This window comes from Saimiri boliviensis, chromosome 11 (genome assembly GCF_048565385.1).
Source record: "Saimiri boliviensis isolate mSaiBol1 chromosome 11, mSaiBol1.pri, whole genome shotgun sequence".
In the NCBI taxonomy this organism is placed as follows: Eukaryota; Metazoa; Chordata; class Mammalia; order Primates; family Cebidae; genus Saimiri; species Saimiri boliviensis.
Genome location: NC_133459.1, coordinates 2,983,793 through 3,055,236, shown reverse-complemented (window position 1 = coordinate 3,055,236; position 71,444 = coordinate 2,983,793). Strand labels below are relative to the sequence as shown.

The 71,444-nt window shown below is 52.9% G+C and overlaps 1 long non-coding RNA gene across 1 annotated transcript; it reads right to left on the bottom strand.

Annotated features, from left to right (window-relative positions):
- Window positions 1-23,117: 23,117 nt before the first annotated feature.
- Window positions 23,118-47,252, bottom strand: LOC141580199 (uncharacterized). The gene is made up of 4 exons (XR_012512302.1): window positions 46,709-47,252; window positions 45,686-45,766; window positions 24,370-24,480; window positions 23,118-23,862 (listed from the first exon to the last, which is right to left on the bottom strand). It is a non-coding gene; the product is annotated as an uncharacterized LOC141580199 (long non-coding RNA).
- Between the last annotated feature and the right edge of the window lie 24,192 nt (window positions 47,253-71,444).

Here is a 71,444-nt window from a genome sequence, read left to right as displayed (position 1 = left end):
CCAGGCATCGAAGGTCCCAGGGTGGGGGGCGCTTTGAAATGGTAAGCAATGAGCGTAAGAAGAGCAAACGGTTTCCTCTTGTTATAAGCCAAGGGTTTCAGAGCTCCATTGGGGAAAGAAAATAGCTCATCTTTTCCTTGGGCATTTTCTCTCTCTAATGCCCAGTTCTCAATGGCAAACCCTCCAACCCCCTCCCTGAATTACACAACGATTTGGAAATATTTTAAACGGTTAGAAAGGAGGGACCAAAAGGTGTAGGTACTGGCTGAATAAGACGTAAATGATTATCTAAGGCAAAGTCAGGAAGATGAGAGCATGAGCAGAATAAGCAGCCCTGGCTGATTTTCGGGGAGCCTCCCAGAGAGGCAGGGCCACTCTGGAGCCAGAGCTGGGAGCTGGCTGGGGAACCACCGTCAGAAATGTGGGTCCTCCCAGATCAGTACGGGGCAGGGCAGTTTCTTTGCTGTTGGAGGAGAGTCCCTTTGTTCTTTAGACTCACCCATGAGTCCAGCAGCTTCAACGAAGGCAGGGTAAGAACAAGATGGCACAGAAAGAGCCAGAGCCTTGAGCCTTTCTTGTGGCTTCTTGGGTGTGGGACAGAGATTGGGGAGATCTTGGAATCTGATTGCCCTCGGCTCAGAGCCAAGGCTGCAGCCCAAAGCCAGGGATAGTTTGTGAAGAGCCCCAGTCCTCGGACCTCAGAACATGACCGCAGCTGCCCCTCATCCCAGCCTCCGGCATGGTTGCCTGTGCTTATTGTTAGCCCTGCAACCTCCCCCGGGTGTGGGCTGTGCCAAGGCCCCTGGGCAGTAGCCCTCACCTGTCCCCAACCACTGGGCCCTGATGGGGCTACCCCTGAAATCTCTCTCTTTTTTTTTTTTTTAGACAGAGTTTCACTCTGTTGCCCAGGCTGGAGTGCAATGGCTCGATCTGGGCTCACTGCAACCTCCACTTCCTGGATTCAAGTGAGTCTCTTGCCTCAGCCTCCCAAGTAGTTGAGATTACAGGCGCCCACCACCATGCCCAGCTAACCTTTGCATTTTTAGTAGGGATGGGATTTCACCATGTTGGTCAGGCTGGTCTCAAACTCCTGACCTCCAGTGATCCACCCTCCTTGGCTTCCCAAAATTCTGGGATTACAGGCGTGAGCCACCACACCCAGCCCTGAAGTCTCTTTATAGAGTCTTTGCTGAGAGCAACAGCCCCGGATCCTAGGTCTACTCTGCAGAAGACCTGACAAGGGGCACTCTTCTCTCCTGCAGGAAAAATGAGTACCCACTGCTGGCCGCCATTGTTACAGCTCCTCCTCCGACCCACCTGCCCCTCTCTGGTGCCTCCCAGGACTCTGATGACATCAGCCCCACCCAGATCATCCAGGATCTGCTCCCCGTCTCAGGACCCTTCACGTCATCACATCTGCAAAGTTCCCCTGGCCATGTGAGGTCACATATTCACAGCTTCCAGGGATCAGGATGGGGACATCTCTGGGGACCATGACTCTGCCAATCACAGAACCAAATGAGGTCACTGGGGAGAAAGGGCCGGCAGAGGAGAGAGAGGGCTGGAGGCCTGGGCAGCACAGGTGAGCTTAGGACAGGAGCCAGCCCCAGACAGAGCCGTTAGGTGGGGGAAGCCTCAAGAGTGATGGGCCTTGGAGGCCACAAGGACGGAGAGATGTCATTAGCTGAGATGCAGAGTGACCAGGGCCCGTGGCAGCCTGGGACAGTGCAGCAGGAGCAGTCTTAATGGAGGGTGGGAAGGCGGCAGGAGGGAGCAGGTAGAAGATGAACAGGAAGAGTGGCAGATCAAGGCACCTTCTCAGAGAGCATTACTGGGGAGGCCCGGGCTGCTGTGGAATGCGTGAAGCTGGGGTCCTCTGCTTGCATCAGACACTCCCATCAGTTGTCCTGGTTCCAGAGACACTGCCTGGTTTCTGGGCTCCATGCAAGGACCTGAGCAGCCCCCAGCACTCCCTTCTGCCCCCTCCTACCTCCCAGCTGGAATCCGTAAGGACAGGCTCACCATGAGGGAGGGGCCCGGGGAGCACAGTCGTGTCACGCAGCCTCCTGCACTGGCACAGAGGACATCAGGCCTGATCAGTCAGGAAATGCTCTCTGAGCTCTTCCTTGGCTCCAGAGGCCAGGGTGCAGGTGGCCACCTCAAGTGGACCTGTGGCCCTGGGGGCTGAAACCCCTGGGCTCTTGTCCTGTAGCAACACACTGGATGTGACCCATGAGAAGCTTCCCCAAAACCATCTTCCCCACTGGGCCAGTGCCTGTCACAAAAAGCCCCTTCAGGTTCTTCGTACCACCCTGCACACCCAAGATGCAGCTTCCAGGGTCCACAGTCCAAAGTGATTTGCATGTGATTTGTTCCAGCAAATGACTGAGAAGCTGTTTCATATCAAAGGAATAGACTGGGACCCAGGGTCATGGAACATAAATATTCTAAATATAAATGTTCTGGGCCACACGCAGTGGCTCAGGCCTCTAATTCCAGCGCTTTGAGAGGCTAAGGCGAGAAGACCACTTCAGCTCAGGGGCTGGAGACCAGCCTGGGCAGCACGACCAAATCCTGACTCTTCAAAAAATACAGAAATTAACTGGGTGTGGGGGGAGGTGCCTGTAGCTCTACCTACTTGGGAGGCTGAGGTGGGAGGATCCCCTTAGCCCTCGAGGTTGAGGCTGCAGTGAGCTGCGATCGTGTGACTGGACCCCAGCCTGGGCAACAAGGCAACACCCTTTCTAGATAAATAAATAATAAATAAATACTTTGATTGTGGAAAATGGTTCCTGTATGACAAACACAGACAACCGAAGTGGTGACTAAGATGGAATTGTTGAATTTAGCCCTTTCTTCTTAAACGCTGAGCTGTTGTTTTTCTTTTTTTCCTGCTGTGCCAGGGCTGGCAAAGGAGAATCCTAGCACCTCCTATATGGGAAAGGAAATGTTCACCCCTGACCCTGGTGTCTGGTTGACTCCTAGGAACTGCACCTTTGTGTCCCTCCAAAATCCACATGTTGGTCCCTCATCCCCATGGTGATGGTGAGCTGAGGCCTTTGGGAAGTGAGGTTATAGGTCATGAAGCTGCAGCCCTCATGAATGATGTGATGGTGAATTTTCTGTGTCAACTTGACTGGGCTGACAGGTGTCTGGGTAGCTGGTAGAGCATGACTTCTGGGTGTGCCTGTGACTGTGTTTCCGAAAGCGTTAGAGTCAGCAGACTGAACTCAGATCCGTTCCCACCACTGTGGATCAGTGTTATCCAGTCCACGGAGGATGCTGACAGCACCCCAAGGTGGAGGAAGGGCAATTCCATTCTCTCTCCTCTGGAGCTGGGACATGCACCTTCTGCTCCAAAACACCCGCAGCAATGGCAACAGAAGCCAAAATAGACAAACGGGATCTAATCAAACTTAAGAGCTTCTGCACAGCAAAAGAAACAATCATTAGAGTGAACCAGCAACCAACAGAATGGGAAAAAAATTTTACAATCTACCCATCTGACAAAGGGCTAATATCCAGAATCTACAAAGAACTTAGAGTTACAAGAAAAAAAAAAACAAATAACCCCATCAAAAAGTGGGCAAAAGGTATGAACAGACACTTTTCAGAAGAAGACATTTATGCAGCCAACAAACATAGGAAAAAAAACTCATCATCACTGGTCATTAGAGAAATGCAAATCAAAACTACATTGAGATACCCACTAACACCAGTTAGAATAGCAATCATTAAAAAATCAGGAGACAGCAGATGCTGGAGAGGATGTGGAGAAATGGGAACACTTTTACACTGTTGGTGGGAGTGTAAATTAGTTCAACCACTGTGGAAGACAGTGTGCACTGTGGCAATTCCTCAAGGATCTAGAGCTAGAAATACCATTTGACCCAGCAATTCCATTACTGGGTATATATCCAAGGGATTGTAAATCATTCTATTATAAAGACACATGCACACATATGTTTACTGTGGCACTGTTCACAATAGCAAAGACTTGGAACCAACCCAAATGCCCATCAATGATAGACTGGATAAAGAAAATGTGGCACATATACACCATGGAATACTATGCAGCCATAAAAAAAACGATGAGTTCGTGTCCTTTGCAGGGACATAGATGAAACTGGAAACCATCATTCTCAGCAAACTGACACAAGAACAGAAAACCAAATACCACATGTTCTCACTCATAGGTGGGTGTTGAAAAATGAGAACACATGAACACAGGGAGGGGAACATCACACATGGGGCCTGTCAGGGGCTGGGGGGCTAGGGGAGGGATAGCAGGGGGTGGAGGGATTGGGAAGGGATAACATTAGCAGAAGTACAGGGGGATGGATGCAGCAAACCACGATCGTGTGTACCTATGTAACAAACGGGCACATTCTGCACATGTAACCCGAACTTAAAGTATAATTAAAATTTTTTAAAAAGTTGAAGACCCAGCCGGGCGCGGTGGCTCAAGCCTGTAATCCCAGCACTTTGGGAGGCCGAGGCGGGTGGATCACGCGGTCAAGAGATCAAGACCATCCTGGTCAACATGGTGAAACCCCGTCTCTACTAAAAATACAAAAAACTAGCTGGGCATGGTGGTGCGTGCCTGTAATCCCAGCTACTTAGGCGGCTGAGGCAGGAGAATTGCCTGAGCCCAGGAGGCGGAGGTTGCGGTGAGCCGAGATCGCGCCATTGCACTCCAGCCTGGGTAACAAGAGCGAAACTCCGTCTAAAAAAACAAAAAAAAAAGGTTGAAGACCCACCCCCAGCTCCTGGGGACTTTCCCAGAAGAACTTGTGCTTCCAGAGCACTGGCCCCGTGGTGTGGTGTGGACCCTGGAGAGCCCCAAGTGAGGCCGGTAGCCTCTTGTCACTTCCTCCGGGCCAGTTTCTGAGCTCCTATTTCTGTAGCCTGGAAGAAGGAGACTTCTTTGCTCTGTAGGTTATAGGAGATTTCCAAGGAAAGGAAAGAAATCAGAGCTTCTGGCCAGCCACAACCCCCCCACCCCAGGGCCCTGAGAGCAGGGATTCCAGCTGAACACAATCCCCAAAGCCCTCCCAGGTCTTATTCCTGCCCATCCTGGAGAGAGACCAGCAAACGGGCAGTCAGAGCCAGGAGTCTGGGGGCGCGGAGGGAACTATCTCCGGGAAAGAGCCTGTCTCACTCAGCCGGATGTCACCCAGCCCTAACGCTGGGAGCAGAGGGTGTTCGGGCAGCTCCGATCCGGTGGTCCCTGTGGAGGGAGCCTCCTCCCCAGTTCTCCAGGCTCTTCTGGGCGATCGTGCTGCCCCCTGGCCACTGTTCAGTTACAGCACTCACCCCTCTCCCCAGGAGCCTAATTATCATTTGCAATGAAAAGGAGATTCCAAATAAAATGCCTCTTATCATGCCCAATCAACCTTTATGGGCAGTCAATTGCCCAGAAGCAAATCTTCCCTTGCCCCGGTCAGCCCTGCCTGTCCCACCAGCCTTCTGAGAAACTCTCCATACTCCAGGGTTTGATTAAGCGGACGGGGTTTCCTTGTGGCTCAAGCCATGCGCAGCTTTCAGGATAAATGCATGCATCTCACGCAGACACGGAGAGGTGCACGCGGACACATGCACACGCACGGCTGCACTCACACGTGCGCACACGCGCGGACACGTGTGTTCTGACCCTCCAAGGCCACCTCCTGCCACTGTGCTCGCTCCGACACCCAGTATTTCATGAAAAGCAAACAAGCGGCATCTCCCTGATTACATTTCCTGATTTCTTAGAAAGCAAAATTGTAGTAATTGGTTTACATTAAGCATCATGCTATTTGGAAGAGGGAAATTAAATAGAATACCGTTCGAGCTGATTCGTAGGCAAACATCGCTAAATAAAACGAGCCTGAACAACCATCTTTGCAGGGCAAATTGCAGTTTCAGTAACTGCCGGAACAAAAGCTATTCCACCGTGTGCGTCTGGATGGGAGGGTGGCCACGGGGATTCCAGGTTCCGGAGAAGCTTCAGACACTCTGGACAGTCCTGTGAGGATTCAGATGGCTCAGAAGGCCCACCCGGTGCGCGGGGTCGGGGGGCACTAACAAAGGTTCCAGCTTCTGAAAGGTCAGCTCTGCCACTACCACCCTCACCAGGCTGCAGGCTCAGCTCACTGGGCCAGTGGTTCAGGACTGTGGCTTGCCCGTGGTGCTGAGGGTGACAGGTGTAACCTTCAGAGCCCTCCACCCCTCTGCCACAGGTGTCCGTTCGGGCACCGGCTCCGGAGCACCCTGGGGAGCTGTGAAGACCTGGCAAGGACTCCAGCCCACCCTCTCCCAGGATCCTGCAGCCTCTGCCATCCGGGACCAAGTCCCTGACCAAGTCCTTGGTGCATGTGGCATCCCTCCCCCTCGGCTCTGTGCTCCAGCTTCATGTGAAAATTGGGGCCTAATGGGGTTCGAGGAGAAAACGTCAAACCACATCTGTGGTTGGCAGAAGTCCCCATGGGAGAGGTCGATTCTGTGAGCAGGTGTTTAATTTGGGACCTGCTTAGCTGGCTGAGGCTCTATCAGCACCTGACTGTTGAGGTTCATGAGGACCATGAGCTCTGGCAGCAGGGGAATGAGGGGAGGAGGGGGAAGAGGGAAAGGGAGGGGGAGAAGGGGGAGGAGGGGAGGAGGGGAGGAGGGGGAGGAGGGGAGGAGGGGGAGGAGGGGGAGGAGGGGAGGTGGGGAGGAGGGGAGGAGGGGAGGAGGGGAGGAGGGGAGGAGGGGGAAGAGGGAAAGGAGGGGGAGAAGGGGAAGGAGGGGGAGGAGGGGAGGAGGGAAGGAGGGGAGGAGGGGGAGGAGGGGGAGGAGGGGGAGGAGGGGAGGAGGGGGAGGAGGGGAGGAGGGAAGGAGGGGAGGAGGGGAGGAGGAGAGGAGGGGGAGGAGGGGAGGAGGGGGAGGAGGGGGAGGAGGGGGGGAGGAGGGGGAGGAGGGGAGGGGGAGGGAGGGGGAGGGGGGAAAGGAGGGGGAAGAGGGGAGAAGGGGGAGGAGGGGGAGGAGGGGAGGTAGGGAGGAGGGGAGGGAGGGGAGGGAGGGGGAGGAGGGAAGAGGAAAGGAGGGGAGAAGGGGGAGGAGGGGGGAGGGGAAAGAGGGGGGGAGGAGGGGAGGAGGGGGGGAGGAGGGGAGGAGGGCAGAGGGGGAAGGAGGGGGAGGAGGGAGGAGGGAAGGAGGGGAAGGAGGGGGAGGAGGGGGAGGAGGGGGAGGAGGGGAGGAGGGGAGGGGGAGGTGGGGAGGGAGGGGGGGGAGGGGAGGAGGGGGAGGAGGGGAAGGCAGGGGGAGGAGGGGACGCAGGGGGACGAGGGGAGGAGGGGAGGAGGGGAGGGGGAGGAGGGAAAGGAGGGGAGGAGTTGAGGAGGGGGAGGAGGGGAGGAGGGGAGGAGGGGGGAGAGAGGGGAGGAGGGGAAGGGGGGAGGGCGGGGAGGAGGGGGGAGAGGGGGGGGAGGAGGGGCGGGTGTATCCTTTCAAACGCTTCAGGGGTGTTGTGATACGTCTTTGGGTGCAAGTCAGCTCTAAGGTGGGACAAGGCTGTCAGCTTCATATGGGTCACAGAAGGTCAAGCGCTGGGATCCCTCTTCCTCCGGCTGTTTGTCCTCCTCACTCACTGAGGGCGCTCCAGCTGAGCGCTGCACCCCCGGCCCTCCGCAGTCACCGCTACTGTGACCAGCTCATCCCAACGTGCCCAGGAGTCTCCCACTTTTGTTTTGTTTTGATTTTTGTTTTGAGATGGAGTCTTGCTCTTTTGACAGGCTGCAGTGCAGTGGTACAATCTCGGCTCACTGCAACCTCCGTCTCCCAGGCTCAAGGGATTCCCCTGCCTCAGCCTCCTGAGAATCTGGGACTCCAGGTGCCCACCACCATGCCTGGCTAATTTTTTGTATTTTGGTAGAGACGGGATTTCACCGTGCCCAGGATGATCTGGATCTCCTGACCTCATGATCCTTCCGCCTTGGCCTCCCAAAGTGCTGGGACCACCATGCCCAGCCAGTTCTCCCAGTTTTATTTATTGATTGATTGAGACAGGGTCTTGCTCTGTCACCCAGAGAGTAGACTGGCACAATCATGGTTCACCGCAGCCCTGACCTCCTGGGCTCAAGCAGTCCTTCCATCTCAGTCTCCTGAGTAGCTGGGACCACAGGTGCACACCACAATGTGTGGCTGATTTTTAAAATTTTAATAGAGATGGGATCCACTAGGTTGCCCTGGCTGGTTCCAAACTCCTAAGCTCAAGCAATCCTCCTACCTCAGCCTCCCAGAACGCTAGAATTATAGACAGAAGCCATCACTCCTAGGCATTTTCCTAGCTTCCCAGGTTCAAGAGATTCTCCTGCCTCAGCCTCAGAGTAGCTGGGACTACAGGCACCTCCCACCAGGCCCAGTTAATTTTTTGTCTTTTTGGTGGAGATGGGTTTCACTATGTTGGCCAGGGTGGTCTTAAACTGTTGACCTCAGGAGATCCAGCCACCTCGGCCTCCCATAGCGCTGGGATTACAGGTGTGAGCCACTGTGCCCAACCCCAGTTTTAACACAAAAATTCCTGCATCCCAGGAACCCCCTCAGTACCAGGTAAAGCAAGATGGTTTGGGGCCCTATGTGACGCCTTGGTGGATGCTACAGAACTGTCCCAGGTCAAGGCTGGGATACTTTCATGGGTGACAGGGCAGTACCAGGGCAGAGGGCAGAGCCGCCCCGCCACGCCCAGCTGGGTCTCAGAGCATGTTCTGCCTGAAACACCCACCCTGCGGGCAGATGACAGCTAAGCACAGATGCTCGCTCCTTCTGAGGAAGGCGAACTTGCCACCTTGCAGGTGGGCTCCTGCTTTTCTCTGCCTCAGCCTCCATTTGGAGTTGGTACCCAGCCGAGCAACTCCTTGGAAATAGAAAACAAGGTGGACAAGACAAGGGACCTTTACGTACGTTTAACGGCCCTGACCAGTGACTGTCCTCTCGCGGCCTGGAGCCAGCCCCGGTCCCACCCCCATGTGGTAGCTGTGAGGTCTGGGGCAGGTGCTGGACCTCTGTGGGCACCTGTGTTTTCTTCTTCTCTACACGGGAGAGGTTTGTGTTGAATGAGGAACGTGCCACTGTGTCTGACGCCCAACATCAAGCAGAGGGAAGGGGAAGCTACCCAGTAAATCAAACACTGTGTTTTTTTGAGATGCAGTCTCGCTCCGTCACCCAGGCTGGAGTACAGTAGCATGATCTCTGCGCACTGCAACCTCCGCCTCCCGGGTTCCAGCGATTCTCCTGCCTCAGTCTCCCAAAGTGCTGGGATTGCTGGTGTGAGCCACTGCATCCCACCAAATAAACCACTTTTTAGGAAAAAAAATGGGGTGAGGATAGAGATTCCACAGTGGCTCCTGCCCACCCTGTCTTCCCTGGCTAGAGATCCAGCAAAGCGGGGCGCAGGCGGCAAGGCGGGGACAGGTGGGGACCCACCGCTTCTGTTCTCCTCCACCGCCTGGTGACTTTGAGGCTAATCCACCCACCTCTCACCGCCGCTCTCTCCCCCGGCTCCTCCGGGTGTCCGGCTCTATTATCTCTTACCCTGGTTCTGATGATCTCTTTGCATCTCCTATGAAACCAGCGCTTTAGAAGCCCCACACCCCCTCTCCCTCTCTCGGCAGTAGGCCTGACAGTTGGAACAGAAGCCCCTGGAATGATGAATCTGCCTTATTAAAAGTCCTTTGTTGGAAAGCATCAGCCCCGCCCTCCACGTCAGGACACAGACTGTTCATGGAGGAGAAAGGAGCAGGCTCACGGCACAGAGGGAAAAACGTCTTCTAACAGCCATTCACCTTTGTGAAATTTTTAGCTGGATAAAAGGTGTTCTGCATTACAGCTCTCCTCAAGTTGTTTTAATTCATTAAACCCGAGTTTCTGTTTAAACTGGGAGACAGTGTCCCAGAAGCGAAACTGAGGGGCACACACCGGGAACCACGGTGATTCCTCCACATCCTCACTCAGCAGCTGGCACCAAATGCCAGGGACAGGTGCCAGGCATCAGACGCTCTGCTGGGCACAGAGACCCAGGGCAGAGATCAGAGACGGCCTCTGCACTCACTGGAAACTGAGTTTATGCTGGTGTTCGAGGGAGGACTATTGGGGGAAGCCAGTAAATCCCAAGCTAGGAAACTGGCCCCAAGCAGGTGATACGCCCCGGTCATGACAGAATGACAGAAGAAGATACACTAAAACTAAAACAAAGACGAATTCTAGAGGAAAACTTATAGAATTCAAGGCTTGTAAGATTCTCGTGGAATATACCATTTCTGTGGTAGATTCATTTGCATTTTGTTAAGACAGAGTCTCGCTCTGCCGCCCAGGCTGGAGTGCAGTGGTGCGATCTCAGTCTTGGCTCACTGCAACCTCCACTTCCTGGGTTCAAGTGATTCTCCTGCCTCAGCCTCCCGAGTAGCTGGGGTTACAGGCACGTGCCACCACGCCCAGATAATTTTTGGACTTTTAGTAGAGACAGAGTTTCACCGTGTTGGCCAGGTTGGTCTCAAACTCCTGACCTTGTGATCCGCCTACCTCAGCCTCCCAAAGTGCTGGGATTAGAGGCGTGAGCCACCATGCCCAGTCTGTCATTTTGTTTTTAATTAAGAACCATGTTGGCAGTATACATTTATCTTAAAATTCACAGGGGAAACTGGAGTTTCCGTTTTTCAGTCACCCTGTAGCACCCACCTCAGCAGGACCCAAGACCTCATACCAGTCCCTTAATGAACCCCACAACCCGGAAACCCAGCTTCCAGGCTCTCTCGGCCAGTCCCACCACTCCACTTAAGGCACCTACAGCTCAAGCCTTTCCTGTTCCTTGTTGATTTCTAGCCCAGGGCCATTCTGTGTGTGTGTGTGTGTGTGTGTGTGTGTGTGTGTGTGTGTGTGTGTGCATTCATATACTCTGTGTATGTGTGTGTCTGTTGAAGGGTTATGGTGCACCTGTTATTTTTAGCTGGGGACATGCCATGCTACCTCAGTCCGTCATTTTCCCGGAGCCAGACATTTGGTTATGTAACTCAAAATGTTTTTACAGAGCTGATGCATTTTTCCACTTATAAAAAATAATGTGTTCTCATGGCGTTTGGAGAATGTAAAACCCCAAAATGGAAAGCAGAGGAGTGACTGGAAATTAAGCTTCAGAAACCAAATGCCCGGGCTGTCAGTGGTAACAATGTCTCTTTCACAGTGATCAGGATTGATTGAGAAAATCCTCAGCAGTGGCTGAGAGGATACTAAAGAAACATTGTAACCTTTAAGCTACAGACTCAAATGGCCAAGAGGCTCCAGAGTCCCAGGCCTGGTGGTGACCAGAGCTGCAGCAATTGCACCTGCTGAGGTGAGAGGCAGGCAAGCAACAGAGCCTAACCAGTGCCCCAGCCCCAATCCAGGCTTGCCGTCACCCATTGGGTATCCCATGTCCAGTGACTTGAGATCAAGCAGAAAAGTTCACGTGTCAGAAATATATCCACAAGCTTTAACCAAACAATAACTTCAAAACATGCCTTTCTGTCTCTCTTGGAAAAGGATTTCTGAATGTTGGAGTGAGATTTGTTACCTGATGATGTCTCAGGTCTGTGAAGACTTTTCCCAGGTGAGAGGACCGGGGGCTTTGATAAACAGCGGCTCTGAGCTGCAAAATTATTAGCAAGATGGTTGGTTTCCACCGAAATAAGAGTTGTTATTTTAATTTATATTGTAATGAAAGCTTGTAACAGTACTGTACCATAAACACAAACAGCACAATCTTATAAAAATTTCATCTTTATCTATTTTGGGGAGAAATAGTCCTGTCTGCCTAATTGAAGCATCTGTCATTCTGACATGCAGTCGTGCATGCTTGGACCTTGTACTATATTGTGGTGCATTTCTCACACACTGTTAAATTGAAATAACGCTGCTCACTTGGAGATAAAGGGACGTCATAGGCATTTTCTAATGAGGGGGACAGAGGATTCATCCTGAATCCAGGCTGAGAATTGCTTTATCTCTTCCTGGAGTTTGCTGCCCTCAAGGGAGCTTCAGCTCGTCATAATCTCTCAACACTCCAAACTGAGAATAATCAAATGAGAAACAGTTAGACAGGCATTAGAAATGTGACTGCAGGCAGGCAGTCATCTGTGCACTCTGGGAATAGCTCTAGGGGCCTCTGAGGTGGGCGGGGCCTTGGCCCAGCCTCAGATAGCATGTCAATGTTGAAAATTAAATCCCATTTACTATTTTTAATAGTTCAATCTCTCCCCTAGAGCATCCCAGCCTTTGTTTCAAAATATTGAAAATATTGAGACTCAATCACTCTATTTCATTTCCCTGAATAAAATCATAGACTTACGATTCCATAGTGTTCATAAAATCATAGACTTTCAGTGCTGAAATAATGACTTCAAGTCACTTATTCGAAGCATCTCACTAGTGTTTGAGCACTCTGTAGTCACCCTACAAAGCCATCCTCCTTCCAGGATTTAAACTTTTCCGGGGTTAAGAGCTTAATCAAGGTGTCCCAGTTTAAATTCCGACTCCTCTGTATGACGCTGGGCAGGTTCACAGTCTCTCTCTACCTCAGCCTCTTTCCTGTCTATACAATAGCGATGATAATAACACCCAATAAGAACACTAATACTTCCTTTATTATTTACAGCACGACCATTCTGTCTTTCATTTATGTTAGTCATAACTCCTTAAACCTCTCTATGCCTACTACTGAGCCAAGGAATGTACCATGAGAGTCATGGTGGTGATGGTGACGATGATGATGGTGGTGGTGGTGGTGGTGGTGGTGGTGGTGATGGTGATGATGGAGATGGTAATGATGGTGATGATGATAATGGTAATGATGGTATTGGTGATGATGGTGATCACAGTGATGATGGTAAGGATGGTGGTGATGATGATGGTGGTGGTGATGTGGTGGTGATGGTGATGGTGTTGATGGTGATGATGATGATGGTGATGATGATGATGGTATTGGTGATGACGGTGATCACAGTGATGACGGTAAGGATGGTGGTGATGATGGTAATGGTAATGATGGTATTGGTTATGATGATGATCACAGTGATGATAGTTAGGATGGTGGTGATGATGGTGGTGGTGGTGATGGTGGTGATGCTGATGGTGTTGATGGTGATGTTGATGATGGTAATGATGGTGATGATGGTAATGGTGATGATGGTATTAGTGATGATAGTGATCACAGTGATGACAGTAAGGATGGTGGTGATGGTGGTGGTGGTGTGATAGTGGTAGTGGTGGTGATGATGGAGATGGTAATGATGGTGATGATGGATGATGGTAATGGTAATGATGGTACTGGTGATGATAGTGATCATAGTGATGACAGTAAGGATGGTGGTGATGATGGTGGTGGTGGTGGTGGTGATATGGTGGTGATGGTGATGATGATGATGATAATGATGGTGGCGATGGTGGTAATGATGATGGCGATCCCAGTGATAAAAGTAGGGCCAGTGTTGATGATAATGGTGATGGCAGTGGTGGTGATGATGATCATGGTGATGATGTAATGCCAACAGCAAGCCAACATTCATGAGGAATTTACTGTGTTCACACTGCTTTCAGTGCTCTGTCTGTATCCGTTCATTTTATCCCAATAGCAATCCTATGACATAGGAACACTTATTGCAAACGAGAACACTGGGGCTTATGCTTGCTCAAGGCTGCCTACCTGGAGATGGTCTGACTGGATTCACGGCCTACCTGGCAAGGGTCTGACTGGGATCCAGACCTCGGAAGCCACTTCATCGATCAGGCCTGCACACCTTCTCTTCATTGTGCAGACCAACAGGCCCCCTCTTCTCCTGTGCCCAAGGGCAGAGGCCAGAGTGCTAAGCTGAAGTCTCCTCTTGGCATCCAGAGAGGAGACCTCTCCTCCTTTGAGGTGGCTCATGCAAAGTAAACTCGGTTCCAAGGACAGCCTGACTGCCAGTGCTTCTCTCTCCACACAGTGAGTTACACAGAAAAGATGACAAAGCCAGCGACCACGTTCAGTAGAAAGAGGTTGATTTTATGTGGGAAATGCCTACACAGAAGATGAGGGTTTTTATACTGTTGATACCAAATCCTGAGTGGATGGTGCCTCTTGTGTAACCCGCAGGCGCTTGAGAAATGGCTCATACGGTCATTTGTTTGTGAAGTGTGACATGCCCGTTTGCCAGTGGGCCCTTCTGTTGGTGAATTCTGCTACCTCACTCCCAGCCTTCCTGCCCAACCCCTTTCACTGACCTGTGAGTTAGCAGTTAGATGTCATAAGCCCAAAGTATTTAAAGTCTTTAAATTGCAGTTTTAAATGTTTAAATTATACCCACATCTGTCTTAGCCCTATTCCCTCTTAGGTCATAGTTACCTTTATAGTCTCTAAAAGGAATCAAATGTAAATTTCCCGTAACCATGAACTGTGAAAACGGCACCAATGCATCTTAAGTCTAACACAGAGCCAGAGATGGATTTTGCTTGTTTTTCCAGTAACCCATGGGCAGCAGAGGTTTTCATAAGATAAGTCATGGACTCGGTGTTTCAGAATAATCACGTTAAGTATCTGACCCTACCGACTGTGTAGCTGGGGATAAGGACTCTGTGGAATAGAGTGACGATGACAGCTTTCACCCCATGCCACAGACAACAGAAGGCGGGCCCAGATGATAGGCCCAGGAGGTCACCACATCCAGGGCAGAATTCCACCTGAGAGCTAGGTCTGTGACTGGAGGGGGCCAGAAACCAAGGAGAGAAGCTTTCCCATCATTTCCCAGTGAAAACTCCAGGTATGCACATACACACGCACACACACTCTCACGTGCACATGTATGTACACGTATGTCAGCATTCATGTGTACACACACACATACACACACGTGCAGGCTCTCACGCCGTGTTCTGTCTGCCCCCGCCGTCAGCTAAGGGGGCTGTGGTTGCCTTTCCCTACGCTCGTTTAAGGGGCTCCTCAGCTGCTTCATTCTCCCCGGGCCCAATGGCACCAAGTCCTGGGGAACCAGAGTGAGCTGGAAAAGTGACAGGGGGAGGGGAAAGGATATTTGTGGTGACTTCGGCTTGGAGCAGCACTGGAACATCTCAATAATGTGTTGGGAAAATCAGAGGAGCAATGGTCAAGAAATCCCGTCTCCTGATGGGCAGCCAGGGTGGAAATGGGAAGGGCAGGACTGTGGTGCTACCTGGAGGGTGGCAAGATGCCCGTTGTACCCCGAGAGGGGACCTGGAGGCTCCAGGGTAAACCAGGTGCTGCTAAAGTCTGCTTCCTCTGGAGGAAGCTTCTGTCGCAGGTCACTGGGTGCAGCAGGGACACAGCGGCAGCATCCCCATCACACACCTTAGCCAGGGCCCGGAATCGGAGCTCAGGCAGAAGACACAGTTGCGCAGCAGCAGGAAGCTCAGCTTCCTCTAGAATTTCTGATCCTGGTCATGTTCCCTTCCTGTGGCTGCTGTCACAAATGGCTGCAAAATTAGTGGCTTAAAACACCACAATGTATTCTCTTACAGCTCTGGGAGTGTGAAAAGTGTTATGCAAGGATAAAACCAAGGAGTCACAGGGCTGCCGTCCTGTGTGGAGCTCCAGGGTGTCACCATTTCCTCCAGACTTCCCCGTTCTGTGGCTGGCGGCCCCTCCTCCATCTCCAGGGTGCATTGGTCCACCTCTGCTCCATCGTCCCTGCTCCTTTTCCTGACTCCATCCCTCCTGCCCCCCTCCTAAAGCACTCCTCATTCCACTGGGCCGGCCAACTAGAACAGGACGATCCCCCGTCTCAAACCCTTAATTCAATCTCATCTGCAGAATCTCTTTTGCCATGTCAGTGACATCTTTACAGGGTCCAGGGATTAGGACGTAGACATCTTTGACGTCTTTTATTCTGCCAGCCACCCTGACCTGAAGAGTATCCCTGGGGCAGGCCTGAGGTCAGGAGGGAGTTGGGAGTGGAGGGGGCCCCTGATGGATGAAGACTTCCCGGGTGAGGAGGGTGAGGCCCAGCCTCGCAGATGGAGGTCAGGCCTGGTCGGGGGGGACCCCAGCAGATGTTAAGTCTCCTTCTCCAAACTTCCCAACTCAGCCCCAGAGGCGGGTGTAAAGGGTGCCCGGTGAGTCACTACACGGGTCCAGGGCAACCTGATGCCCACCTCTAAACAGTGTTTTTCTGAGCTTGAAACCAGCCCCAAAACCAGATTTGGGCCAACAGGCTAGCAGCCAGGCCTGGGAAAGTAGGCGGTGGAAAGGAAATTAAGTGGACACTTTGGGCTAAAGCTGCACCCTGGCCGAGGAACACAGAGAACTTGAGGGAAAGGCAGGCAGAGAGAGGAAAAGTGGGGAGGAGAGTCCCACCTGCCTTTCCTGTATGAACCAGAGATTCAATAAGTGGGTGACCCATCCTGTCAGGTGGGGTTGGGCCCTACCCTCCCAGCTCCCAGGAGTGGCTTCAATGTCCTGATTTCCACAAAGTCTGTTTCTTTCCTGTGAGTCTGAGCCCAGTGTCTCAATGGAGCCTCGTGAATGGGAGAAGGATGTGTCTGCTGCATTCTTGGGGCACCATAGTGTGGGGTTTGCCAGCCTTTGCAGGAGAGAGGTTGAGGTCAAGGCGTCCACTCTGTGCACAGCGCCCACATCTGAGAGTGGAAGTCTCGGGCTGGGCTTTCAGTCAGGGACAGCCTAGGGGGCCAGACGTGCAGGTGTTGAAGTCTGAAGAGCACTGACACCCTCTGTCCTCTCAGCTAGTGGGTAAAACTCGGGCTCGGGGCTTCAGAAACCAGAGGCTGAATATGCAGACAGACAGTGGGCAAACTATACATGGAAAGAGAGCTTGGACCCACAACCTGCAGCACCAGCCCAGGACGCCACCCCTTCCCTACAGACCCAGCCCAGGACCCCACCCTGTCTCTAGAGACCCAGCCCAGGAGCCAGCCTGCTGCCATGAGTCAGACTTGCAAAAGTCAGACCACCATCCCTAGAACAGCCCAGCCAGCCCTGAGTGGCCAGGCCTTGATCAGCAACTGATCACTACCCTAATTTTTGTCCCCACTTCCACTCCTACTCCAACTCCAAACAGGCCCCCTCCCCAACCCCGCAGGATGCCTGTTTCTGGTCAGCGCTTACCCGGAGCCTCCCCGTCCCCACCCTGAAGCCTCCCACTCCCCTGCCTGCCTTTGAGGCTCTGTGGAGGCAAGGATGGCAGCCGCCTCCCTCGCTCCGAAGAATCGGCCTCTGCTGTCCTCATGGGGCAGGGTCTTCCCTCATTTCCACACGCTGAGCACAGCGGCTGAGTGCAGCAGCAGCCCGACCCTCGGTGCTTCAGCATAGCAGAGACGCCGGTGGGAGCAGGAAGGGCCCAGGGAGAACCTTCTGGAACAGGTCCCGGAGCTCCTGGCGGGCTCCTGAGCTTCCCCTCTGAGGTCCTGCACAGCTGTACCCGGTGAATGTGCTGAGAAGCCCAGGCTGAGAACCCGAGCGACAGGTCACGGGGTAGGAAGCTGGGAAGAAAAACGCTTTGCTTCCCCAGGGGCTCCTGCAGGGCAGCGAGGGACTGGATTCAGCGTCTCCTTAAGGGCTCGTGCCAGCTCGAATGGGGAGAAGAGGGCATTTCTCAGCATTTGTACTAAACTTGCCTAGGTACATATTCACTGGCATTTCGGCAGCTTATTATTCAAACCACAGTTTGGTTTAGTATCTCTCTGCAGAGCTTCTTGCGGGCAGGACTCCCACACTCCGACATCGCTGTCCAGAGTCAGTTCTTGTGGGACTCTCAAGAGTCCAGAAAATTCTGAGAGCTCCGTGATGAGAGAAAAGGCTCAGCACGGAAAACAAGGCAGTCCCACTATCCACCCGACAGTTCTCCAGGGCAAGGGGAGCGGGGCCGTCCGAGATTCTGGGAATGTTCCCTGATTCTAGTTCAGGACAAAGGTGAGGGTGTGGCTTGGAAGTCAGAACCAGAAACAGCTCCCTGGGACTCAGGGAACAGGGCGGGAATGGGCAGAGTCAGGGGAGCCGGTCCTGGGCCAGCCCCAGAGGCTGAGTCAGGGGTCGGGCAGGGCCCAGGAGATCCTGGTCAAGAGCTCCGGGAAGTGCCGGTGGAAGGGCAGCCGGGTGTGCAGCCAGTGGGAACAGTGGGGCAGCGAAGGGTGTGGAAGGGCCGGCAGGCAGGTAATAATGAGGAACAGGAGGAGGCAGGTTATGGTAGGTCACAGGGCCTGGGCAGAGGAGCCAGGGTCCGCAGTAACATGGGAGAGGTCAAAGGGCAGACCCCACCCAGGCCTGGCAGATGCAGGCAGGTCTTCTGGAGGAAGTGGGAGCAGAGCCCTGCAAGGGAGGGGATGGAAGAGGGAGCCTGGGCCCAGGCAAGGAGGCAAGGAAGTCAGGCGGAGGAGAGGGAGGGGTCTCTGGGAGCTGGGGCTCCTCTGGTTCTGGGTTCCTGCAAGATAGAACGCTGTCTCCTTCATGACCTCTTCTCAGCTACCATCAGACCCACGGGGGTGTCACAGCAACCCTCAACTGCAGCCCGCTTAGCTGGGCACGTGCCTTGAACTTTGAGACACAAACTGGGGCATTGTTCATTCAGTAGCCGGGATCTGCTTATAATCACAGCAATAACCCCAATAAGCGTTGCTGGGGACTTCCTGGAACCCAAATTATTTAGGTCATCGCGCTGCCTTTGGCAGCACATATACAAATTATTTAGGTTGCTTCCTGGGACCCAAAATCCAAGCAGTGAAAAATGTTGAAGGTGAGAAGGTGGAAAGAAAGCCTTGAATTCAAACTATGATTAGCCCCAAGCCGAGGAGACAGCGCACAGCAGCCACCCAACCAGAACACGCTGCTACGTTGCACAGGCAACCCAGGTGCCGCGGCAGCCACAGGCCCCTGCAAGGCGCATGCTCCAAGGAGCTCTTCAACCAGAGTACGTTATCATCTCCCCCGGCTTAGTCCATGTGGCACTGCTGTGGAGACTGGGTGTTTGTAAAGAACAGAGATTTATTTCTTGCAGTTCTTGAGGCTGAAAAGTCCAAGGCCAATGTGCCCCATCTGATGAGGGCCCTCTTGCTGTGCTGTCCCATGGAGGAAGGTGGGAGGGCAAGAAGGGGAGAGGAGGGAACTCCTGGCTCATCCTTTCATCAGGAGTTCATTCCCATAACTAACCCACTCTCGTGATAACTAACCCACTCCCGTGATAACTAACCCACTCCCGTGATAAGTAACGCACTCCCGTGATAACTACCCCACTCCCGTGACAACTAACCCACTTCTGTGATAATACACTCCCATGATAACTAACACACTCCCATGATAAGTAACCCACTCCCATGATCACTAACACACTCCCGTGATAACTAACCCACTCCCGTGATATCTAACCCACTCCCATGATAACTAACCCACTCCTGTGATAATGAACCCACTTCTGTGATAACACACTCCACTCCAGTAATAACTAACCCAGTCCCATGATAAGTAACCGAATCCCATGATAACTACCCCACTCTCGTGATAATTAACATACTACCGTGATAACCAACACACTCCTGTGATAACTAACCAACTCCCATGATAATTAACACATTCCTGTGATAACTAACGCACTCCTGTGATATCTAACCCACTCCTGTGATAACTAAACCACTCCCGTGATAACTAACCCACTCCTGTGATAACTAATCCACTTCCATGATAACACACTCCACTCCTGTAATAACTAACCCAGTCCCATGATAAGTAACTGAATCCCATAACTACCCCACTCTTGTGATAATTAACACACTCCCGTGATAATCAACACATTCCTGTGATAACTAACCAACTCCCGTGATAATTAACACACTCCTGCGACAACTAACACACTACTGTGATAACTAGCCCACTCCCGTGATAATTAACCCACTCCCATGATAACACTCCCTTGATAACTAACCCACTCTCATGATAACTAACCCACTTCCTTGATAACTAACCCACTCTCATGATAATTAACCCACTCTCATGATAACTAACCCACTCCCATGATAACTAACCCACTCCTATGATAACTAACCCACTCCCATGGTAACTAACCCACTCCCATGGTAACTAACCCACTCCCATGGTAACTAACCCACTCTTTAATGCACTCTAACTAATGCCCTCTCAAGATAAGGGCATTCACACATTCATGAAGGTAGAGGCTTCATGGCCTAATCATCTCTTAAAGGTCACACCTCTCAATGCTATTGCATTAAGGATCAAGTTTCAAACACAGGAACTTTGAGGGACACCTTGAAACTACAGCACCCACCCACTTTGATGTTTGTATGAACTGGTTGCAGATAAATGTCCATTGACCCACATGAAACATCCCACGGAGGACACTGAGCAGGGAGATGCCGGAGGGGAGCAGCCACCTCGATGCTTTGGGGATGAAGAAGCTATTTATCCATTTTCTATCCTTTCCATGAGCATTTAAGGAATGACCAGTGCGTCCTCGGGGACTGCAAGGCAGGGACCATGCTTGACGCCTGGGGGATGCTAAGACTCAGAGAACACTCTCCGTGAGCATCACTTGGTGTGGATCAGGACACGCTGCCGTCCTCAGCAGGAGGTCAGCTGGTCACAACATGATGTGACCCGTTCTATGTCCTCATCTCACTTCCCAAAACAGAAGTCAAGAAAGGAACTGACTGGTTGGGCCCAACTGGACGGTGGCCACTCCGTCCCTTTTCCACATTGAGGACACAGTCTGCGGTTCCAGTTACTATTTGTGGTGGGTACAGAGGAGCACTTTAGATTTAAAAGAAAACATTTGTGAACAGGCTTTGGAGCAACAGTTCCCTGTTGGTGACTGATTTCATGCAGCCCAAGTGTCACAGCACTGCTGTGACCACAGATCTCGGATTTTCAGGGGTAAGTCCCCGTCGCTCATCTTTATTCTTTTAAGCAAAGTTGATTTATCACAGGGATGACTTAAATTTGGGCCCTTGCAAGACTCTTTGTATAAATACATTTAAACATCAGGGAAAATGCTGTCAGAACACTGGCTTTGATATTGGGTTTCAAAGGCTAATCTCTGCATTACCTTGACAGACAGCACTTTGCAAAGGAGTCCATCAAATAAACCTCATTTGGATAATGTTGGAATCTCTGGACATATCTGGAAACCCACTGGGGTAGCAAAGAATTAGGCTCTAGAGTCACCTGTCTGGAGAGAAAGCTCCTTGGTCATCTCAAGTGGGTCTTCCTTGGAAGTGTTTGGGGCCCTCCATGAGAGTGCTTCACCCTCTGGGCAATGAAATGAAGAGTAAATGTTCCAAAAACAGGAATGAAATCAGCTTCTCCATCTCGTTCTCATGACAACGCCTGATGGATGTTTCCCTCCAGAATCAATGGAAAAGTTTATTTAGAGATTTGGGAGGGAGTCTGGGGGAAGGGGAGCTGTGCAAACAAATATTCTCCCAGCTGGTTTCCCTTACGTCGGGATCTGTAAATAATATTCTGCAATAACAAAAGTTATGAACCAACAGTTCTCATGGAGAGGAGAAAATAATGGCAAATAAAAGCTCTCATGCCCAGAACATAAACCATCATTCCTCCTGAGGCTGACGAATGCAAACACTTACCTCGGCCGCCAAGGGGACCAGTCACCGGGATCAGGTGGGGGTGGTGGGAGACCAGCTCAGCCCCCAGCCTGGGTCATCAATCCGTTTGTCAGCTGAGCCCACCATGTATGCACTAGAGGGTACTTAATTGCTCATAAAAATGATTTGCTGGGGGTTTCGTTTTTTTAATAAACTACGGGGGTGGAGAAAACATGAAGTTCCATGGAGCTTTGGCTTTTTACCTTTAAAATTGGTAAAAACAAGCCCAGATAAGGAAGGAGAGCCAGGGAAGGAGTGGGACAGGAGGATCCTCTGGGCATGGGGAGCAGAGCTCACTTCTGAGAGTGTTTTTCTGCCCTGCTGGGATGCTCCAGCAGCACCATCCACCCGGGATGACCAAGCTTCTGCTTCCACATCCATCCTTCCAAGCGACTGGTCCTGCATAAGCCTGTCCTGTGGCTGTCAGCCAGGTGCCTTCCCTGTTTACGAGTGAGGAGGCTGGGCTGGGCGCGGTGGCTCACGCCTATAATCCCAGCACTTCGGGAGGCTGAGGCCGGTGGATCAGGAGGTCAGGAGTTCAAGACCAGCCTGGCCAACATGGTGAAACTGCGTCTCTACCAAAAATACAAAAATTAGCCTGGTGTGGTGGCGTGTGCCTGTAACCCCAGCTACTCAGGAAGCTGAGGTGGGAGAATAGCTTGAACCCAGGAAGTAGAGGTTGCAGTGAGCAAAGATCCTGCCATTGCACTTCAGCTCTGGGTAACAGAGCAGGACTCTGTCTTAGAAAAGAAAAAAAGAGAGAGAGAGAGAGAGAGAGGCTGAGGGTGGGATCAGAGGCTGCAGATGCCTCCTGCGCTCCTTCTCCTCGAACCTGCCCTTGGCACGTCCAGGAATCAAAAGGCCGGAGCCCAAGGCTGGGGGAGGGTTCTGCAGAAAGGACCCTCATCTATTTCTGCCTTGCACACAACTTCCTCCCTCAGTCCGTCACACGGTCCTGGACACAAGAGGTGCTCAATAAATATTGCATTCAAGGTGACAGACCCCATGAAGCAGCCAATTTCCTTTGAGGGAAATCACACTAAGAATTTTAAATAGGCCGGGCGCGGTGGCTCAAGCCTGTAATCCCAGCACTTTGGGAGGCCGAGGCGGGTGGATCACGAGGTCGAGAGATCGAGACCATCCTGGTCAACATGGTGAAACCCTGTCTCTAATAAAAATACAAAAAATTAGCTGGGCATCATGGCACGTGCCTGTAATCCCAGCTACTCAGGAGGCTGAGGCAGGAGAATTGCTTGAACCCAGGAGGCGGAGGTTGCGGTGAGCCGAGATCGCGCCATTGCACTCCAGCCTGGGTAACAAGAGCGAAACTCCGTCTCAAAAAAAAAAAAAAAAAAAAAAAAAAAAGAATTTTAAATAAACAGCAGATTTCGGGGACAGCCCTCTCAGATAGGGTTGCCTCTAATCCACCCCCTCCCCCAGGCTCCACGCGCCCCCAGACCTGCCCCAGACCCCCTCTCCCCTCTCTCCTGGCCACACGCTTCCCCGAGGAGAGACCAGCCAGCCCAAACATGTCACCGTAAACCAGCCTGCCGCCCGCTGCCCCGGCGTGATTACTTCTCAGGGCTGCAGAGCCCATGCTGAGCAGCCACGGGGCAGAAATGTCAGCTCCTAAATCAAAGTCATACATCACCGCCGCCCAAATTAACACGTTTTATGGAGCCGTAAATGATTTTATGATAAATCGGGGCTGAGGGTTATGAATCAGGTTATGCAACCGTCTTCCCCCTCAGCCCCAATCCCCGTTGCTTTCAATTGAGCTTCGATGGTGGGGGGTGTGGAGTGACATTTAGTTACATTAAATTGCAAGCGTGCCTTTTCTCCTTGCTGTTTTCCCCACATAAAATGAGGATTGATGCCCCTTCAGCAGCTCCAAGGCCTTGCTAAGCCGAAGTGATGGACTGGGCACCCCGGTGGCTGTGAGTTATTCATGAGGCCTGGCCCCTATCTCGGGAGCCCCGAAGGCCACATCTGGGTAGAGATGGGCTAAGTAGGCCACTCATGAGTGAACCCCGACAACAAAAGAGGAAGTGTGCCTGGAAGCCATGGACGCCCCCCAAGCGGGCACCGCGTGCTCTGTGGACCAGACTTCCCTCTCGCTCAGGCTCCATCAGGAATGTGGTGTTCAGAAGATCCCATTGTTAGACCACGGGAATATCTTCTCAAAGGGAGGGCAGGTGGGGGCAGCAGCGGGACACCGGGCTTTATAAAGGACTTTTCCTGGAAAGAGAGGAGAGGAGGGGAGGAGAGGGAACTCAGGGAGGGAGCAGAGGGGAGGGGAGGGGAAGAGAGAGGACGGGACTGGGGGAGGGAGTGGAGGGGAAGGGAGGGGAGGGAGGGGAGCGGGAGGGAGACCGAGGAGATTCGGTCCCCGACTTGCCACAGTCCGTCTTTCTCACACCAAGAGGAAGCCCCATTCTAGAGACGCCTCAAAAAATGACAGGCACCTCAGCTTCTCTCCTTCCCCGAGTTCTGAAGGATCGTTCCATTTCAGCCCTGAGAAAGCACGAAGGCTTCCCCACTCCCAGCTAGAGGATAAACTGTTAACTTGGGGAGTGAGGGAGGAGAACACTATTTAAAGCTTTACGAAAACTCAATGAAAGTGAAGTCTCATGGACGAGACGTTAAGGATGGAGAACGTGGGAAACAGTTACTTTGCTGAAACGGAGAGGAGAGAAAACATTCCCCATCCCAGGACTCTCCCCACGACGTAAAAATAGTTCCCACCTGGTTCCAAGCACCGCGTGGGATCCGCCTTTCACTGCCATGCAGAACGGTGAATGAAGTCGGACGTCTCCTCTCACTCATCTTCATCTTCACCTTTCCCCCTAAACATATCTGGAAAAAACACCTCCTTGGCTATGCAATCCTAAAGAACACTCAGCTATTTCACTGGAACGCTTGTCTTTGCTGATAACGTTCCACGTCCATCTAGGCCCTGGGCAAGGCCCCTGTCATCAGGGACAAGGCCCACTGTGGGCTGTGTGTAGGGAGAGCTGACAGGTAAATGCCTGGAGGAGCCGGTGAGGCCCAGTGCTCAGCTCTCGGGGGCAGGGGGCCTTCCCCAGGCCGGGCCATCCCAGGACACCTCACACACAGGCTTTCCAGCATCTGGGTCAGCCCACAGTATATTCCAAAAACAGATGCAATAAATGGGGGTGCCAGCAGCAACAGACCATCCCTGAGGCTCAGAAACAAAAACAAACCCACCTTTTTGGAAATGAACTCAGAGCTTGGAGTTCATTCCTTGAAACTCATTCCTGGTCTGAGCCTCTCTTCCTTGATACCACCCAAAAGACTTAACCTCCATTGAGTTTTCGGAAAGCCTTAAAAAGTGTTCTCCTCCCTCACTCCCCAAGTTAACAGTTTATCCTCTAGCTGGGAGTCGGGGAGGCTCCATGCTTTCTCGGGGCTGAAATGGAACGATCCCTTCAGAACTCGGGGAAGGAGAGAAGCTGAGGTGCCTGTCAGTCCGGTCTCTCTTCCTCGATGCCAGAAAAACCTTGTACTCAGCTTGACACTGCTTGGAAGCAAACAAAAGCAATGGCTGATAAATGTGGGTGACGCTGAGATTACACAGAAGTGGAGAATGAGGAGCCAGGACACACCCTGTTCTTGCTGGGAACCGAGCCTCTGGCTCAGCCGCTACCGCCGGCCTTACTGACATCACGCCTCGTGTGGCAGTGGGCACACGGGAAGCTTCGGGTTCTTCATCCCTGATAGACATTTATTGCACGGTTAGGATGTGCTCCTCACGTACATCAGGGAGAAACAGAAGAGCAGCGAGTCACTGACTGACAGCTGGACTTCAGAGACCCCCGGCGAATCCAGTGGCTGTGTGTGCGCCTGTTTTGAGGGGTCCCCTTGGCTGAATGGTAGAAACTTGAGATAAATAAACAGACTCATGTTTGAGGCAGTACCTCCACCCCAGTTCTGCCTTGCACCAGCTCTGCACCAAACAAAAACAAAAACAGAAATAAATTTTACCCAAAACCTCAACAAGAGTCCACGGTGTAGTCTCAGCTCCCGTACGGCAAAACAGGCCACGTGAAGACAGAGGGTCCCAGAAGCTAGGAGAGTCCTCCATGGGCCTGGATGGTCGGGTGCTCACCCACGACACCGCAGCCCCAGACCAGCCTTGTCCTCAGATGACCTCGCCTGCACCCGGGCCACCTGGGCCACCTGTGAAAAGCCAAACTTCCATGGGCCCCAGCCGGCCCTTCGGAATCAGGGTCGCTGGGGCTGAGTCCTGGGAACGTGCCAATCGAGATTCCGAATGAATCTTCAGCAAGCTCAAGTTTGAGAAACCCAGTCTTTCCTTCCTGCGGCCTCCTTGGAGAGTCCATGTTTGCAGAGGGACATGCCCGGCACATGGGACTCCACACCTTCAGAGCCTCTCTCCTCTGCCATGTCCTAGCAGCCTCGAAACCCAGATTCTGGGACTGGAGCAAGGAGATGGGCTCTGGCTCTAGGCCTCCCTGTTGCTCTTGGTATTGGCACCTCCCAGGAGATGCCCCCACCCCAGCACTCCAGCCTCCTCTCCTGGCATCCATCACCATGTCATGACACGTGTCAGGCTGTCACCTGTCTGATGGACAGCTCTACAGGCAGGGTCCAGGCCTGGCTCATTCACAGCTGTAAGGCCAGCACCCGAGGGTGTCTGGCACCCAAGAAGAAAATCATCTGGAGGAACAGAAGATGGCAGCCCCACTCCCCCGCAGGTCACCACTCTCTGCCCCAGCCTTCTGCTCATGATGATACGTGTGTCCCACATCTGAACAGGCTTCACGGGTGACAAAGTCCTCTGGTGACTTCAGCCCTGTGGCGCTGCAGTCACTTCAGTGTCAGAGTCCCTGAGACCTCAGGACAACTCACTGTGCGCATGCACCTGGGCTGGCAGAGTGGTCACCAGGCTCCCGGTCCTCACCTCCTGCTGGTGACAGCCGTGCCGTGTGGGACCGACTCCGGACATCAGTTTCTGTGAGACGTTTCTAAGGTTAAGGGTTTAGCCCTGATGGGGGTCTTGCGGGCCGAGGGTCTTGGTGACTGGGGGTCTGAGTTCCTGGCCGTGACTCTCCTGAGCCAGCCTATGCCCTTCCCCACCCAAACCGGACCTGCCCCCAACACAGGGAACGTGGCTCGAGGAGAAAGTGCTGGGGAAGGAGTGGCTGCGGGCTGGGGAGGCTGGAGCAGGCCCGAAAACTCGAGACCAACATGGAGAAACCCTGTCTCTACTAAAAACACAAAAATTAGCCGGGCGTGGTGGTGCACACCTGTGATCCCAGCGACTCGGGAGGCTGAGGCAGGAGAATCGCTTGAACCCAGGAGGCGGAGGTTGCAGTGAGCCGAGATCGTGCCACTGCACTCCAGCCTGGACAACAGAGCGAGACTCCATCTCAAAAGAAAAAACAAGAGCTCAAGGGACCCAGCTCGGCAGTGGACACGCATCCTCAGCAGAACACAGCGTGTCTCCTGTGGAAGCCCCACAGGAACACAGGAACCGTCTTCAGGACACCAGAAGGCTGTGCCCCTCTCAAGGTGTGGGGCTCAATCCTCCAGGTCCCCAGACCCTCCAGACCCCTATTCTGAGCCAAGCAACAAAGAAACCCCATCACAGCCTCAGGGCAGGGGCGGGAAAGAACACAGAAGGAGGGGCTCTGAGGGGCTCCTGCAGCTCAGAGAGACGAACACTGGTCCGGACTGACCCTGCCCCCTCTCGGGAGACCCAGACCTCCGGGCAGGGTGAGGGCATGCCAGCAATCCCGAAGGACAGCACACAGCAGGCGCTTCCCATGGGTTCCCCAGGACGGCATGGCACAGGGGGCTTCTGGCCTTGGTGTGGGACGGGTCCAGCGTGTCCTGGCAGGGAGGACGCCCGGGGGTTAGCCTGTAAGCATCATCCCTGGGGCACTGCCCTCGGGGGCACAGGAGGGAAGGGGCAGGCCCTGGGTTTACAGCGTCACACAGACGCCTCCACGGGAGTCTCTGTGGCAGCCGTGGAGAACCCACGCACTCCCCAGCTTCTCACGGGGCCTTCCCGGAAGCATCTGCTCCTGCGGAGGTTTTTGCCTGAGCAGCACAGGGACCCTGTTCTAACACAAGGTCCTAGGTACCCCGAGCCTCAAACGGTCCAGGGGAGGAGGCCCATGGCATGTCATCATAAAGAAACGTGTCTACACACACGCACACAGAGACACAGAGATAGACAGAGTCAGAGACAGGGCAAGAAAGACGCAGAGAGAGCGACAGACAGACAGAGATGAACGGGGGTCACGGGGGTTGGGGGGCAGACGGGCTGAGAGCGCTCCCCAGTGCGGAGACACAGACGGCTCCATAGCCCAGGCCGTGAGGGAGCTGGTGAGAGAGTGTGCCTGTTTTGATGGAAACTCACCTGCCACACTGAAAACACAGCCCCTGCTGAGGCTGACCCGGCGGACCCATGGTATGGCAGGGACGGGAGGGGCTCGGGAGACCCTCCAGCGGCTCCTCCCTCACAGAGAGAGGTAAACAGAGGCCAGGGGAGCAGGGGCCTGACAGCCGCACTCGGGGGTGGGCTGGGGCCGAGCTGCAATTCCCGTCACCTGTTTTTCTCGCCCACACCCGATTTTGGTCCCCGTGGGCCTGGAGCCACGCGGCCAGTGGGCCCTGCCTGGAGAAGACCCCCAGGCCGCTGTGAAAACCCATGCTGAAGGGCTGCATGGCAGAAACAAGGCCGGATCTAAACCGGAGGTTCCAGCCGCCAAGCACCCGGGTCTCCCGGGCCATTCCCTCGTTCAGCCGGAGGCACAGAGAAGTGAGCCACGCTCCACCCGAAGGTGAATGGTAGAGACCAGCGGTGAAAGGCTGTTGGGGTCAGCAGGACTCAGAGAGACGAGCCAGCGTGGGGAGGGACAGCTCGGAGCAGGCTTCCCGGGGAGAGGACCAGCAGGCCGGTGGGCGGGAGGCCAGCGGGATCCGGAGCCGGGTGTCCTGTCTCACCCCCAGCGCTTCTCCCCCCGGGAGCCCAGACCCCCTCGCAATTAGGCGGGCCAAGGGCTTGCTCTGGCCACTGGGCTGCGAGCCGGTGTGGCGCTGGCCGCCTCTGGCAGGGTGTCTCATTCCCGTGTGCAGAGCCCGTGCGCACTCTTCCCCAGGGTGCAACGGCATTAGGCCGTTCCTGCATGGCTATAGAGAAATGTCTCCGACTGGGCAATTTATAGGAAAGGAGGTTTAATTGGCTCGTAGTTCTACAAGCTGTACAGGAAGCATAGCCCTGGCATCAGCTTCTGGGGAAGCCTCTGGAAGCTTCCAATCATGGTAGAAGGCAAAGGGGAAGCAGGCACGTCTCACGGTAAAAGCAGGAGCAAGAGGGAGAGATGGGGGAGGTGCCACACACCTTCAAATGACCGGATGTTACGAGAACCCACCCATTATCTTGAGCAAGGTGGGGTGCTAAACGCTTCCTGAGAAACCCACCCCCACGATCCTGTCACCTCCCACCAGGCCCCATCTTCATACTCAGGATGCCATTTCCCCATGAGATCTGGGTGGGGACAAATATCCAAATCATATCAACAACCAAGAAGGTCACTTGTCCCAGGGGGTGAAGCCACAGCTGGAAGAGCTGCCACCAGCCTGGATCCCTGAGTGGCCTGTGGAGCAGAGACCCTGCCAGCCTGTCACACTTGTGTACTGTGAGCAATAAACGTGCCGTTCCGTGTGCCAGGCAGGCTGAGCCCACCACAGCTCCAGCCTCACGGGAGCCCTAAAAAAATGTTATTTTTATTAAATCTCAACCCTGAGTTGACGTCTTTCTTAACCTTTTATGTGAAACGGAAACTATGCACGAGGCACTCCTGGTGCAAACCAAAGTGGAATGCTTGTCTCAGAGAAAACGCTTGAGTCCTGTGGAACAGCTGTGAGCTGAGCTAGCCGCTTTTCTAGGAAATAGCATTTGTGCTTGAGAGAATCACCAAGAGACAAACTACGTTACTCAGACATGGGTGTTTGGCAGACATTTTCTCAAAACATGTAAAGTGAGCCTGTCACTTGGAGGAAAACAACTGACAATATTTGTTGCCAATAAATAATAGAGTTCTGACTTTGAAGCAAAAATTAGAATTTTGGAAGACTCGCACCCACTGCCATGAGCCTGACCGCTTCCTGATACTTAAAGCCTTCTGTGGTGAAGAACGTGGTGACATTATCGAACATGAGTCTTGATATTGAATAAAGGAATGTGTTAGCGTTTGGAAGATCTGCAAAATGCAGTGAAGCATTATTTTCCAAATGACCATGGTGTGATGTTTCAGAATTACACATGGGTTAAAAGTCTGTTCTTTGAATGGACAAGGAAGGGTTACTGACAGGCTTCCAATTTCCCACTGCAACCACCCTTTAGAAAACTGCTGCTTATGGACTTCCAGTTGAGCATGAATAAGAGCATCTGCAGTTATCCAACAAAGCGTTTAAAATGCCCCTCTGTTTTCCAACCACATACCTGCGTGAGGCCACATTTTCTTCATGTATTTTAAACAAAACAACATCTTGCCACAGACTGAATACAGAAGGAGCTCTGCAAATCCAGCTACCAAACATTGCAGAGCTGTGATGAGAGGTAAGACAAAGGCCCACTTCTCAGTATTTGGTTGGGGGACGGGGACGTTTATAATTATTTTTCTTGAAATCTGTTCTTTATGTTAACCTGTAATTAGGTTTATTATTATCATCATTATTTTTAATGAATTAAGTACATGAAAGTTTCTCCGTTTTTGTCAGTAAAGAAGAAATTATCAATAGAGGGCATCCACGTCCACCAAAGCTCTATGGCAGGCGTCCCCAAACTTTGTACACAGGGGGCCAGTTCACTGTCCCTCAGACCGTTGGAGGGCCGCCACCTACTGTGCTCCTCTCACTGACCACCAATGAAAGAGGTGCCCCTTCCTGAAGTGCAGCCGGGGGGTCGGATAAATGGCCTCAGGGGGCCTCATGCAGCCCGAGGGCCGTAGTTTGGGGACGCCTGCTCTATGGGGACCTCAGTAACTTTTCAAAGTACAAAGGGTTTCTGAGACTAGAACACAGGGGTCCAAATTCCTGAGCCTGGAGTTCATGGTCATCCACAGTGCCACCCAGCTGACCTCCCCGCACACCCCTGCCTAAGCTGGCACATGTGTTCCTGCGCCCTCCTTCCAGATCACCACACCTGTTTCACCTTCCTCACAGTGCAGCCGGATGGAAAGCCTTCCCCACCTCCGTGTAAGCTTCAACCATCCCAGGAGCCCAGCTCAGACTCCTGCCCCCAGCGCAGCCCCCAAGCGCCCCACACTACAGCGCTCTTCGTCCCCAGAACACCTGCAGCCACCTGAGCTTTTGCCTTGTCCTAGACAAAAATGACAGCAGGAGACACGGGGGAAGGCACTGCGATTCGCCCCACACAAGGTGCTGCATCTGCCCCGACCAGCCTGACGTCACCACAAGAGAGGGGATAGCCTGGGTCTGTCTGCACAGGGCCCAGTCTAGGGTCAAGACCCTGGTGGATGCCACACGAGTAAACAAATGTGCAAGAAAATGGAGGTCTTCCTCTCCTACAGGTCTTCCTCCGAGTGAACGGTACCGGAACCCCAAGCGCTCAATGGGGCCAGGCATGGTGGCTCACGCCTGTAATCCCAACACTCTGGGAGGCCAAGGTGGGCAGATCACTTGTGGTCAGGATTTTGAGCCCATCCTGACCAACATGGTCAAACCCTGTCTCCACTAAAAATATAAAAATTAGCTGCGTGTTGTGGCTGGCACCTGTAATCCCAGCTGCTCGGGAGGCTGAGGCGGGAGCATCACTTGAACCCAGGAGCCACAGAGGTTACAGTGAGCCAAGATCGTGCCATTGCACTCCAGCCTCAGAGACAGAGAGAGACCCTGTCTCAAAACAGAACAAAACAAAACAAAAGAGCTAGTGGGAGCTCCCTGGATTTCCTTCTGCACGAAGCTGGGAGCAGAAGCCCACCCCACTCCTGAAGTCATTATTCTCCAGGATTCCCCAGGGGCTTCCCAGATGACCCAGTGCTGCCTCTCAAAACCCGAGCAGCTCCCTGAGATTTCATATAAACCAGTCAGAAATCATTATCAGTGTGCCTTTTAAATTTTTGAAAAATAACTAGTGTTGGACTCCAAGGCCACATTAAAATACAAGAGGTGTTTAACTGCTCCGGAACCATCAGCGACTTGTGACTGGCAGAACAGTGAGTAGAGATTAAAGAAGCCCTGGCCTTAGCTGCCCCTCTGGGGCTGGGCACTGCAAGGGCATCTCCCGCCTGCACCCAGAGCTCCGGTGGAAGGAGGATTCTGACTGGGGCACTGCCAGCCCTCTATCCCTAACCTGCTATTTTCCAAGAACAACTTGGAGGCCCTTTTAATTTTTCTCTTTGCATTTTAACTCAAAGTACATAGTAAGATCGATACATTCTCTTCCATTCACTGAGGAAACTGAGGCTCAGGGAGGCTACAGCTTGTTTAAAGTGTGGACAGGCCAAAGCTGACCCCAAGTTCCCTCCAGACTGGGGAAGATCGTGAGACCAGGCCTTGCTGCTGGTCCTTCAGGGGGGTTGAGACTGGACACGCCCTCTTCCTTGACTCCCTCTTGCTATCTCTGAAAGGCAGGATATGGGGAGACGTATTCGTCAGAGAAACACTCACTAGATGCTGGAACAAACAGCACCAGAACGCCTGACACTCACCACAGTGAAAGGTATTTCCTGACGGCCAAAGTGTCGCTGAGAATGGGTCATGACCCTGACGGCCCTTGCTAAGGGTGATTCCTGCACCTGAACTCCCTTTAAAACAGAACCCCAGGTGTGAAATCACTGAGCACCACAGCCCGGCCCTACCTCCGGTGGAGGTCCAGGCGGGGGAGCACACTCTGAACCAGGAATCCTGTCCTTTCCTGGCAGGGGGCAGAGTCCTTCCTTTTTAGGCAGGCTTGGAGAGGGTGGTGTGACCCGTCCTTGCCACCCCACCATTCCCTGCCCATGGAGTGTGCGCCTCAGCCTCACACAAAGTCTGCACCTGGAGCTGCGGGCACGGTCACTACATAGAGGCAAACCAGGACAGGTAGAAGTGGTCTCTGCGTCTTCCTCCAAAATTATCTTTGCAAGACTCTTCACAGCCCAGGCAGCAGCCACCCAGCCGGCACCTTAAAGACCTGCTCCCATTAGCAGGTGTCAGCCCTGCTAGCCCCAGCTGAGTCCATAACAGGTGAGGCCTTGGGAACTAGCTGGACAGTGACGCCTCAGAGTCTGCTTGGACGGTGGGGGCAAAGGGCCTCAATGGCAGCTGCCCTCCTCCCGCCTCCGTAGCTGGCCCGGGGCTCTGGCAGCTCCTGGAGTTGCTGCTCCAGCCCACACAGCAGCTGGTATCACGCCCATGGCTCAGAGGGTGCCCCTAGAAGCCTCTGACTTCAGTCTTCCCAAACAGAGAATCTGAAGGAACGCCACACTCTACACCAGCCCGGAAGCCTCTTGGGTCATAGACGGCTGTGGGCCAGCGCTGCTCCAGGCACACACATGTGCCACCCTCCTCCCGTGTCTCAGAGCGCAGCTTCCTCCCGGGCCCTTCGGGAAGGGCACCTCTGATTCTTCAGCAGCTTTGTTCCTGCTTCAGCTCCAAAGCCTGGAGGAGGTCACTACGCTGGCCACACAGCAGAGGCCCCTTCTTCTGCCTATTGTCAAGTCCCTGAGGTCACACTGTGCGTCTGTCCTGCCCTTTCCTGATGCCCCAAGTCTGGCACAGAGACGGCCTTCTGCAAATGAATGCTGCCAAGTGAGACGCAAGGACCCATCCCTCTGACCGTGTTTTGGGTTTTTTTGGGGTTTTGTTGTTGTTGTTGTTGTTGTTGTTGTTGTTGTTGTTGTTGTTTTGAGATGGAGTCTCGCTCTGTCATCAGGCTGAAGTGCAGTGACGCGACCTCGGCTCACTGCAACCTCTATGATTTTCCTGCCTCAGCCTCCCGAGTAGCTGAGACTACAGGTGTACACCACCACACCTGGCTGATTTTTGTATTTTTAGTAGTGACGGAGTTTCATCATGTTGACCAGGATGGTCTCTATCTCTTGTCCTCATGATCTGCCTGCCTTGGCCTCCCAAACTGCTATGATTACAAGCCTGAGCCACTGTGCCCTGTCCCCGCAGACATTCTAAACAAACCAAGGCCCCAGCCATGGCCACCGTCACCTTCCTCTGGGGGTCCCGCTTTTCTCTGGCCCGGCCTGCAGCAGGGACTTGTCTTCTTTCTCACCCATCATCACAGAAGAACCGATGTTTCCTCCAGGGTCTGCGCTGACTGTCACAAAGGAGATGCAGAAGCCACAGGGTATGTGCCAGGTGCCTGGGGACACTCTGGCGGCTTTGGCCCCACTGCCAATCATGGGGGCCCACAGCCCCAGGAAGGGAGAGCTGACATCCTGCTACAGATGACAGAGCCAGGCTGTGAAAAGGTCAAGCGGCTTGCCCAAGGTCACCCAGCTAATTCGGGAGAGCAGAGCGGGGTCCTGGAGCTGGGTCCCTTCCCTGGTTTCTTTCCATCCATCCATCTAGCTCCTAAGAGCCTCTTCCCTGCAGGAGATTGGCTCCTAGTTCTCAGAGTCATTCTCAGTGTAAGAAGCAAGAGTCATCTTCTAAAACGCTCCCAGGGGAGCCAGCCACCTGCTCCGAGAATATAATTCACCACATCAGATTCGAAACGGTATGTAGGGGCCAAGTACACATCTCCCAAGAGAGCCCATGGATGCTCCCATCTCCCGTGTTTCTGCGAATCAGGGAGTGAGGGCAGCCGCTGTGCCTGGCTCACAGCCACTCATTCTTACTTTTCCAGCTCACTCCACAGCCCTGAGACGAGATGCAGCACTGGGGTTCAGCTCACCTGCTGCGAGTCCGACAGAGGCCTTGCAAAGGTATCCCCAAGCCCACAGCTCTGGGGGACCTCCCTTTCCCATCCAACGCTCAGAGCAAGCTCGGGGGCTTCCTTGGGGTTCGCCAAGGGGCATCATGAGGTTTGAATCTCAAAGATATTGCATTTGAATTCAGACCTCTCCATTCTGTCCAAACAAGTTAGCCTCCCAGGACCGCGGGCCTGAGCCTCCGGCTTCTCCTGCTAAATGGAAAGGCGGCCACCTGCAAGGCCAGCAGGCCTGGACACTTGCTCAATTAAAAGCTGAAGTCAGCTCTTCTCCCACCAAGCCTGCCAGCAGGCCCCCGTCAGTCCCTCGTGGGGCCCTCCTGCCACGAATGCTTCGCCAAGTGTCTAAAATGGTGAGTCTAGCTTGAAAGACTGCTTGATCAAGGGTCCGCCAGTGCCACGCTTCTCTGAAATGTATCCATTTGTGTTCCACAGTTCAAGAAAACTAATCTGGATCATAAAAGCCAGAGTGGAGAACTATCCAGCTCAAAGGGTGGTTTTTGAGTGAGGGCCTGTCTCGTGTTAGAATTAGTCATTGATCTTTCCCGAGTTGATTCAAAGAGGAGCCTTCAATGACATGATCCAAATTTGTTCCGATGTGGCAGAAAGCTCAGCCCGGTGGCCAGTGCCAGCTCCGTGCACAGAGGAGAATCCCAGGCTCCTCCTGCCTGAGCCACCTGCAGGTGTAGCTGAGGCTCAAGGGATGGACCCCATCAGAGAGAGATGGGGGAGAAGACCCAAAATGAACTTTCTGATTCCAGTACCCAAATACAAGCCCAGGAACAAGTCAAGTCACAAGAGACCGCATCAGAGACTGCTTGTCTGAACCCGCGTTTCCTGCTCCCAGTAAAGCGGGAATGGCCTCAAGAAACAACCTTCTTGAACACCAAACTGGGAAGGAAGGGGCGATTTATTCGGCCGGGAGCAAGGAGGCACAGCCGCCTAGCAGCCAAGCCTGAGCTCACAAAGAAAGTCCCATTCCCAACAGAATAGGAAAAAATTTTTGCAGTCTACCCATCCGACAAAGGGCTGATATCCAGAATTTACAAAGAACTAAAACAGATTTACAAGAAACAAACAAACAAGCCCATTCGAAAGTGGGTGAAGGATACGAACAGACACTTTACAAAAGAAGACACACCCGAGGCCAACAAACATATGAAAACATGCTCATCATCGCTGGTCATCAGAGAAATGCAAATCAAAACTACATTGAGATACCATCTCACACCAGTCAGAATGGCACTCACTAAAAAATCTGGAGACAGATGCTGGAGACATGCATACGAACGTTCATTGCAGCACTGTTTACAACAGCAAAGACCTGGAACCAACCCAAATGCCCATCGATGATAGACTGGACAGGGAAAATGTGGTACGTATACACCATGGAATATTATACAGCCATCAAAAACGATGAGTTCGTGTCCTTTGTAGGGACATGGATGAACCTGGAAACCATCATTCTCAGCAAACCGACACAAGAGCAGAAAATCCAACACCGCATGTTCTCACTCATAGGCGGGTGTTGAACAATGAGAACACATGGACACAGGGAGGGGTGCACTACACACTGGGGTCTGTTGGGGGGAAATGGGGGAGGGACAGTGGGGGGTGGGGAGTTGGGGAGGGATAACATGGGGAGAAATGCCAGATAGAGGTGATGGGGAGGAAGGCAGCAAGTCACACTGCCATGTGTGTACCTGTGCAACTAACTTACATGTTCTTCACATGTACCCCAAAACCTAAAATGCAATTAAAAAATAATAATAAAATAAAATAAAATAAAAAGAAAGTCCCTGCCCTTTTAAAGGCTTACAACTCATTACATGTGAAAGGTAATGGTCCATGGAGTAGGTCTGGGGTATGTGGCTTAGGTGGGGGTTTGACCTTGTTTAAGTAAAAGCAATGCCTTCTGAGAAGATTCCTCCACACCATGGCTGTGATCTATGGGAGTGCGATTAAGGTGGTACCGGCTCTGCCAGGCTTTACTTCTCCCATTGAAATGAAATGTGGAAGTCAAGGGGGAGGGGGTCTTAGATGCTTAGGTCTCCTTCCACACCAGCGCTGCGTTAACACTGCCCCCCAGAGATTCACATCCACCTGGAACTCCATCATGTGATCGTATTTGGGAATGAGGTCTTTGCAGCCATAAGATGAAGCCACACTGAATGTAGGTGGACCCTAACCCAACGTGACCAGTGTCCTGATAAGAAAACAGGCATTGGAGGACACACAGGGAAGCCACGTGGGGACAGAGGCAGAGACCAGGAGCGGGTCGAGGCCAGGAGCCAGCCAAACTTCCAGCATAGCCACAAACCCGCAAGGCAGAGCTGAACGAGCCATCTTCCACGGCCCTCAGCTGGGGCTTCCTCCCGGGTCCACAGCCTGGGCTCTGGGGTCCCACCTCAAGGTTCCTACCTCATCAGCCCTGTAACCCCAGAGACACAGCATTTTTTTTTTTTTTTTTTTTGAGATGGAGTTTTGCTCTTGTTACCCAGGCTGGAGTGCAATGACGCAATCTCGACTCACAGCTACCTCTGCCTCCTGGGTTCAAGCAATTCTCCTGCGTCAGCCTCCCGAGTAGCTGGGACTGCATTTTACAGACCCATGGCGATGCCCCGGCAGTGTTCCCTCTGCACCTCCTGGGTGTACAGTGCCAGGGAAGCAACTATGAATGAGACAAGTCATCTGTCTCCACCGAGCCTCGTCCTCATTGAGGCTCCTTGGGGAGCTGAAACCCAGGAGGCAAGTGGCCTCTGTGGACATCACAATGCTGAGTTCCTGACTTTTTCCTCCTTGCAGTGGCTGGTGTGACCTCTGCACCTCCCCTCCCTGCTTTTCTCCAGGGAGCAGTGGGACCTTGCGTGACAGCTCCTTGTAACGGGTCTGTGGAGGCGACCGGTGCCCGGGCGGGTCCTCGTCCTGCCTGTCGCCCTGCTTACACTGTCAGTCCTTCTCCCCTTGCCCGTCCTTCCGGTGGATGGAGAGCTGCCCAGGACAGGGCGTGAGGCTGGACCCGGGGGACGCACAAGGCACAGGAGTCCTCAACTGAACTGACACCGCGCTGGAATCAAAGCCAAGAAAACACTTCCCACAAGTCACCCTGACATCAAGGACAGACACGGAAGAGAACTGGTCCTAATTTGCAAGTCACCCCAGGGGACCCTCCCAGCGGGAGGTGTGATTTCTCTTAACCCCTTCATTCCTGGTCAGCTGAAGCCCCAAAGGCTGGGTCCTTCCACTTAACAAACCCTCCCCTCTGAGACTGCTGCATCATCTGACAGCTTTGATCCGTGATTTCAGGACCATCTGGATGCCAGGGTGCTGGAGACGCTTGCCAGCTCTTGAAATAACTCAGCCTGGCTCCATTCACAGGCAAGCACAGCTGCCCCGCAGTTTTGGGTCAGGACGCCGGGTGGGGACATGGGATGAAGCTGCGGGGCCCTCAGAGCCAGGCTGGGAAGCAGCCAGGACTCCTGAGGAAGGGGTCAGTGCTCAGACCCCCCCTGTGGCTGTCCAGCTCCCTCAACCACCTTCCTCAGAAGCAGAGCATTCCGACGCCTCCAGCACCACTCCAGGGATCCAGCGAACCGTGAACCTGCCTTGTCTCCTTCCCTGGCACAGAAGTTCTGCTCTTCACAGCCCCAGAGCTTTGCACCGTCTGTGGCCCCTCAGCCCCCTTTATCCATTCTGTAGCCAGTGTCTTCTTCCTCTTTCAGTCCCACGAGGAGTCTTCGGGTTCTGCTGTCCCCCGTTTCCACAGAGCTACAGAAAAGAGTTCTGCAACCTGGAAGAGAAACTCCCACCTTCCAACCCTCCCTCCTTCCCCAGATGGGACTCCCCATCCTCCTCCCAACCTGTCGGGGTGGTGAACATCTAACCAGATCCACCCTCCTAAAATATCCGCGGATGGCAAAGGTAGAGTAAGAATGTGGATACAGGGCATGAACCAAGAGGCGACCTGTGTGAATTCGAGGGGCCACAGGGGCTGGCAGGGAGCGTCTACCAGCAGGAGGGGGGTCTTGTGGGATCCTAAAAATCTCAGCATCTCCTCATCACAACTACTGTCAGAAGGACCTCAGAGTGAGAGGGCCCTGAGTTCAAATCCTGGCATCCCAGCTCAAAGGCCCTGGGACCTCATTCACCTTCCAGGCCACCTCCATGGCGAGGGGTGCATCCTGGCATCTCACACAGGCAGAATTTTATACACTTCCAAGAGCTGCCTCCTGTGCTGGACCTAGGAGCACACCCAGATGTGAAGGGCCTTTTCAGTTACTGCCAAGCTTTTCCTGAGAGCCCATGCTGTATGCCGGGCATGCTTTAGACCCAGCGGTCATAACTCTCCCATACATTCAAACAAAGGCCCTCAGAATGGATCTCTGCAGTGAGATCAAGGGCCTGGCTTTCCAGTGCTAGCCTGGAGACAAAGAGCTAGAAGATGAACCCTCATCAGATCTGAAGAGTCCCAGAGCAAAACCGCCCTGGCAACTGGGAAAAAATGAGTTCCAAAGACGTGGCAGTGACAAGAGGTTTCCTAGAACAGAGTCATGGCTCAAGACAAGGGCAAGACAAAGGGCTTTGGTCTGCAGTATGTCCCGGTGCCTTTCAAGACCCCAGCCAGGACCTCCCACTCATTAGGAATCCCAGGCAGTCCCAAGGCCCTGGCGAGGCCCAGCGCAGGACCCGCCACCCCTGCTGCCTGCATTTTGCAGCCGAACCGTCTCTGAATAACTCACAGGTGTTATCAAGTCAGATCTCCCCTACCTAAATCCATGCAGATTTCTAATCAAATTATGGGAAGTGGATGCCATTAAGCTCTTACTAGCAGTGACGGTATTTTAAAATAATAGAATATTTTCGAGGTGTGTGATGGAGTTTTTAAGTATTTTTGTCATGTCAGCTTTCAGCTAGCATCTGTAGTTCTCTTGGCCATTAGTTATGCAGATAACTGGAGTAACAGTCAAATTCAGCTGCAGGGACAGAGAATCCCAGCATCTCAGGAGCTGACCACGGGCGCTGTTTCTTCCTCGTGCGCGCCGGGGCTGAGGCTGGCCGCGGCCCTGCTCTCCTCTGCTGGGCTCTGCTGCCATCTGCACATCTTTCTTTGCCTAAAACTAAGACTGAAGGAGTACCCCAAACCTGGGGCCGGCTGTTCTCGGGTGCAAGACAGGGGGTGCCAAACCATCGGTGCACGTTGAAGTTTCTGCTGGGAGAGGGCTTGTCACAGCCGTTCAGATTCCTTGGCCAAAGCAAGTCCCCTTCCGATGAGCAGGGCACGAAGAGGGAGGTGTGATGGGTTCATTACGTCCCTCACAAGATACAATGCAGATTTCACTCCCAAGACCTCAGCATGTGGTCTGAGACGGAGACAGGACCATTGCCCACAGCCCCCATCCAACGTGACTGCTGCCCTTACAGAAAGGGAAATGTGGACACACATGTGCACACCAGGAGAATGCCGGGCAAAGATGAAGGCAGACGTGGGGATGCTGCTTCCAGGAGCCAGGGAGCACCAGGAAATGCCTGCAGCCTCCGGCAGCTGGGGAGAGGCCCAGAACAGAGGCTTCCTCACAGCCTCGAAAGAACCAACCCTTCCACACCTTGATCCTGGATGCCTGGGAGACAATCAGTGTCTGTTACCTAAGCCAGGGGTCCGCAGCCCCCGGGGCACGGACCGTACCAGGCTGTGGCTCATTAGGAAGCAGGCCGCACAGCCGCAAGTGAGTGGCGGGTGGGCGGCAAAGCTTCCCCCGTGTTCACGGCCTCTCCTCGTCGTTATGCGCGTCGCGGCCCGAGCTCTGCCTCCTGTCAGATCAGCGGTGGCAGGAGACTCTCCCGGGAGCCGGGCCCTACTGTGAACTGTGCATGCGAGGGATCTAGGCTGCACACCCTCCTGAGAGTCTAATGCCCGATGATCTGTCCCTGCCTCCCACCACCCCCAGATGGGATCGCCTAGTTCTGGGAAAACAGGCTCAGGGCTTCCACCGATTCTGCATTATGCTGAGTCATGTAATTATTTTGTTATATGATCATAATATAATTATGTATGTGATATATGAAATATAATTCTCTAATATATGTTATGGAATCATAATAGAAATAAAATGCGCAATACATGTAAGGCACCTGAATCATCCCGAAACCACCTCCCTACCCGCAGTCTGTGGAAAAATTGTCTTCCATGAAACTGCTCCCTGGTGCTAAAAAGGTGGTGGACTGCCGGTCTGAGCCACCCAGTTTGTGGGACTTTGTGATGGCAGCCCCAGGAAACCACTAACAGAGAAAATAAGTCACTGGGAGAAAATTATACCAGAGGCCACTGCCGAGTGGCCAGGAGAGTCCCAGGCAGGCTGAGGGCTTCGGCGTCACCAGCCCTGGGCTCATCCCCGCTGCGCGTGCTCGGGGCTTGACTGTCCTCCGGCTTCTGCTGCCTGTGAGTGTGAGAGCGCGCAGCCCTACCCGGCGGCTTCTCGCCTCCTCCCGGGGAGCCTGGGGGCAGGCGCAGCGGTTTCAGTCTCGTGCCGTGACCGGCAGGCAGTGGCTGCGGTCTTTTGACGTTGCAGAGGTTCTGACGGCTGCCCTGGGCCCTCTAAGACAGTCCCACTGTGGATGTCCCTACCTCTTTTACGGAGAAGTGCAGGGACTCACTGGGAACACACAAAAGGCCAGGGTTCCAGAGAGCAAGTGGATGCTAAAGTCACGCAGATCTGCACCCAGACCGAGCTCTGAGGGTAAACGGAGAAAACAGCCTTCCCCCGTCTCCTCCGCTGAAGGCAGCTGTGAGCCGTGGCGGAATGCAGGCAGACAGCAGGCCGCCTGAGGACGAAGGCCAGGAGTCAGCACCTCACCGGCCCAACAGTGAGGTTACCATTTTATTTCCTTCAGGCATCCCCCAGTCTAGACTCAGTGCAGACCCATAACCCACAGTCGACATCGTGTGGACAGATGCGTTACAGGAAAGCCCTCTAGCTCCGGTTTGCAGAGGGCGTCCCTAACACTCAGGGCAGGCAGGGGAAATCTTCCTTTCTTTTCTCTCCTCTGTTCTTTCCTGCCCCAATCCCCGGGCAATCCCACCGGGGCAGTAACAGGAAGAGCGAGGGCAAGGGCCCGTAGGAGCCTAAAACCTGAAGACAGGAGAAGCTTCCTCTCTGATTGGAGGTGGGGGCTGTGGTCCTCAGCGTGGGATAAAGCCCATTGCTTTTATTCTGTCTTTGTCCTCCCACCGTTTACCCCCAGGCAGGATTAGCTGCGGGAAGCGCATGGCAGAGCAGGGTTTACATAAAGCTGAAAGGGGAGTTCGAAGGGATCAGAAATTCCAGGGAGATTGCAGAGAGGGAATCTAGAAGCTTGAGAAACTTCTAGGCGTATTCCTAAGCTGCACATGCGTGGATCTCGTCCCATACACTGTGAAAAATGACTTCGAGATCTGAACTAAGAGACGGACTAGCTCCTGGGTCCCGAGCTGGCCTCTGAGTGGCACCCAGGCAGGACAGATCCAAATACAAAGACCAAAAACAGAACCGGTGCCAAAACCATGACCCTCAGCAGGCTGGGCGTAACCAGCGGCTTACACGTAACCAGACGCGAGCCGGCCAAATTAACAAAGATATCGACGTTCTCAGTGAGATTTCACTGTTAACCCAGAGACCCAGAATGCAATGTTCAGAATATTCAGGATGCATCCCAAATCGCTCAGCATCCCAAACCCAGAAACACCTCGACACCCACGAGAAAGACAACTTAACAGACATGGATACCCGGGTGGCACAGACGTTGGAATTTTCATACAGACTTTAAAGCATCTGCTCAAAAAATTATCCCACAAGGAAGAGGGAACACTCTTGAAACTAATAGAAAGAAAGAAAATTTCAGTAAAGACATGATAAATATATATCATGCTCAGGGACCTGTGGAGCAGCAGCAAACTGACCTCTGACCCTTCGCTGCCTTCACGTCAGTGGAAACGTTCCCAAACTTCTCTGAACCTCAGTCTCCTTCGCTCTAAAGTAGGGGGTAACTTTTCGTTCCAGTGGGCATCATCTCATTACATCCTCGTAACAGCCAACGTACATAGGTATAGGAGATAGTATCTTCATTTTACAAATAAGGAAACTGAGGCTGAAGTGGTTGAAAATCTTTACCCAACTCAGTGTCACTGACGGACCAGCCACAGAACCCACATTGCTACTCTTAATGGCCATCCTGCTTCCTTCCACAAACACCCATGCTGCTTCCTGCGGGATGATGGATGACGGGTGGGCATTCCATTTGGCCTATTGAGACAGGAGATGTGTGGAAACCTTAGGTGCCTGAATTCTAGCCCTTGCTTTGACACAAGCCAACGGCATGACTCAGAGCAAGTTACCTCCCCCATCTCAGCTAAGCTTCCTCATCTAGAAAATTGAAGCACTGGATTCTATTATCCTGAAGGTCATTGCCAACTCTGGCAGTTAAGGATTCCAGTCATCTTCCTCCAGGGCCCGCCATCTATTTCCCGAGTGTAGCGTGGGTTCATGCGCCAGTCACAAAGGGGAGGGCGCTGTCCTGAGTGCTGAAGGAGACACGTCCGCCAGCCCTGGTAGCCGGCAGTTTTCTGAGCAGTGCCTTACCCCGGGGCTTCCTCCAACCTTTCCGCTTGAGCTCCACGGAAAGCTGACTCTGTTTATGAGCACATTTCATGCTGGAGGGGGTTGTTCAGGTTAATCCATTTTCTCTCTCTCTTTCTGCCTCTTGCAAGTGTGCCGAAGACTTCTCTGCCCAGCCTTGAAACAGCCCAGGCTATTTGTGCTTTCCAGCATATTCCTCCCTGCCCTCGCCCAGCTACAGTTCTCTAAGTCTTTCCTCCACCGGTCATACACCCCTGGAATGTTTACCTATGGGGCTATAGTCTGCCAAGTCTGCCAGTCTGAGGGACCCTGAGGTTTGTCTGTGACAGAAGGAACCTACCCACGCTCTGGCATCTTTCTTTGAAAGGTTTTCTGGGCCCTGGATCAGGGGAAAAGGTCAGGGACAGTACAGACCCAGCTTTAACTGCAAGTGGGCAACACCTGGGTTCCCAAAGCACAGGCTTTCTGAGATCCCTAAGCTGGGTGACTGGACTCAGTCGCAGAACCAAAGAGGAATTAGATATGAATGAAGAAAGCATCATCTTAGGCAGGAGAGTGGGAAATGGGTGTTGCGAGTCAGCTAGGGAGCCACGTGCCCCAGAGGTTTTCATCTCCCCTCTTATTCCTTCCCTTCTGAAGTGATGCCTGAAAGAAACCCAACTTCAGCCTACTGAAGCTAAAAGAGAGTTTTCTGAAGGATCTTGAGGGATCTGGCCAAATTCAAGGAAGAGAAAATGGGAAGAACAGGGATTGTGATGGCCTTCAGGAATGGCTTGATCCAGGAGTCAGTGTGCTTGGGTCACCTCTTGAAATACCTCATGCTTCTCTGTGCACATCTGGTTCAGTCTCCTCTCTTGTTGCAGATTGGACCCCCCGCCACACTTTTTTTTTTTTTTTTTTTTTGCTTCCCAGACCTCATGGAAGAAACTGGACTCTAACAGTTTAGGTATCCGATGTGTTCCTGCTTCAGCCACACAAAGAGAGACTGTTGTCTGTCCCAACTCCAAAGCTGCCATGGAAGGGATGTGATGGCCTAGCCTGGGCCAGGCACTCACTGCTGGGCCAATCAACTATTGCCAAGGCGGTAGTATTGTTCTTGGAGTCCCCCGTGTGCCACTGAAGGGCAGGCCAGGGTTGGGATAGGAGCAAGAGGGGCAGAGACGGAAGAGCTGGTACACACAGGCGCTTCTCAGCAACGCGGCACACACCCTTCCTTGTCCCCGACTGTGTGAACAGTCTCTAAGGTGGGCACTGGTGATCACCAATCTACTTCAGAAATTCCCGAAGCCGACGAGTCCCTCCTGACAGCAGCAGTCCGCCTCTCTGCCCTCCACGGCTTCCTCGTGCCTCTTGCACACCGGGAATCACCCACAACCTGAAGCAGGTTGGATTGCACTCACACAGGAGGCTGGAGACGCTCTCCACTCTCCTTCCCTCACTCTGCCGGTGCATTCCTGCAGCCTCTTCATCCTCCGGCTCCGGACGCAGGCCCCGAGCTGCAGGCTGAGCCGGAACTCATTTTTCACCCTCCTTGCCAGCCAGTCATCCTCATGAGATGCCCTCCTCACCCCTTACCTTCCCATGCCAAGGAGATTTCATTTTTAGGCATCCCTTCCTCCACGAGGGATTTGCCAAGACTCCCCCAAGAGCCTTTTTCTGCTGCATTTGGATCTCGATTTAGGGAACAGCCCCACTGACTGACATACTTATTCATCAGCTTCTTTCTCGTTTGTGTTGAATTCCGTTTCCCCCTGGGCTGACTTACTTTCCAAAGAGCTTTATCTTCCCTTCTGCTGGACCTTTACCTGAACATGTCCTGACATTTCTGCTGTGAGGTCCTCAGCCTGCCTGACCCACCCGCCATATCCCTGAAGACCACAAACATGCCACGTGCCAAAGGAGTTCCCCATTCACAGGACGGAGTCTTGGGAAAACAGAGGATCTTGTATTTGTGTTTCTGCCTACATTGTCTTCCTGGCCCTAGAAGTTTCCATATGTTAATGACAGGGTTTTTCCTTTTTAAACACCAAAGTCATGCTAGCTAGGTGACTCATCTGCTGCTCAATTAGTCCTGGAGGAAGATGAATTGTTTCCAAAAGGTCTCTGGGACAGATATTTGATGTGTCTCCAGTGTTTTCCTCAAACAGCCCCTCCAGCCCAAAGGTATGCTGAAAGGCTTGCTAAAGAGGCACCTGCTCTGTATCTGAGGGTTTAACCTGCATTGCTAGATGCCTGGGAGGCGGTCTGGTCTCTGAAGAACGCAGACGTATCAACTGTGTAGACACCATCAGCCCATGAAAGGCCCCACCCTCTTGGTCACCTGCTTTGTGACACCTATTTCCTGCAGGACCTGCCTTTGCCTATGAAGCCATCAGTGAGTCTCTGCTGCTTTGCGTTTAAGCTGATACATGGCAGGGCCTGCCCTCTACAGGTTCCCACGCCAGGAGGTGCAGATATTTCACGTGGTTCAACCTCTTGCTTGGCAGGAACTCAAAAGAGGAAGACTCACCTTCCTCTTCTTCCTTTCTTCTAAGAGGTCGAGGAAGGCTTCACTAGGCATTCATGTTTAAATCGGTCTTGATGCAAAGGCCTGAAAAGGCACAGAAAGAGAGAAAAGATTGTTTCTCTTAAGATGATTCAGGAAGACTTTTCTCCTGGTGCTCCGCTTGGTGAGTCTTCCTGGGGAAAATGCTGGAGCCGGGAATGAAACAGGATTCCATAAGCATGCTGAGAACAAGAAAGGCTCAGGCCTGCTCCTTGTGAAGTTTCTCAGGAGTGTCAACAGAAATACAGGGTTTTGATGCCATCCAGCAACAAGACTCCATCTCACCCAGACAGTCTTTCTTGAATTCTCTGAACTCCCTCTGTCACTCCCTTCTTGGAACTCGGGAGGGTCCCCACTGAGGTTCTGGAAGTTCGTACTGGGAATGGTAACTACGTGTCTGCCGTGGCTACATTCAGCCTCCCTGGCCAGATTATATGTTTTGTGACAAGGCCTGGGTCCGATTCCTTTTTAACACAGACATGTGGGCATGAGCTCACATCTACACACATGGGCCGTAGCCTGACCTCGTATCAGTCAGCGCCTTTCCAAAGGCAAGTGATAGAAAACCCAACTCAACCAGGACAAAAAAAAAAAAAAAAAAAAAAAAAAGCATATCCCTTCCCAAGAGGCCGAGGCTGAGCCTCACTGCGTCTGGCGGACTCTGACCGGGGCACACACGCACGCCAAGCACTTCACTGTGGCCCTGAGTGTGATGGGCCAGAACGGAGTCCCATGTCCAGTCCTGGGGCCGGAAAGAGCGGCAACCCCCCGACAGCATCGACACTGAGAATGGGAGAGGGGTGACAGCCCGAGGGACCTGAGCATCCTGTCGCCAGAGCGAGTAGAGGGCGGGGAGCAAAGGCAAGGTCCCCCGGACATCACCAAATGCCGCTTCCCTGCAAGGAGTCCGTGTCCCGGGTCTCCCAGCTGGTCACTCCCCAGGGCGCTCCCCCACTCTCCCCACCAACCCCACAGGGCTGTGCTCACCTTGGAGTCTGAAAGGGCTTCCAGTTTCCCACCGCCAGGAGCCCCGGGCCAGTGGTGGGCTGGGTCTGGCAGGTCCCTGCTCCTGAGACCTGGCTGGTCACCTGGGAGCTCAGTCCTCCCCCTCGGCACCTGCTTCATCACCGGGTCCTCGGCCGAGGCCACCTTATGTTTAATTCCAGTCGTCGGCTGGCCCCTGTTTTCTCATGAAGCCCATGCTCTTTACGGCTTATTAATGTTTATTTAGTCAGTTTAAAATGTGCTCAGACTCTTACAGACTCACTGTCCCGCTCTGCAGAATTTAATTCCCTGAGCAGCCTCTTCTGGTCCCAAGGAAGCCGCCCCAGGCAGGCGGAGGCTGAGGCTGAGCCGCTGCTGCCCCGTGATGATCAGCGAAGCCATCTGACTGGGTGGAGCCCCAGAGCAGCTGGCACCTGCTTCCTTGTCACTGACACCGGGACGCGTCCTCCCCTCCTCCTCCCCTGTCTTCCCACCCACTTGCTGAGAGAGGCTCCCGGTGACGGGAGATGTCCAACCCCCCGGGCCCAGCCTCTGTGGCCTCCCGCCAGCCACCCACGTGGACTCCCTTGTTTTAAAAGTCCAGGCAGGGCTGGCCGGCAGCGGTGTGAGCTGAGGCCCGTTGTCTGCACCCTGGCTCTGCCCGCTGATGCTATGGGAGCAGGTGCCCAGCCCGGTGGATGTGGGTGCTGGAATCCAGCAGACCCGTGAGATGAGGCAAGCCAGGCCCACTCCAGCCTCCTCAGCCACGTGGTCCACACTTATGGCTGCTTCACGGGGAACTGGGAGGAAGAATGAGGGCAGAAGGGAAGTGACCTCACGGAAGTAGGAGTCACCAACATTTGCCGGGGCCCCACTTACCAGGGGGAGAGGAAGCCGCAGGGCAGGAATGGTTCCACGCACAAATCAGACGCGTGTCCTGGCACTGTGCCTGTGTGATCCAGAGGGGACCAGGCCAGCTCTTCCCATGACCTTTATCCCGAGGGACTTGTGCTCCAAATTCCTGAGCGTCCATAACGTGCCTGCCACAGATGACGTGTGAGACTCCGCCCCCGCCCCGGAGCACATGGGATCCACTCAGGGGCTGCCCCAGGCTAAACTGTGTCCCTGCCAAACTCATACATTGAAATTCTAAACCCCGGTTCCTCGGCTCAAGGCCCTCTTTGGAAATACGGTCACTGCAGACGTGAGTAGTGAAGTGAACTTCGACACAGCATGACCCGTGCCTGTTAAAAAGGGGAAATTTGGATTCAGACACGCACAGGGGAAGATCACGAGAAGACGCAGGGAGAAGGCGGTGCCTGCAAGCCACGGGAGAAATGTGGGGCGGAGTCTCCCTCCAGCCTCAGAAGAAACCAGCCATGCTCACACTTGATCTTGACCCCCAGGCTCCAGAACCCCAAGACAACACATTCCAGCTGTTGAAGCCACCCCGTGTGTGTGGCGTCTGTTCCACCTGCCCCAGGACACTAGCACAGAAGCAAATGGGAGCCCCCAAGCCCCCTGAAAGAGCAAACTCACGGCTTGGGTGCCGGACCAAGGGCATGGGCACAGAAGTGGTGCCAAGGACCATGCTGTGCCCTGACAGCTGCCCTCCTGGCCATGCAGAAGGCTCCTAAGCCCAGGAGGAGGGGAAGAGGCCAGGAAGGTCAGACCTGAACAGCTATACCTGCTACAGGCGAGGCTGGTGACCCAACTGTCCTCCTGGCCCGACCACTGATGCCAGAACCGCTCTACTTGTAAACGCCCCCTCCCTCTCCACCTGCCTCTCCGAGATCTCGCCCACTGAGGCCTCTGTCTCCATAGACCCAGATACCCTAATGGTCACGAGCCCCTGTTCCCTTCCTGTCCTGGTCGTTTACACCTCACCATCCCACTGGCCTCCAGGGAACACTTCATAAGGTGTCGGAGACTGTGGCACCCCTGCACCAGTTTCCAGAGCCAAGCTACGATGTTCATTTCGGCAGGTGGTGTCCGGCCCTGAGCCTGAGTGGACGGGGCTGACACTGGAACACTTTCCGGGCCGTGGGTGCCTCCTCGTTCCCCAGTGCCCGCTCCTTTGGGTGGTTTTGCAAAGGCGTCCTTTTCCGGGCCACAGGAGACGTGATCCATGCTTATGTGGCTCAGAACCAGAGACCCGCAGCTGCCTCCCAGGGAGGGGACACACTGCCCGAGCCTGGAACCTACGCTGCTATGCAGGGAAACAACTGGGCTGGGCACTGGCCACTCCAGAGGCCACGCAGGGAGAAGGCCGAGCTCCCGCCCAGATCCTGATACAGCTGGAGGGATCAAGCTCTGCTGGCAAAATCGAAATCACCGCTCACAGCTGCCTGATGGAGGCCATCTATGGGTACCAAGAACCCTCCTCCCTCATGCCCTTTCTGAGAATAATGTTCCTCCAGCCACGCAGGCCTGTCCTGCCTTGCTCCAGAATGGGCCCATCTCAGGGAACACCTGAGCCTTTGCTCCTGACCACAGCACCGGTAGAGGGAGGGCATGGCTTCTTTGTAGGCACTCCAAGGAGAAAGGGAGGTGAGTGGCATCCCGCGATCCTCCAATGGGCCCTGCCCGGTGTGCCCAGCCTGCACCAACAGCAGATGGTGGCTCAGTATTGGGCCCAGCCTCATCCAGCTTTGTGGTCTAGGATGAAATACTTCACCTCTCTGAGCACTGGCTTCCTTGCTATAAAAAAGCTTCAGTGTGTCCCGGCGCGGTGGCTCACGGCTGTAATCCCAGCACTTCGGGAGGCCAGGGTGAGTGGATCACCAGACCAGCCTAGCCAACATGGAGAAACCCCATCTCTACTTTAAAAAAATAGAAAATCAGCCAGGTGTGGTGGCACATGCCTGTAATCTCAGCTACGAGGAGGCTGAGGCAGGAGAATCACTTGAACCCAGGAGATGGAGGTTGCAGTGAGCCGAGATCATGCCATTGCGCTCCAGCCTGGGCCACAAGAGTGAAACTGTCTAATGAGCTCCCGTAGGTGGCAGCTGCTCCCAGGGCACAGCTCAATGTTTGTTCTCACTTCTGCCTTAGAAACTTCATCCCAGCTGTATGTGGGGCACCAGTGGACTCCCTCAGGCACACCTTGTATTTCCCAGCTGTGTGAATTCTGACCGATGGGACGTGAGCCCGAGTGATTGAGCCACTCCTGGGTGCAGAATCCGGGCGCGCCCTCCTCCTGGCCGTTTTTCAGCTGTAATGCTGGAAGTATTGGTGGGACTTTCAGGAATGTCCGTTAAAGGCACCCCTACCTCTGTGTGTCGGCTGCCGGGGCCCTCCCCACCCCAGACCGACCGTCATCAGAGAAATCCACCAGGGCGTGGGAGCCGTGGAGAGGAAATTAGCCCGGATGCCGAGGCTGTGGATGTTTGGTGCAGTCGAGGATTTTAAATAGCTGCAGACCCAAGCAGGGCGATTGCTGCTTCCCGAGAGAAGAAACTAAGTCAGGCGGAAGGTGCACTTATTTTGTCCTCCTCCCTCCACCCCTTCCTTTTTCTCTTTGGCTAGAATAAGAATGTGATGGCTGGAGCTCCAGCATCTTTCCGGGCCCATGAGGCAATATTAAGAATGGAAGTCTTGCATGACATGGCAGATGCACAGAAAGATACCGGGTCCCTAAAACACCAAAAGCCCCGAGGCGGCCCTCTGTCACCACCCCTTAAGCTCCTATGTACTTAAGTTAGTGCTGTTTGGGGATTTCTGACACATGCAACCAACCTTTATCCTAACTTTTGTGATCGATAAAGCCACGTGCACAGTGCCTAGGACATAGTATGCACTGATTAAATGAAAGTGACCGTGTGTAGGTTGAACCCATGGCTCCATCCTGCCTCTGGTTTAGAAATTTAGTCATTCCCATAAGTCCTGCACACTTTCCCATCAGTTTCTCAAAATTAGCTGCTGCTAAATGAATATATGAGGCTTTCCTTGTGTCGTGAGTCTCGCCCCACCCTAGCATCTGCTATAAACTTCCTTTCACAGTTTACAAACCACGTCATTTGATTCTTAACTAGCAACCACACAGCTCTCACGAGGGTGCAGCCCCACTCTCCAGCTGAAGAAACGGAGGCCCTGAGGGGTCAATCTACTAATCCAAGGCCACCCCGTCCCAGACAAGCCCGCCCATGGCAAGTCTGGGCCTCCGTGCTCCGACTCCATTGCCAGGCCTTCTGTGCAGCACCTGCCATGGAGTCCTGTCCTCAGGGAGTATTGTAAACGTCAAACACTCGATGTAGGCAAGCAGAGTCAGTGCCAGGGAGCATCAGGGACTCAGGGAGCCATCCAGGCAAACAGGACAGGAAGGACAAGAGTGTCTCAGAGCTGCCCGGAGGACGACATGGCCTTGGGCTGGGAGAGGACAGCGGGACCCTCTGGGCACCAGCACGCACTCTCTCGGGAAGCAGCAATCGCCCTGCTTGGGTCTGCAGCTATTTAAAATGCTCGACTGCACCAAACATCCACAGCCTCGGCATCTGGGCTTATTTCCACTCCACGACTCCCACGCCCTGGTGGGTTTCTCTGCCTTGTCCACCAGTGAACTGCCTGCCCCACCCCGCACTCTTAAGGCCGCTCGTGGGAGTCAAGCTGCCCAAGGAAGGCTGACGGTGTGGATCCTCTGCCGCTCACAGTCAGCCCCTTGAGGGTCTGGCAGGAAAAGCATCTGCTAGAAAAGCCGTGGGAAGGCCAGGATGCATTTGAAGGAACTACCCCAGCCAGGCCGGCTCTTTCTAAGGGGAGTGTGGGCAAGGAAAGGCGGTGAGTGTAAGGAGATGAGTGACATCCCTTTTAAAGTTTCAAGGGGCCACACTCCTTCTACCCTGGAAAGGAAAGCCTCTGGGCCAGTGCTGGGTGCACAGAAAGGACCCAACCCACAGCTGCCGGCCCTGCCAGGTGCTCTGCCATTGCTGGGCAGCTTCTGTGCTTCCACAAAACCTGGAAGCCGAGGGCCTGAAAGCCATCACTTTTGGGGACGCAATTGCGTGTGTGTCTGTTGCCAGGTTCGCAGGCTCGGGAGCTTTTGGAAAGTCCATTCTGAGTCTCCTCCAAGATCCCGGCGTGTCCATGCTGCCTGCACCTCGAGTTCAGGGGCAAGATTGGCTTTTGGCGTGCACCTTTGGAATAGACACTGCAGCGGGAATCAGGGCTCTGGTGCTGCGGGCAGCTTCCCCTCGTCTCTCCTGTGAACTGGCAGTGAAGCAGAGGTTAACATATTGGCATCACCACGGTGAGCACAACCCCTCTGCCTGTCTGAAGGGAGAGAATGATTCATTCCTGACCTCCGCAGCCCCAGCACTGGGTTCGTGAAGACAGTAATTCTAGTACAGTTTTGTCTCCTTTCATCAGCGCGTTCCTGTCTCTAACCTTTGACACTGCCCGAACTTCAATCAGATCTTCAGAAACCTGCCTCTCCTCTGTACATCAAAAGCACAGACAGGCTGATGGGGGTTCAGGGCACTCAACATATAGGAAAATCCTCCTGGCTACAGCCTCGCATCATTTGCAAAGCTGGCGGAGAGACAAGACACTCCAGCCACTGTGTGGCTGTCGGACTCTGCAGTCAGAACTCCACGCCACAGGGAAAATGCAGGAGGCCCTTGCAGGCTGTTGGACAAACGGGAAGATGAATCTCACACTTAGAAAAGACTGGCATCAGCCCCACAAATTCTGAGATGCCTTGAGCCTTTCAGGAAAAAAATGCCTGAGGAATCAGCTCCGTAAAGTGCGTGGGGGGTCGGGGGAGGTACAGAGCCACAGGACAGGGTTCCTAGTGGAGCATATTTTCTAGCAGAGATTAGATGCTGTGCTGTCTGAGAGGCAGCCAAGATGGAGTGACAGGGGACAGGTTACACCCCAGCTGAAACAACCGACAAAATACACGAAGCAACCGTTTTCAGGACATTGGACATCAGGCAGTGAAGGTCAGTGAAGTTCCCCAAGAAATGAGACACACAGGGAGTCAGCCCAAGCTCACCAGCTGGACAAGTTTCCAGGCAGCAGCACGGGGAGGTGCAGGCAGACCTCGCAGCCCCTCTGAGTTGAGGAGACTCTGCTGAAAAGCACAGGAAGGCAGAGGTGGCCGCACCAGAGCACCAGAGACGAGAGGAGGCGAGACCCACAGATCGGCTGAGGCCTCCCTAACATCTGTTGAATCCTCGCCAACAGATGCCAGTGAGAGAATGACCTCAGGCCAGGGGAAAAGCCCTGAAAGAATTAGAGTGGAACAATTCTAGAGTTCCAGCCAGATCAAGAACTGTACCCACTCCCACAAGCCAGCCTGGGAAGCCTCATAACTGATGGGCAATGGGGGAAAGCCCTCAGAGGGGCTATGCCACGGTTATGCCCTGGTATTGGGAAAAATTAGTCCTAGATGAAGCACTACCTGTGCCTGCAGACGAAATCCTGATAGAAAGACCAAATGGATCAAATTGTTTCCAAGTAACACAACCACATCCTGGAAAAAAAAAAGCCCAAGAGTATTTATAGGAACACAAAAATATACAGCACGTAGTAAGGCAAAATTCAAACGTGTGGCATCCAATCAAACATTATCAGACATGCGAAGAAGCAGGAAAATATCACCCAGAGATAACACAAATTATAGAATTAGTAGATGAAAACATTAAAACAGTTGTTATAACATTGTCCCGTGTGTTCAAGAAGCTAGAGGAAAGAGACTGAACACAGTCTGTACACAGATAGATGAGGAAAAATACCAAATGAGACTTACAGAGATGATAGAGATGAAAACTACGACATCAGGTCTGAAAAAATACGTGGGAAGAGATCAATAGCAGAACATTTATTGCCATATATATATGAATTTGAGGGCATAGAAAATTTATTGCCATATATATATGAATTTGAGGGCATAGAAAATTTATTGCCATATATATATGAATTTGAGGGCATAGAAATGTAAGCCGCCCATAATAACATGGGAAGGGGGCTGAAGATAACGTACAAAGTATCAGTGGGTGGTGAGACAATTTTAACAGCCTAATATGGATGCACTTCCGGGCCTTATTTTCATAAAGAGGGAGGGTGGCTAGAAAACATGTAAAGGAATACTGGTCTAAATATTATTCGAATTTGACGAAAACTACCAGGAAGCTCAGTGAACCTCAGGTACAAGAGTATTAGTCCATTCTCATGCTGCTATGAAGAAATACCCAAGACTGGGTAATTTATAAAGAAAACAGGTTTAACTGACTCACAGTTCTGCATGGCTTGGGAGGCCTCAGGAAACTTACAATCATGGTGGAAGTCACCTCTTCACGGGGTGGCAGGAGAGAGAATGAGTGCCAGCAGGGGAAATGCCAGGTGCTTATAAAATCATCAGCTCTCATGAGAACTCACTCACTATCACCAGAACATCATGGGAGAACAGGGCTCTCCCCCATGGCCCATCAGTTTTGAGGCTTCCCACATCCATGACTCAATGATCTCCCGTCAGGTCCCTCCCATGACACGTGGGGATTATGAGATTACAATTCAAACTGAGATTTGAGTGGGGACACAGCCACACCGTATCAACAAGCACCATGACAAAAACAACACCAAGGGATGTCACAACCAAACTGCAACCAGAGAAAACGCCAAATGATGTACAGAAGTCACAAAAAAAAGTCTTTGTGTAATTTTTATACAAATCTTGTGTGCACATGATGTACATGCTGTGTACAAATTAAAATTTTAAAAGCAAGATTCCACTAACAATACGAAACCTACAAGAAACCCATTTCAAGCATAAAGACATAAATACATTCAAACTAAATGGATGCAAAAGGAGATACTAACCATGAGAAGGCTGGGGTGGCTCTACAAATATGAGACAAGTAGATTTTAGAGCAAAGAATCCTAAAATAAGGATAAAGAAAGACACTGCATCACAATCAAGAGGTCAGTTCCTCAAGGTGACATGACTACTCTAAGCACCCATATACCTAATTAACAAGCCTCAGAACGCCGGAAGCAAAAAGTTAAGTTGCTGCAAGGAGAAAGACAGACGGCAATTATAGTCATCTCTGCTTTCTCGATAACTGGTGGAAGAAGCAGACAGAAAGTCAATGAGGATATAGAGCAACGCCATCATCTGGGTTGATCTACTTAGCATTTAAAAGGCACTCCACCCAGCAACAGCACCATGCACGCCCTTTTCAAGTGTGCATGGAAGAGTTGCCAACACAGACCATATTCTGGGTTGTAAAACAAGTTTCAATGAATTTCAAAAGACACAAGTTGTGGTGAGATGGAGATTGTATGTGACCCCTCTACATCTATCTCATGCTGAAATGTCATCCCCAATGTTGGGGGTGGGGCCCGGTGGGAGGTGAATGGATCATGGGGTGGATCCCTCATGAATGGCCTGGTGCCATCCCCTTGCTGAGTGAGTTCTCCCTCCATTACTTCACTTGAGGTCTGGTTGTTTCAGGGCATGACATCTCCCCCTCTCTCTTACTCCCACTCAGCCCGTGTGCGACGACAGCTCCCCTTCGCCCTTTGCTATGATCGTAAGCAGCCCAAGGCCTCACCAGCAGCTGAGCAGATGCTGGCACCATGCTTCCTGTACAGCCCACAAAGCCATTAGCCAATCAAACCTCCTTTCTTGATGAATTATTCAGTCTCATGCACTTCTTTACAGCAACACAAGAAAAGCCTCATACATGGTGTTATGATACGTATTGGTTTTTGTGCCTGGTTGTTCCTGACTCATAACTCCCATAGCTCCTCGCTGTGTTGCACAGGTTGGAGTGCAGTTTTGTGATCTCAGCTCACTGCAAAACTCTGTCTTCTGGGTTCAAGAGATTCTCCTACCTCAGCCTCCTAAGTAGATGGGATTACAGATGTGTATCACCATGCCTGCATAATTTTTGTATTTTTAGTAGAGACAGGGTTTCACCATGTTAGCCAGCTGGTCTCGAACTTGTGACCCCAGGTAATCTGTCTGACTAGGCCTCTGAAGGTGCTGGCATTACAGGTGTAAGCCACCATGCTCAGCCCCATAGCTCTTGTTACAGTCTTTTACCATAATGCTGGGTGTGCCAGGGTCTCCGGGGCAGGACTCAGGAAAAAGAAAATCTCTGACCTTCTCCTGCCCTCCTTTCACCTGCCCCAAGGCACGACTCTAATATTTCCCCACCTTTCTTATTGTGGGTATCTAGACTCTCCCTAAAGAGGGGCCCACCTTATCCCTGGGGGAAAGAATGCTAACTTTGTGAAGCTTCCATAAATACCCAAGAGGACTGGGGTGGGGGAGCTTCTGGAGAGTTGAATACTTGGAGGCCAATAAGAAAGTGAAGAACTCATTCAGGTGTCTGGAGGGTGGGGCACCCCAGTTCCAGGGCCAGAAGCTCCCACTCTTGGGACCCTTCCAGACCTTGCCCTATGTATCTCTTTATCTGGCCGTTAATTTATACTCTTTAAAATATCCTTCCTAATAAATCAGTAAATGCAAGTGTTTCTCTGCATTCTGTGAGAAGCTCTAGCAAACCAATCAAATGCAAAGAGGAAATTGTGAGAAGCCCAGCTTGAAGCCAGGAGGTCAGAAGTTCCAGACTTGTGACTGTGGGGAAAGAGGGGACCATCCTCTGGGACTGAGCCCTCACCCCATGGGATCTGGTGTTATCTCTGGGTGGACAGTGTCAGAACTGAATCAAAGGACACCCAGCTGGTGTCTGTTGCTTGGTACACAAGGAAATCCCACACACATTTGGTCACAGATATCTCTTCTGTGTTAATAGTTATTACGGTGTGAGAGAAGAGGAAAAACAAAATTTGAGAGTTTTTCCCTACACACATTCATTTTCTGACTACACTGGAAATTAGCTAGAAATCAGTAAAGGAAAAATATCAAGAAAACTCACAAATACTTGGACATCAAATAACATACTTCAAAATAGCCCATGGGTTGAAGAAAGAGATCAAAAGAAAAATTGGAAATTGGCAATAAACATTAAACACAACTTACCTAAATTGTGGGATGCAACCAAAGCAGTAATCAGAGGAAAACTGATAGCACTAAAAAAAGATCTACTTTAGTAAAGGTGAAAGATCGTTAATATTTGACCTCAGCCCCCCCCCTTAAGAAATCAGTGAAGGAACCACAAATTAGACCCTAGGTAACTAAAAGAAAATAATAATGACCATGGTAGAGGTCAGTGAAATGGGAAGCAGAAAAACAATAGAAACTGATGAGATTAGATGCTAGGGTCTTTAAGAAGATCAACAAGATTTGGAAACTTCTAGTCAGACTGGCCACATAAAATATAGATAAGACACAAATTACCAATATTAGCAATAAAAGTGATGACGCCAGGACAGAATCTACGGAGGGCTGCATCAATGTCAGCTACTGCTGGCCTGTGGGCTCTTCTCTCAGGGACATCAGAGTCCACTTATGAGGGACGGTGTCCAATGCACCCTCACTCCTGCCCACCCTGCACCTGGCCCATCAGCCTGTGGGCAACAAGGCTCAGCCTGCTGGAGGAATGTGTGAAAGGCCCCAGCTGATCCCAGGATGCCAGGGCGTGACAGAGCTGCTGCCTCACATTCTTGGTGCTGACCTCCTGGTCACCCTGAGCTCCCTGTCTTCTCCCAGGGGATTCTGCCCCAGGACAACGTTGCTTTGGTTCTGTTTGCCTGGTGACTTGATTTTGCATTTGCTCTCGGGTTCCTCAGGGGTCTCCTAATAAAGGCAAGTGGACAAAAGCGTTGCCCTTGGTGACCACTTGAGAGTGTCAGGAGTTGGTACCAAGATTGCACAGTCCCATTCCTCTGAGGATGCAGATGGGGAAAGGAGGGTTGCTGGCTTGGGATCCGAGGAAGCATCCACCTCTGGGAAATGTCCTTTCCTGGGGAAGCAGCAGCTTTGCCTGACACTGAGCTCATTGGTTCCTCCAGGAAGATCGACCCCTCTGGCCTGTGATGACACCCACACTATTTCTCTAATGTTTTCTCTACAGATGTCTAAGTGTGAAATTCTGATAAATAAAAGATGACGTCATCCCTGCTGACCCCCAGTTGTCTCACCAATGAGCCTCCCAAGAAGCCTAGTATGACACACACGCCTTTCACCCACTCTCAGCACCACTGCCCCTGTGTTCCAAGTCAGGGCAGGGAGGGGGCTGGCGGGAGAAAGCTTCCTGCATAGTAGCATTAATTTTTCAGCTGCAGAGACAGAAAAAGTATTCTTAAAGAAATGCTTATGAAAGACTGCTTCGGAGAGAGATCCAAGATGGCTGATCACTAACAGCTCAGGATTGTAGCTCCCAGTGAAAGCGCAAAGAACGAGAGGACGCCACACCTTCACATGAATTCTTGTTGCTCACGCACCAGGAGATTCCCAGCGGAGGAGCCCCACGGGTCGCCAGCGCGACTCTTGTGACCGGCGAGGCGGTTTTGCCGGCGCCTTGGAGCGACGGTTCTTGGTGCAGAGTCGGAAAAGCACCATCAATCTTAACGCCGCTGATTTGGTCGGTGCAGTGGGTTGCTCAGATTTCGGCGCTGAGAGTCAGTAAGTTGGACGTCCACTCAGAAACCCAATTACAAAGACGGTAAATACAAAGACCACAGATGGATAAATTTATAACGAAGGGAGGAAAGCGGCCAAAAAAGGCTGAGAATGCCCAAGATCAGAACGCCTCTCCCTCAGCGGGGGATCCCAGTTCCTCATCAGCAACGGAACAAGGCTTGATGGAGAACGAGTGTGTTCCAATTACAGAAGCAGGGTTCAAAATGTGGATAATGAGAAACTTCTGTGAATTAAAAGAACTTGTTTTAACCCAATCTAAAGCAACTAAGAACTTTGAAAAAAGATTTGACGAAATGTTAACAAGAATACACAATTTAGAGAGGAATATAAGTGAATTTATGGAGCTGAAAAACACAATACGAGAACTACGTGAAGTATGCACAAGTTTTAACAGCCGAATTGATCAAGCAGAAGAAAGGATATCAGAGGTCGAAGACCAACTCAATGAAATAAAACAAGAAGACAAGATTAGAGAAAAAAGGATACAAAGGAACGAGCAAAGTCTCCAAGAAATATGGGACTATGTGAAAAGACCTAATCTACGCTTGATAGGTGTACCTGAATGTGACGAAGAGAATGAATCCAAGCTGGAAAATACGCTTCAGGACATTATTCAGGAAAATTTTCCCAGCCTAGTAAGGCAGGATAATATTCAACTCCAGGTAATACAGAGAACACCACAGAGATATTCCTCAAGAAGAGCAACTCCAAGGCACATAATCGTCAGATTCACCAGGGTTGAAATGAAGGAGAAAATACTAAGGGCAGCCAGAGAGAAAGGTCAGGTTACCCACAAAGGGAAGCCTATCAGACTCACAGCAGATCTCTCAGCAGAAACCCTACAAGCCAGAAGAGAGTGGGGGCCAATATTCAACATCCTTAAAGAAAAGAACTTTCAACCCAGAATTTCACATCCAGCCAAACTAAGCTTCACATGTGAAGGAAAAATAAAGTTTTTTGTGAATAAGCAAGCACTCAGAGATTTCATCACCACCAGGCCTGCTTTACAAGAGCTTCTGAAAGAACCACTACACATATGAAAGGAACAAACAGTATCAGCCCTTCTAAAAAAATTATCAAAAAGAGCATCAATATAATGAAGAATTTACATCAACTAATGGACAAAATAGCCAGCTAATGGCAGTATTAAACTCACATATATTATTATTAATTCTAAATTTAAATTGACTAAATCCCCCAATCCAAAGACAGGCAACTTGAATAAAAAACTAAAACCCATCAGTATGCTGCATCCAGATCCATCTCATATTCGAGGATACACAAAGACTCCAAACAAGGGATGGAGAAAGATTTACCAACCAAACAGAGAGCTAAAATAAATAAATAAAAAGCAGAAGTTACAATTAAGCAACAAAGATCAAAAGAAGCAAAGAAGGACATTATATAATGATAAAAGGATCAATGCAACAACAAGAAGAGCTAAAGATCCTAAATATATACGCACCCAATACAGGAATACGCAGACATACAAGACTTATAAAGAGACTTAGACTCCCACATGATAATAGTGGGAGACTTCAACATTAATATTAGACAGATCAATGAGACAGAAAATTAACAACGATATTCAGGACTTGAACTCAGATCTGGAACAAGTAAATGTAATTAACATTTATAGAACTCTGCACTTTAAATATACAAAATATACACTCTTATCAGTACCACATCATATCAACTTAGAAGTTTAAAAGAAATCTTGGTTGGCTCCTTGTTTGCTATTTTCTTCCCTCATTTTCTTTCATGTCTCCATTATTAAGGACAATTATAGGCATACCCATATTTAGACTGCATTCTAGCCCGGGCAATAAAGCAATACCCCCATCCTCTCTCCTTCTTCCTCTTTCTCTTTCTCTTTCTTCCTCTTCTTTATTCTTTAAAAAAAAAAAAAAAAAAAAAAAAAAAAAGACTGCTTCACTTGAGGGCCGTGACAGGAATGATTTAGTGTAAAAACAGTCGCCAAACCCCAGCTACGAACAAGCCCCACAATGACAAGAAAAAAAAAAAAAAAAAGAAATGCTTATGAGCCTCACTGTATTGACTGCTCTAGGTGGTCTAACAAATTACCAGAAATTTAGCAGCTTAAAGCATCACACATTTACCATCTCACAGTTTCCATAGGTTGGCATTCTGAGAGGGTCCTCTGCTCAGGGCACCGTGGCTGAAATCAACGTGTCAGCCGTGCTGGGGGGTGGATTGAAGCAGACGCCTCCAGGCTGATGCAGGGCGTTGGCAGAATGAGGTCCCCAGTTTCTTGCTGGCTGTCAGCTGAAGGGTGCCCTCAGCTCCTAGGTGCCACCTGAAGTTCCCTTCCATGTGGCATAAAACAAGGCAGTCTACTCCTTCGAGGGCAGCAGGGTGCTCGCTCTCTTCCGGGAACTCCTCCCCCAGCGCCTGGAAGGGCTCAGCTCACTGGATCGGGTTCACCTGAGGGAATCTTCTGTTGGATTATTTCAAAATCAGCTGATTAGGGGCCTTCGTTGCATTCACAAAATTCCCTCTACTGTGGAATATCATGCAACCTAATCATGGGAGTGAGTCCCATCATCTTCGCTGTCCCTCCCGCACTCAGGTTGGGGGTCACACAGGGCACGGACACTGGGGAGCGAGAATCCTCGAGGACATCTTTGAGTGCTCCCTGCCACTCAGTTAAAAGGAGAAACTTCAAGAGAAGGACAGGAGAGAAGGAGAAGAAGAAAAGCAAGAAGGGGAGGGGAAAAAAGAGGAAGAGGAGGAGGAAGAAGCCTCCATTCAGCTCATTGTTAAGGGAGTTTGCGCAGCCCGTGGCCGTCAGTGAAGACAGCGGTGTTTCAAGCCTCACCCTGCGTCCGCTTTTCCTGACGTTTGCAGGCACATTCAGTGTTTACGCGGCTGCAGTCCGACTGGCATCATCATAACCTATAGCTACTATGGAGCACCGTGGGATTCATGACGTTAACAGGGGGAAGAGTCCTGGGCCCCAGCTCTCATTATCTAGAAGGATGAAGGAGTGCTTCTCGATGTGCTCACTGGGGGCCAGGCAGGGCCCGGGGCACAGATGTCCAAGGGAGGGCTCCCGGAGACCTTGGGAGAGAGATTCATATAGCCAGAAAGCCAGCAGGCAAGAGGAGCCTGAGGCTGTGGGGAGAGGGGCCTGGGAGCAGTCAGTGAGGACGTCTGAGGCCACCTACGGCTGGAAGCCCTGGAGCTCCTTGCCAAACCCCAGCGGAAAACCCCAGAGTGGGGCAATCCCAGGTGCCAAAGGCAGAGATGCCCTGACTGGCCGCTGTAGACACTCTCCTGTCCTCCTGTTCCCGACTGGTCTCTGTAAACACCCCTCTCTGCGCTCCTGTTCCCTAAGCAGATGGCTGCAGGTGCAGAGGAGCCGTGCGCACACTTTGCTCTGCCATCTGCTATTTCAGTGAACCCCCCACCCCCACCCAGGGAGGCCACTTCACCCCTGCAGCCTCGGTCTCCTCCTCTGTAAAATGGGACGATGGCCACACCTACCCAACAGGTTGCCAGGAGGAGCAAATGGGAAGCCTGTGAGAGCACCTTGCAAACTGTCAAGTCCAAGCAGCCGTTAGTGCTTCGGTGACCTGCAGGGCCCCAGGAGGAGGGAGTCCAGCAGCAGCTGCTGATGATGCCCCTTCTCCAGGTTACAGCATCAGGTCAGGTGGACTCCACCTGGGGCAAGAATGGGAGGCAGAGCCCCTACCTGCTCAGGTCTAAACACAGTAAGGACAGGTGACATTGCTGAGCCAGACAGGAAGCGCTTCACAGAAGTGATCGTCCCTCACCCCACGGCTGCTGAGGGCACTGACCATTGCCAGGCTGGCAGCAGACCCTCTTCTCCGCCCGTAGCCAGGGGTGAGGCTGCCTGTCTGTGTGCCAGGCGGGGGCCTGGGACCGCTGTGGGAAGAAGTGCGATGGTTAGAGAAGGTGACTGTGGAGGTGGGCCCAGCCTGCCTCCAGCCAACCACACCCAGGCAGGGTGTGCAGGTGAGCGGAGGGGAATGTAGGGTGACAGGCTGCCAGGTTTTCACTTCTCCTAGTTCTTTTCTCTGTGGGTCCTTTCCCTGCCAGCACCCTCGGGATGGGTGCAGTGAGGGCCGAGGGGCTGGGGAGAAGGAATGAGATCAAATGCCCTGGGGACACCTGGGAATGGGAATTGCACCTTAGTGGCCCAGGAAAGGCGGGAGGCCTCCTGTGCCTGGGACTCCCAGCACCCTTGGAAGGGGTGAAGCTGGATTCCCACTTCGCCCTGGCAGGGCTCCTCTGATGGCCTCTGCACATGCTCAGCTCATAGAGGCAGGATCTCGGGGAGACGGTGGCTCTCTACAAAGTGTCAGACACTGAGTGTCTTAAAACAACAGGAGCTTCCTCTCTTACAGTTCTGGAGGCCAGAAGTCCACAATCCAAGTGTGTGCAGGGCTGGTTCCTTCTGAGGCTTGGAGCGAGAATCCTTCCTGGCCTCATCCAGCTGCTGGTAGTTTCCTGAAATCTCCCGAGTTTCCTGGTTCCAGGCCACAGCACCTGGTCTCTGCCCCATAGCCATGTGGCCTTCTCCCTGTGTGTTTCTAGATCTTTTCTTCTTATGAGGACTCCAGTCACTGGATTAGCGCCCACCCTAATCAGTATGACCGTATCTTAACCAGTTACATCTGCCAACACCCAGTCCCCAAAGGCTCGTATTCTATGGTTCCAGGTGGATGAGAATGTTGTGGGGTCATTATTTGACCCACTAAAGTCACTGTCACCCTGACAACAAACAGGTGGATACAGTGAAGATCGGAGGGTCTGGGGAAGGAACAGGTGAAGCTGGGCTGGGCTCCATATCTGTGCCCAGAGTGTTCCCTGGTCTCACCTCCACCTCACCTCCACAGCCTACAGTGGCTGAGAAACACTGGTGTCCACCCTGGCCAGGGGGCTTTTTCCTTGACAGCCCACCAGGCATGTGTTCAGGTGCCTTGGTGCACCGGACTGGCTGCACTGCAGTCCACGCCTTCACCGCAGTAGAGAAATCTGTGAGAATGCTCCGTCTTCATTTCTGGGGCTGCCTGCACCTCATCTTCCCTTGACTTCCAGTGTCCAGTGCCTCGCAGGTTCTCAAGAAATATTAGCTGAACAGGCCAGGCGTGGTGGCTCACACCTGTAATCCCAACACTTTGGGAGACCAAGGCAGGCAGATGACCTGAGGTCGGGAGTTCAAGACCAGCCTGACCAACATGGAGAAACCCCATCTTTACTAAAAATACAAAAAAAAAAAAAAAATAGCCAGATGTGGTGGCACATGCCTGTAATCCCAACTACTCAGAAGCCTGAGGCAGGAGAATTGCTTAAACCTGGGAGGTGGAGGTTGTGGTGAGCAGAGATCACACCATTGCACTCCAGCCTGGCTAACAAGAGCAAACCTCCACCCCCAACCAAAAAAAAAGCATGGACACGTTGGCTTACACCTGTAATCCCAGCACTTTGGGAGGCCGAAGTGGGCAGATCATGAGGTCAGGAGTTCAAGACCAACCTGAACCATATGGTGAAACCCCATCTCTACCAACAACAAAAAAAAAAATTAGCCTGACATGGTGGTGCGCACCTGTAGTCCCAGCCACCAGGAGGTAGAGACAGGAGAATCGCTTGAACCCAGGAGACAGAGGTTGCAGTGAGCCAAGATCACGCCACAGCCCTCCAGCCTGGGTTACAGAGTGAGACTGCCTCAAAAAAAAAAAAAAAAAAAAAAAAACCTTGCTGGACAAATAATACGTCATGATGATCTCCTTCCCAGTGAGAGGCCAGACCCCCCTTGGCCCCACCTGCCTGTGCCCCACCTCCAGCCCACCCCAGGCCCTAGGGTTCCCACCCACTGACCACACCCAAACCCTTCCATCCCCCAAGCCCTGCCGGCTCTCCCTCGGGACCGCTGATCAAGCAGGTGCTGGAAACAGGAAGGAGGGGAGGAGAGACGTTTCATGATTGACACAGGAGTGTGAAGTCTCTGTTTTGCACCCTGGCAAAGCACAGGGAAGGTACAGGAGAGGCTGCGGGGATGGAACCGCTGTCCCGATCAAATCCCACGCCTGGAGGACTCCTCGGGTTCTTATCTATTTCTCAGTACAACCCCAGGAAGCGGGAGCCCAATCACAGAAACAGCCAAGGAGAGAGAGAGAGAGATGGAAGGAAGGGGAGGGAGAGAGAGGAGGGAAGGCCGGAGGGAGAAGGGAGGGAGGGAGAGGGAGAAATGGAGTCGTCTTCTTTTGTTTGTTAATTTCATGACAGTAGACAACAGCACACCTTGGGATCAATCTGCCTCCTCAGTCATTAGAAGCTTCCTCTGGACCTCTCTCCAGGAGTGAACCAGCAGGATGGCCCTGCAAGTGACAGGGTGTCAATTAGTGGCAAATTATAACCCTTGAGCTCCTGTTATCTGCTTCTGAGGTTTGGAATGCCTGGTTGACTTCTCTCAACTAGAATAGTCTATTGTGTTCTATTTCTTAATATAGATTCGTGGATATGTCTTCAATGCTAAGAAAAGAATCTTTCAAGTTTGGGGTGTTTTTTTTAGAGGGAGTCTCACTCTGTCACCCGGGCTGGAGTGCAGTGGCATGATCTTGGCTCACTACAGCCTCCACCTTCCAGGTTCAAGCAATTCTCCTGCCTCAGCCTCCCAAGTAGCTGGGATTACAGGTGTGCACTACCATGCCTGGCTAATTCTGGTCTCTTTAGTAGAGACAAGGTTTTACCATGTTGGCCAGGCTGGTCTTAAACTCCTGACTTTAAGTGATCTGCCCACCTTGGCCTCCCAAAGTTCTAGGATTACAGGCATGAGCCACTGCATCTGGCCGAGGGAGTTTTTAAAGAATGCTTAAGAGTCTACATCTCAGGAAGTGAAGGTGAGTGAATCAGCTCAGGCTGTCACCTGCGTGCAATCCAGGGGATGGGAGGAGCCTGTTCTGCACGTGGCTGTTAATTTGCTTCTGAAGGCTTGCCTTTCCCTGAGGGCCGATCCACAGCCCTGGTGGTGTGTGCAGGGCTGAGCCGATCATCACACAACTCCCCGGCTGGGAAGAACAGCTGCTGTTTGCTAGGGCTGCCTACATGGCCTTGTCACATTGCCCTCCCCACAGCCAGAGAGACGTCATCACCCACCCTATTCTACCGATGAGGAACTTGAGGCTCCAACGGGCTCTGGGACTGGATTCAAAGCCAGCAATGAGATGAACTGCATATTTTCTTGGTCTTTCTGACCATGAAGCCCATTCTCTACCCCCGAGCATGCCCAAATCCAGATTCCAGTCTTGTTTTCCCCACGACACTGGAGTGATGCCATGCATTTCCTCGGCCTACAAGGTGGCCGTGACTCTCAGGTGAGAGGATAAGGCTCTCTGCAAATGCCTTGTGCAAGTTCAGCTGCAAAGTGGAACGGCTAAAACAAAACGTCCTGGGCAACAGCACACAGGGGTGTTCCCGACCAGCAGAGAGCTCTGCTCCACGCGGTCACTCAGGAACCCAGGCAGACAGCAGCCCTCATTTGCTGAGCTCTTAACATGTTCCGGCACTGAGCTAGGTGTCCCCACACACAATGGAGAGAGCTGGTGCTGCTGTCAAGGCCACTAAAAGATTGACATACTCTTGCATGTGGGTGGGGATATCATGTCCCAAAGCCCCACGAACACTCTGCACACTCCCTGCCTCTGCAGAGGAAGAGTGGTGACCGTGGACGCCCGGCCTGCGGATGCTGCCAGTTGTTAAATATCCTGGGTGTTGCCCCTGCCCTCCTGACTCATGGGGTCCTCATGCTACTCTCAGAAGTGTATGCTGATGTCACCTTCTGCTTTACAAAGGGGGAAGCAGGATCCAACTAACTGAGGAGCTCACCAAAGCCCTGCAGCGATGGGGCGGAGCCGCAGGGTCACCCAGGGCTGACTGCATTGCATACCCTTGTTGGCTTTGCTGGGGGGTCCCTCCGCAGCCAGGGCATGGGAAGGGCTTTCCTCCTGCCTGGTTCCAGGCCCAGAGCTGAAGGGGCTGAACATCTCCGTCCTCGCCCAGGAAGCTAATGGGGGACTCAGAGTCACAGCCAGGCTCCCAACTGACTGCAGGAGGAGAAGCGCAGTGGGGTGGGCCATGGGTGGCGGGCATCCTGCCCCATCTGCCAGTCACCTCTAGGTCAGGGACAGGCCCTAGAGGAAGAAATAGAAGGACAGGACCAGGTGAGGCAGGCCATGGGTGCAGGTGAGGATGCAGGTGCACCCCCAGAGATACGCAGCACCCCCGGCCTCTTGCCCACCTGCTCCAGAGACTCCCAAATACCCCTCCCATGCTGCTGTGTGCAAATCCCCCACCACATGCGGGGGTGCGAGCAGCTGCAGCCAGGAAGAGCTCTCGCGGAACCCCTCGCAGCACAGCTGGGTCGAGGGTGCTGTGCCAGACAACTCAAATCCCGACAGCCCTGCTGGGGAAACACTGTGAGCCTCATGGGACTCCATGGCCATCGTCTTTGCCAGCCTCCTGACATTGCCTTCTCCCTGAAGCCACTTGGCCTTGATCACCAAGCCTGCGGGTGCCCTGCAGCCACCTGCCGAGTGAGCCCCAGAAAGGCCACCCAGGAGGCAGGCTCAGGGCAGCAGCAGCTGGCGAGCAGCTCACCAGGAGCGCAGCTTCCAGGGCACCAGGGAGGCTGGCCCCTTGATCCGCTGGGCTGGGCCTCCTGGTCTCAGCTGCTGCAAACCCACTGGTGGAGGCCCATGGCTGCCTCTGGGGTCCATCCTGATTTCCTCCCATGGAGGCATTTCCCAAAATAATGTACCTTCCATCTTATACTTGAAGAAGGGGCGCCACCACCCACAGGGTGGAAGCAGGTAAACCTGAGAAGGAGCACACCTGGCCACTCACCAGCTGTGTGGACTGTGCTCTGCTGGACCTCCGGGACTCAGTCTGCCCACCTGTGAAATGGGGACAGTCACATCTGCCATTCTGGATGGGGGCGAGGACAAGAGACAACATGTGAGGCCCCCGAAGCACAGCACGGATTCGAGAGACAAACCATCCTGGGTGTCGCTGATGGCGGCCTCTGCGAGTCACGGAGGGCCAGGGCGGGCAGCGTGGTCATAACATCTTTCCTGTTTGGGAGCAAACCCAGCGCAGGACTGCCGCCTTTTCTGGCCCCAAGCAAGAGCACGTGTCTGTTCTAATGGGGCGCACAGCCTCAGGACAGGGCTTAGAAGGAGTCAGCAGGGCGGGGTGGCTGCAGGGGACCTTGGGCCGAGACTGTTACGGGAGCCTGAGAGTCCTCTGTGCAGAGGGAGGGACTCACGGATCCTCAGGTGGAGGTGGGGGTTCATTCTGGGGGTTTTCTTAGGTTTCCCCTTCTTATCCTTTCTGGCCTCTGCCCTTAGCCCTCGAATACAGACCAGATTCGGTCTCTACCATTTCCCAGGCTCACATGGGACAGTGAGTCAGGTTGGAATTGCCTGCCCAGGCTCTGAGGGAGTTAGAGGGACGCTGCCCCAGGTGGGGGTGCGGGAGGCACAAATGTTCTGGATCCAGAGAGACCAGGGGTGGCTCCGGCTCCATGCCGCCCTGAGAGTCCCCATTCTGGGAAAAGCAGGGGAAGCGGGGCCTCCTGGACCCCACTGAGAGGAGCCACGCTCATCAGAGGCGACACCAGCCTGATGCCCGGGGGGTCCGAGTACAACAGACTGGAGCTTCAGGGCAGCCCCTCTGAAGCCAGATCCATGTCCCGGAGCTTGTGGGTGTGACCTTATTTGGAACACAGGTGTTTGCAGATGTCCTTCGGTTAAGGATCTCAAGATGCAATCATTTTGGATGATCCCTGTAGGCTCTAGTCCAGTGACAACTGTCCTCCTAGGAGAAAGCAGAGGGTGGTTTCAGGCACACAGAAGAGAAGTGAAGGAGGAGAGAGGACGTGTGGAGATGGAGACGGAAATCGGGCGATGCGGCCATAAGCCAAGGAGCGCCGGGGGCCACCAGTGGCTGAAGGGGCAGCAGGGACCCTCCCCAGGGCCCTTGGAGGGCCCAGCCTGCGCACAGCTGGTTTCAGACACGTGGCCTCCAGGACTGAGAGAAAACACGATTTGGTTGTGCTAAGCCACCCTGTTTGTGGGGAGTCATTGTGGCAGCCACAGAAAACTAACACAAGAACGGAATAAAAATAAAACAGCCTCTGTCTCCCCAGTATCAAGATTGGGACCAGATACGGGAAGGGCCGGGGCTGCCACCACCACAGGCCTCCTCCTCTGAGCATCGGCGGGAACAGCGTCCCTCAGGGGCTCATCAGCCCCCAGGCACCTGGGCCCAGGCCCAGGGAGGAGAGGAGGCTCAGTGTCTCCTGTGGAGGCCACCAGTCTCTGACATGGCTCCCAAAGACCCTGCCTCCCACCGTCCTTCAAACTGAGTGCAAAGTCCCCAACGGCCTGAGGACCCAGCGTGCGGCCCTGTCTCCGCATCTCCACGTCATCCACAGTCATGTCAGCTTCCTTTCTGTGAAGCCCGCGTTTTGGGGCCTCTCTGCAGCCCCAGCCCCATCTCCCACCCCCGACCCTCTCTTCCCCCAGGCTGGTCTCCTTGCCCTTCCAGGACAGCCAGGCGCCCCCACCCCAGCCCGGGGGTCTTCAGCCCTCACCTCCAGTGACTGTCACACAGGCATTGGTTGGGTCACTTGCTTGCTGTCTGTTCACCCCCCCCCCAAAATGTAGGTCTTTGTCTCTTTCGTGCCATGTGACAACAGCACCCACTGCAGTGCCAGGACAGACACAGCACGGCACAGACAGCCACGGATGGCAGCTCCAGTGATCGCCCTGGGCATGAGACCTGGCCCAAGGCCTGGCCCTGCCCTGCTCTCAGCGGGCACATGGTCCCCCCAGAGTCCACCTCAGCTCCTTTGGAACAGACAGCAAATCCATGCCAACGGCAACCCATGCCCACGGCCTTCCAGAGAGAAGCAAGGCGGGTCCCAGACACCGCCCCCACCCTATTCATGACAGTCTCCGAGTCTGCCCCGTGCTGCAGATATTGACAGGCTGTGAAGACAGGTGTTCTCAGCTGACTCCGGAAACCTGGCAGGGAGAAAGGAAAATTTTTTCCTTCTATTTTCATTTCTTTAGAGCCAGGATCTCTCTCACTCTGTCCCGCAGGCTGGAGTGCAGTGGTGTGACCAGGGCTTACTGCCATCTTGAGCTCCTAGGCGCAAGAGATGCTCCCACCTCGGCCTCCCACAGTGCTGGGACGACATGTGAGCCACCACACCTGGCCCTTCTTCATAGGTGTTGACCTTAGGCAAACCGCCCAGATTCATTCATTCAATTATTCATTCATTTAATTTACTCATCTTTCATTCATTCACTTCACAGATAAGCCTGGAAAGGAAACCAGAAGGCCGGCTGAGTGGGTGTGCTACCGTCTCAACATCTGTCCTCTCCAGCACCCGTGTTCAAACTTAATCCCCAACGCAGCAGTGTTGAGAGGTGGAGCCTTTAGTCGGTGATTTAGTCCTGAGGGCTCCGCCCCCATGAGCATGATTCATCCATGCACGGACTCGTGGATTCATGGATTATCAGGGGAGTGGGCCTGGTGGCCTTGCAAAGACGAGGGAGAGAGATCCTGTTGGCATGCTCAGCGCTTGCCAGCCATGCCCTGCACAACCTCAGGGATCTGCAGGGTCCCTACTAGCCCGAAGGTCCTCACCAGATGCCATCGCCTCAGCCTGGGACTTCCCAGCTTCCCGGACTGTAAGAAATAAATTTCTTTTCTTTATGAATGACCCACTTTCAGGTATTCTGTTACAGGCAACAGACAGTGAAGTAACACAGGGCGCTGGACCAGAGAGATGCTCCATCAGTGCAGCAGTGAGCCCCGGGGCCCGGCACAGCGCTGAGCACCTGCCGGTTCGTCCTCCCACAGGCGCCACCCAGCTCAGTGTCATCGACCACATTTCACAGGGAGAGGGACCCCAAGTACACGGTGGTCCAGGATCCTGCCCACGGAGTTTGGGTTTAAATATCAGCAGACGGCTCAGAGCATGTACCCAGTGCCACCACCTGGAGGCGGCCACCTGCCAGAGGTGACCTGTCCATCCTCTAGCGTGGACCAACCGCCTTTGACCTAGGGGATGGGGTCAAGGTCAGGGAAGGCAGCTGCAGGGCCCCACGTGGGTGATGTGGGTGGGGGCATCATGATGACCAGGAGGGAGGGGCCCTCGTGGGTTTGAGGGTGGCCCAAGGCGCCCACTCCTGCTGGGGACAGGTGCTCCCAGCCTTCTCCCCTTACCCTCCCACCTCCCCCCACATTTTCCCTTTTACACAACTGGTGCCATTATTTTGTCTTTTTTCCTTTTTTATTTACATTTTCACATTTCCCCTTCACATCTGGGTCCCCAGTGTGCAGGACAGAGGCCAGGCTCAGCTGCAGCTAATCTAAAATGTCATTAATATAAATTGGGGCTAATTACTCAGTTCCCTTCCGAAATCCCTTGCCGAGCTCCGGCGACAGAGGCCTTCTGGAAAACAGAAAGACGCCTCCACCAGAAGGGGCAGAGGCTCCCTGCAGAAAGCTCAGCAGTGCCCAGCGCCTGCAGCCCACGGGTGTCTCTGGAACAAGGCGCTGGGAGGGCTTCTGTTCCTCTGGCTGCACAGAGCACCAGAGTTAGATCCAGGTTTCTCTTCCTCATCTTCCACACAGAGTTTGATACAAGTCTGTTCCTCGTCTTTGATACAGAGTTTTTGCTTCGGCGGGGCAGAATGGCCACAGGACAGGAACACGGAGCACCAGGGCCCCCCCTCCTGGGCACCCTGCCTGCCAACCCTTTGCAGCTGCAGCTTTGCAGAACCCACTTTCCCCTCAGAGCCTCCCTCTCTGCAAACTTCCATGGTCACATAGTTATCAGCTCAGGTTTGCAGTGAGATGTGACTCCAGGGAGAACATTCGGTGCAGAGACACGGGGGGAAGCCCTTGTTCCCCAGATCCTTCCAGCTAAAGTGAACTGGCATCTGAGCAGAGGGCTGGGCGCGCCTCCTTGAGGACAGGAGCCCAGGACTGACTTCTGGCACCCAGTAGGTACCAAACAAATGTTCTTTCTGTCCATTGTGACGTCAAATGCCAGCCACAAGCCATCAGAGCTGAAGCTTTGGGCCACAGTATACAGATGAGTTAACAAGCACAGGCCTGCACACCGAT